The sequence below is a fragment of the Sinohyriopsis cumingii genome, chromosome 11 (genome assembly GCF_028554795.1).
Source record: "Sinohyriopsis cumingii isolate HCF-2022 chromosome 11, ASM2855479v2, whole genome shotgun sequence".
Taxonomy (NCBI): domain Eukaryota; kingdom Metazoa; phylum Mollusca; class Bivalvia; order Unionida; family Unionidae; genus Sinohyriopsis; species Sinohyriopsis cumingii.
The window spans coordinates 1,133,731-1,194,678 of record NC_142971.1 but is presented as its reverse complement, the minus strand read 5'-3'; the positions used below and the strand labels follow the sequence as shown (position 1 = coordinate 1,194,678).

The 60,948-nt window shown below is 40.2% G+C and overlaps 1 protein-coding gene across 1 annotated transcript; it reads left to right on the top strand.

Annotated features, from left to right (window-relative positions):
- Positions 1–1,066: 1,066 nt before the first annotated feature.
- LOC149787504 (uncharacterized) lies at positions 1,067–8,824 on the top strand. Its single transcript, XM_089975601.1, has 5 exons — positions 1,067–1,219; positions 1,825–1,863; positions 2,635–2,815; positions 6,983–7,373; positions 8,214–8,824. Exons 1-5 carry the CDS (start codon positions 1,171–1,173, stop codon positions 8,802–8,804), a joined length of 1,251 nt encoding a protein of 416 aa, XP_089831727.1. The 5' UTR covers positions 1,067–1,170; the 3' UTR covers positions 8,805–8,824.
- The last annotated feature ends 52,124 nt before the right edge of the window (positions 8,825–60,948 follow it).

Here is a 60,948-nt window from a genome sequence, read left to right as displayed (position 1 = left end):
CAGTGATCCCATTCAAGAGTGCTCTCAAAACTCACTTATTTCGAATGCAAGAACAAACTTAAAGACCTAATAATGTTTCCTACATTAAATATTCTCAGCATGTTTTTTTTAATGTTTTCCAATTTCATGGTGTTTGTTTTTGTAATCATATCAGTATATGTTTTTATCTTATAGGTGATGTCTAATTTTGTAAAGCGCTTAGAGCTTCTAAAGATTAGGCGCTATACAAAGTCCTCATTATTATTATTATCTGCCCGACCAAGAAGGTGCAACCACAGAGGTAAAGGATGGTGTTGAATTGTGTATCAAATACTTTTAATATTACATTTTTCATATGAATCAGATTACCGCTAGTTTAAATGTTAAATTCCCTTTTGAGAGCCAACATCACCAGTATCATTTCAGGCCATATCGTACAAGCACATAAAGCTAAGATCAATAGCCACATATAACTATTTCACCCTCTATTATTAATTAACGATCTAATTATGACCTTCATAGAAGTAATGAATTATATAATTGTAGCTTTACTTATTTTTGACAAATAATTTGGAGTAATATCTCTTTAAAATGCGTACACATCGTGTGATAGAAAAACATGGAAAACAACAGAAAAACCAAACTCCTTCACATGTATTCTTAGGATCGCCCAGTGTCAAAAAAAAAAAGAAGAAATTCAATTGCACTGACCCGCAATTTCTTGCACACAAATGACCAGACATTTTCATGAGAGACGAATGATGTTTATATTTAACTTCACCTTTGGGACGCTCAGCTCATATCATGAAGTATCCAATAATATCGAATTAGGTTAAAAACTATGCAAGTCCAGCCTTACTGATATGAAGACAAGAACTGAACCCGTTTGGTGCCAAAGTGGTATATGCCTGATGTTTATCACTTGATACTGTCAATACTAATCAGTTGCAATACTACCTTCACCTTATTGACCCATACCTAATACCTATTAACCAGTGTTCAATTCCATTTTCGATGTATTCAAGACTCAAATATACAGTGAAGAAGCCTTTCAGATAGCTCAATTTAAGGACATTATAATGGTACTGATATAATCACAATAAACGGTTGCGAGATAAAACGTCAGCACGCTTTACATCGTGCTACAAATTGCGGATTTCCCTGACAGCTCTCAAGACAGGACGTTCAAACATGGCTGCTGTAGTATCCTGCTTAACATTGCTAAGCTTCGTGCTCTTGGGTAATATCTTTCACGCAAATTATTTCTTTGGAAATATATTCTAGATTTTTGTATATGTTTTTATAAACAACATAGTCTCGACATCTGTATCAAAATAACATACAGTGTAAAATGCATCCATTTACAACAATCCAGCTCTGGCTATCCAGTTAATGGGAAACATCAACTATATGATTATTGTTATTATTCAATCACAACTGATTTATTTTCTAAATATAAGTCCCTTAAAAATTTAGAAATTGGAGACATTATATTAGCTGAAATCTCGCCGTATATAAGATGCAAGAAGACATTAAAAACGTTTCGTTGAAATCACTTGAGTGTCAGCTATGACTAATGTCGAAGACATTTATATTTGTTTCCTTATTGGCTATATCTTTCGAAATATTCACCAGAGTTTTGCCAAATCGTTTCAAATATCTTACATAATTTCCTAAACTATTGTATTTTAAACATAAATATAAAAGAGTGGCAATATTCGATTCCTAAATTAATACCTCTTCTATTTTGTCGTAATTTTGGAGCTTGAAATGGTATAATAAATGTTTGGTTTATATATTGTAATGGCTCAATGTTGTATTGATAATACCTTCATATTTTGTCAGGTGCAGCCGATAACAATCGCACAGAGAGATTTATCATAGGTAAATTTAAGAACCTTCACTTCGCATTGGTATTAAGCTGATATTCTTTCGCATTTTATTTATTGGAAAACATATTTTCTTTTCAATTCAAAGGTCGTGAAATTATTGATATTGAAGATTGACCCTAACTTGTACGTCTGCAGATATGCTGGTAATAATTACATTTCAAAAGAAGCAATGTGGACAGCACAGACATTCTTAAGAAGATCTATCGGAATTGTGAAGACTTTTACAGTAATAAACTCGTTTCACAATTTACATAACACATACGGCTGATATGACCCACTAAAGACACATAATGAAATATGTACTTTGATCCTTGCGACCTTTAAGACACATCATATGCAGACGAAAAACTACATTGATGTTTTGCTCAGAGTTGACGAAATGCATATGTTTTATATGGCGTAAAAATGCCTATTTGACCTACATATCAAATGAGTGCTTTACCATAATGGAACAAAGCACAGACATTTTGTATTTATTATATATCCATCCTAACCTCCACCCTTATTTATAATGTCCATATACTGTCAGTTATACAGTTTGGATTGAACTCAAAACGCACTAGGTGCAATCAAACTTCGATTTGGTACATCTAAAAATATTAATGGACGGACATCTTTGAAAATGCCTAGGTGTAAATAGTTCCAGCCAGAGTTTGCAATACTGATATACGGGATGATCATCCGTATCGAACACTTATATTGAAGACCCAAATATAAAATTGATATGCTATAGGCTCGCTAATTATGAACTCTTCCTGTTCAGCTGGCCAGGATGCTGCTTCACATCTCGTGTTCGACCCAGTTTTCTATCTGAATACTAACCCTGATCTACGTAAAGCTGGAATTCACACTGCTGATGCCGCACGGTCTCATTGGCAAAACACTGGTATACATGACGGTCGCCAGGGTTGCGGAAGCTTCCATTCAAAACAGTATTTAGAACGGTGAGCCAAAATTCATTCTAAACATGTCATTCTTGTTTAATTGCGCAAACAACGTCTTTATGGTAAGTATTGTTAATCACTGTTATAGAATTTGTTTATTGTTCCATTACGTTTTTCTTAAACATTGTTCCAGCTTATGTAACTTTTAGATATATAACATTATATTAGGCTATTTTTGACACACACACACACACACAAAACTATCCAGAAAGAAAAGAGAGACAAGGAACATTGATGTATATAGTGTACCGCCGTGGAAGGTAAAAATGAAAAGGGACAAGTAATGAAACTGGTAGATAACAACATATGGGGAGAAAGCAATACTCAATCAGTTCAACCATTTTTCTGTTTTCAAAATAGATTACAATCTTACTTACCTTACTCACAAAAACACATTACGTTCACAACTGTGTCACACAAGCATATTTGATTTTCTTTTTGTGCAGTCATTAAATCATGCCTCGCATTTTAGATCCGTATTCATACAATATTGCTGGCAGAAAACTAGAACTTCGGTTTTGTTCCATCACATAATAAGACTCTTATTGTTGCTCACTGAAATATTATGCGGCGGCCTGATAAGAGGCCATTTTCTCCGATAACAGGTTTTTGTGTTGTCGGAAGGCCTGATTTGGCTCACTAAACTGAGTTTAAAAAAATCATAAATATACATAGGTCGTTTATAATCAGACTATTCTCATATCTTAGTGATATAAGTTTATATTCTATGTTTGATCATAATATTATGTGAACTTGAGCCTCTAAAATTCACACCATCATCCAATGAAAGTACACTATGTCTCATTTAAGTTAGAAGATGAAATCCGTGTCAAACTCATAGGAGTCAGTGTGTTAGCCATGTGATAATAAGAGTACTTTATTCAGACAAACGTCCATTCGCACAAGATCCCAATGTTATTTCTGATTTCACAATATAATTTACATTGTTGCGCTTCAAACTGGATCTTATCAATTAGATTTATATGGAAAAAAGTTGATGATGTTTAATTATAATTAAATGCATTATTTTGCTTTCTTTTAAATAAAAGAATCAAAGTAAGAAACAGAAACATTTAACAATGACATAATTAATACTGGAATGGTTACATAAACATGTTACATGTTTATTCTGAGTTACTGAAGCTACAAATACTCAGGTGACTTAATCATCCTCAGACATTGTCGCTTTATTCCTTTAGTCGACATCATTTCAAATTAGACAACAAGTAGTAGACAAACATACCTACATCCAGGGCCGCCCCAGGGTTCTTTCCGCCCTAGGCGAACTATAACTTTGTTGTCCCTGTTATTGAGATACAAATCACTTCCGACTAAATTTTGGCGCCACTTAAAGCCTGGCGCCTTCGGCGACCGCTTTGCTCATCAATGGGGTCGGGGCGGCCTGCCTACATCAATCTAGTTTAAGTTAGAAAAAATTAATTTAAAATATTTTAGGGAATTCAATTAACCTTGAATGAACAATACAAAGCCTGACTTAACGTTTAATGTAGGATGGTTGTGTTTAAATATATGGTAGGAATCCGGTAGCACTTTTAGCCTTTTTATGTTGCAGATGTAGCGGTTTCTTCTGAATTAACAGGCAGATATAGACGTGTCAATACTGTGGCTAAAAGGTGCTTCCCTTTCAATGAATTATCACACTCTTTAAGCTGTGTGCCTGAAGTCACTGTTCACACATGCCTTTGTCAATTTTACATGTTACGTGTATCCGATATGCATTAGTGTACGTCCTCACGTAATGGTTTTCCAATTGAGGCATACCGTTGCTTGAAACGTTTGAGCCAAGAGAATTAGAAAACTTTTGAAAGGAAGCAGCTCTAAAATCGAGCGACATGCATAGAGAATGATGAGCACAGGTAATTATATAGTCACAAAAGAAGTAGGATTATGTGTGCTACACGGAAACGATAATACTACCATAAATAAGAGCTGACAGACAATATTAACAATTCTCAAGCAAACTTAAAGACATTCAAGGAAAGTATGAGAAGAAATCTTGGGAATCACTCATTATAAATGGACCTACAGTAAAGAATCAAGTAGAGATAGCTAAAATATTTAATGATTTATTTCGTGAAAAGTCCAGCATACAAATTGATAGTATATAACGTAAAAATGCCTGTACGTGCCACAATTGACGTACCCCACTCTTTTGGCCATTATTATCGAAAGAGACATCTCAATTGGCTTCAATTAGTCGAAAAAGTATGGTACAGAGTTTCTGCATCCCAAGCCACTTAAAAGAATTGAACGTTCCATTAAATATCCGTTTATCAAATATTTAACACTTTTCTTAAAATTTCAAGATTTTGACATACTTCGAATATCTTCATAATTTTTACTTATTGTTTGTTTTTCAAATTGACAGTAACATGCTTCTGCTGTAATTGCAGATAATATACCGTTTATATCAGTACAATATTGTACAACTCATTTTCTTTTAATATCTCATTAGCATTTTTCCCTGTATGCCTTGATTACTCACGTAAGCCACATTATCAAAGTAAACATATTGTTAACCTCGATAAAGCTCGGAAACAAATTAAGTTTGTTGCTCAATCCTCGATATCTCGAGTTATTTCCAAGATGACTTCTGCAAATAAAAACTGTTTATCTCAGTATTCCATTATTCCCTTCTATGCTGATAGTATTTCGAATAATATAAAGCAAAAAGAATCATTGGAAAATAAATTAAGTTTGAAGCTATTGAAATATTAAATGGTGTCACAAAAAGTGTCCCTCAGACACTAATACGCAAGAATACTGGATGGCAGTACCTCGATTCTTAACTTTGCAAGTATTAACTAATTCAGTTATTTAAAATCTACCATGATCTTGATCCATACAAGATGTAACGACCCTAGTTTGTTTACAACCAGTCCCATGCCACTTATTCACCAGATAATATTTGGCCCTCCATGTGTAGGTCAACCTTATATCGCAAGTCATTTCTGCCGTCTACATTATAGATGTCGAACACTCTACCAATACAAATATGATACGCCTTAAGTCTTAAACTATCTAATAGAAAGATGCGAAACCAATATGTTTAGTAAAATCAACCAATAATGTATTTATATAAGTTACAAAGTGGAGATTTAAAAAACACTTAAGTATTGTGAATTAAATTTAAAAAATATTGAATGGCCAATCCCAGGAGCATGGAAAGTCCTAAATGAATTCCATAGTCTTGAATTTCCTGATGTACCACAATGATGCAATCAATAACGTCTTTGAATGAGTTCTTGACAGTCCTAAAAAAATGTGTTTATCCAAAGTTAATGAACACTTAAGTACGATGTATAACTGTGGACGTTCACCATCATAAAGAAAGCTTTATATAATATACGTGTCAAATAAGCATATGATAATACAACACACGCAGATGAAAATAGACGGAAATAAAGAGAAAAGGAGGATTAAAAATTAAATAGGCATAAAGATGGAAATACAAGTTTGAGCTGCAGGTATAATGATAGATGTATTTCAAACAAAATAGCTTCAAATGAGACACCACACTTGTGCCGATAAAAATGGTATTACTACTGTCACGATACACCTTTTGTCCAAATGACATATTTCATAATTCATCACGAAATATATCACAAAAGAGTTTATACTTACTTCTATTTGGATAACACTACCAGCAAAAAAGTTTACGCTTACTTCTATTTCGATAACACTATCAGCAACAACGTTTATGCTTACTTCTATTTGGATATCAGCAAATAATTTATCAATGAGTCAAAATTCAACATCGATGTTTTTTTTTATAGATCTTGTTCTGTTATTTTATTTCTTATTTTCATTATTCATTTATTACCTGAATTACTGCGATAAATATATCCAAATTTAAAAAATCTTCTTATTGGTACACGGCAGTTAATGCAAAAGAACATTTATCTATATTGGCAAGAGGAGAATATATATAGGAATATTTGGCAAGTCAATAACTTTCGATCAAATATGGCTTAAATATAATTTGAAATTTGAAGATTAGAATCAAGACTTCGAGGAAGGTGCCAATGTCTTACATCATGGAGAAGCAATTCACGTAAGTAACCTTCATCGTCCGCGCAATTATCACGAAAACCCACCAACTGCACCAGTAAATACGGTAAGCTTTTCTAAATTTCAAATGTACAGGTACCCAGAATTAAAAAATGCATACCACACTAACTACGTTGCAGCGGTTCAACATTACCTAGAACATGGCCATGCAGAGAAACGACTGGGTTACGTGGATGGGGGCTTTAATACACGGTTTGGGAAACGATGGACAATCTCTAATGGGAAAGACATCTTTATAAGCGCTTCGGCGAGGATGGGAGCCGCCATAGATAGTCTCGTTTGGAACAACAAGGAGTTCATCAATGCTGCCGACCATGGACGAGAACTTCAAATGGCCTGCAACACGGATCACTTCACGGAGTGTTACAACCCCACCGAGGCAGGTGGAAGGGATGACGGGATGGAGGTTACCACAAAAACAGTGATTCAGAATGTGAACGCACACGGACATACGCTTCAATCACAGGTGTGTGTGTCACTATGTTATAAATCTCTCCATTTAATATAAGACTTATGACACTTCAAGACATAATGTGAATCAGCTGCAAAGCATTTTGCCCCAGTCTCACTCACTCTCGTCCTATTGTGTGACTGATACGGTATAGCTATTCCAGTAAAAGACATACTTTCAGGCAAAGTTAATGAAATTTTGAATTTCGGAAGTTTGGAAATGAGTAATACATTTAGGACAACAAAATACTCCTGTCCCATCCCCGAAGTAAAAACACATTCGGAGATGCAGTATGTGATACAATTTTTTCATTTAGGGTCGATATCAGACTATATTTATCTGTTGGGTCGAAAATTTGTTATAACGGGCATCTGAAAATGAATATTTCGGTGATTGTGTCTTCCGCGTCTTTGAAAACCTTTATGCAAAGGATATGGCCATCCGTCATAATGTTTGTTCTATTTCAGAGAGAGAGAGAGAGAGAGAGAGAGAGAGAGAGATTATTTTATTCAATCTTGATCAGTAATTGAAGAACGCCTCAGAAGAACTCAGTGTTGAATATCGTCGAGCTGTATCACACTAAATACAAGAGTGGAAATTCTTTCGTATGAAATGTGGTTGTCTCCTTTGGAAGACTATAGATGTTCACTTATTTGGGTACTTTGTAGAAAATATATTATCTTTATATTATGCGTTGTTTCTCTTGCAAACGAAATGAAGATTCTTTTAACTGACTCTCTAAAAAAGCAATGCCAGTTCAGTAAAAAAGCAGTGTAGCAGAATTTCGGTTTTGTTTGCATGATCATTCCCAACAGAAATTGAAAATTGAACTTTATTTCATCGCATATTCTACAGGTTCATCCTGCATTTTGGTTGCGCCCTGGTGCTCACGAAACTCAGGGAAATAATGGTGGCTGCCATGCTGGATCCCCGGCATTAAACACGAAAGAAACGTACGATTTTCCTTTCCAAAAGGTTATTACAATTGGTTGTACTGCTCATCCTAACTGCATAGAATTTGTATCTAAGTTCACCATTGGCGGAAATTGGCCGAATGGGTTCACATATATACAGATGGAATCACCGACTGGATATTTAAGTGGAGACTTTACCAAAGTGTACAACTATAATGCCAATTCACAACAGGCTGAGGGAAAACACTCAGATCGAGTTCCAATCATTATGGCCACTGGGGACGACAAATATGCGATGGGCGTATATGCTCCTTCCGGTCAAGATACGGACACGTTTCAGTACTATGGATCGCATGTCTTTTCAGAAATAAAGGATTTCCCGAGTAAAACATCCAAATGGAATGTCGTTTTTCGGAAGAAAAAACCACAGAACACAACCACCTATACGTACAAGACATATTTATGTGTTGGTGATCTGAATATCGTCAAAGATTGTCTTGGCAAGGTCATTCATGCTTATCCCCACGTCTAAAGTTGAAATAAAGTTATGGATATGGAAAGCTCTACGTTTGTCTTTTATAACTGCATTTTAAATTTGCAAATCGTTTTATATGAAAAGCTATTCCTCAATTCGTGCAGAAGCAGCGGGGTTCAATATTGAGGAGTCATTACTTTACAAATAGATATATGTTTTCCAAAATTGGGGAAATTAAATCTATTTTAAGTTGTATGAAGTTATTTTTATTTTCGTTTCAAAATAAATGAGAATGATGAAGAAGAAGGTTTGATAACTTTTGCAAAAATATGATTGGAAATAGACTTGTGGTGTAAGTGTGATTGGAATTAAACCTGCGTTGTACGCGTGTTGTACTTGACGAAGGACGGATGTTGAAAATATAGTACAGCTAAGTGAGCTGTTAAAAACCTCACTTTATATGGCTCTTAAACATGATGCATGCATATATAGATACTTTATGTAAATTTATTTCAACATACTGAAACTACTTCAAGAAATAAAATGGCATTGCTAATCGCATTGTTAATGATGCTTCAATATAATGTCGAATGACTTCATACCATTCCAAAAATGTTTCAACTCAATGAGATTGACTCTGAAACTGAAACGAAAATAAATATGAACATTACTTTTTTGTCCCAAATGGAAAGAGTTCACAAATATATCCAATTTTTTTGTATCTAATAAACGGTATATACCTAATTAGCAAAAACTCGTTTAAATGTCTGTTTCATAGTATAGTGTTGACAGATTTACGATCTGGTATTTAAAACAAACCCCGTTACCTGATAGACGGTCTTTAAGACCACTATAACCCATGTTTTTCCCGCTGAAGCAATTTATGATGGTCTTTATATTTGGCGAGGATGAACCTGTGAAGGCCCCGATAAGACCCATCGACCCACTGGAAACTACTTTCAAACTTTCTGATATGTCCACGTTGGTCGAGCCAAGACTCGAATTCAGGCGGACCGAAGTGAGATCTGTGAGTGATATGCAAATTCTAGCCACTTAGATCAACAGGCCACACGGGGCCACCTTGAAAGCTCAAGGATGAGTTAACATTTGCAACTTCTGCAAGCAAATAAATATCTTGAGTAAACCACAGAATAAGGTAACGGATTGAGGATAGCTTATACAGAAGAATGCAAACTAAAGAAACGTTGAAAGAAGCTCATGCTCTTGGAAACGAGACTGGGTTACGAGGATAGTGGACAGTAAGGATGAATGCATGAATGTCACTCGCACATACTAGTTACTGTGTTGCGACGCAGATATACTCTTCATGTACATTGAATAATCTCATTACGTATCCGGACAACTCAGCTGTTCTAATTTCTGTTACAAGTAGAAGTATTCGTGCTGCTGTTGAGCTCACCATCGTACCCAGGTCTCTAAGATTTAATACTAGCCTAAATAATGTATCTACATCGTCTCTAGCCTTAAAATAATACTACATTTTATTTTTAAAAGACGCCACAAAATCCCCACCGATTTTATTAATTGGAGGATGTTATGTCATAAAAGAGCGAAACAAACCTTTCGTTTTCAACATAAAGTCAACAGTTGTGAACAAAATAATTGTTTTTGACTTGTGTTTAGCTGTTAGATTAAATTAAATATTATTTGTGCATAGTACGATATAAATCTAACCACACTTGATATTCCAACAATTGCCTTGCAGGATATTGTTTCATTTCACACCCTTTGTAAGCATATATTCTGTTGTGAGTGAGAAATAGAGAGTGCTGAAATGTTTAATATGAATTATTTCAATAAATTTGTCCACTAGATGAGACACAGACGTAACAAAATTATTAAAAGTGCTTTGGATGTATGTTCTTTGCCTGAAAAAAGCCAATTATATCACAGATTAACCAAATCGCACCAGCTCCGTTGGTAGATCTGACAGGTACTGTAAATTTTGCCCATATATGAACTCATTGTCCCAAGACCCTAGGGTGGGTAGGGACGCAACGAATGTTGCATACTGTATTTGTTAGATTTTCTCGATTTACCAAACAAGCCACTCATTCAGTACTATTTGTCACTGTGCACTCTCATTCATGGTATTTATAAAGCATTCTGTTGCGGATCCCATTATAAAATAAGACAATGATGTTTAAACTCTGCAGGCGGGTTAGGGGTGCATTTGGCCTTAGGGTTTTACAGATCATTCAGATCTCACCTATCACCGACTGGGTAGGTGTCGTGGGCTCGGATAACGTGGGTATATGAGGTAGCTTGTAAATATTTTCCAGTTGGTCTGTGCTTCTTCCCTAGCTTGTCTTGGGTTTGTGTTTTACCACATATACTGTCTGTCGTGTATAGTAAATGGCGTTAAAACTACAACACTGGCGTAATATGGTTTGCGTTGATACAGAAGCACCGTGTCATGGTAGAGTGCCACCCTAGCAACTGTTCTGGCATGAATTCTAGTGTATAGACTTCAGATGAGCAATCTAATTGTAGACAAGAATGCAAAATAAGCGCTGACATTAGGTTGCCATTATTACATCACGCACAAGGAGGATTAGCAAACGTTAACTACACATAAGAGAACATTTGGGGGCAGTTTTGCACGTTTACCTGAGACGACGGTGTCATCATTTGACTACACTGTTGTTCCAGCCGGCTGGTTTGAGCTCTCATAACGTGGTGTTGTCAGCAGGATGTCCGCCCTAGACGAAATATAACTTGCAATTGTTGCGTATCGTCGTAATGAGGAGAGTGTGTTTGACGTTTTTAAATTTCGAGCACGATTGAACAGCCCTGACAGGCAAGTAGAATCTAGGATCTGCAAAGAGGTTCAAAGTCTGGTATTATTACAGACTTTACATTCATGATGACTAGACCAGTGTTCCTCTCTGGATGAGTGTTTCTAATGAACGTTTGACCCCAGCAATCTCTCCAGATTACTTGTACAGGACACACTTGGAGCCATACATGAGAAATCGTGATATATCTTTCGTCTTAGACCAAATCATGGATGTGGGTTTGCGGGGATCATAGCGATAATTATTTTTCCACAATTAATTATTATAAGCAGTAAATACGAGATTTGTACCTCACGGTAAAAGAATAAAGAAAATGTGCCTCTTAATGTAAAGCTTTCCTTGCAAAGTCAATAAATCACATTTTGAGAATTAGTATATCCACAGATGCCAGCCTGCTAACCTAGTATTGATAGATATGCCACTTCTGAAGATATCTAGACGGATGAGTGGATCCTATATATTATCGATGATTGTTTAGCTACAAAAGTGCTGACAACAAAGTCTTACTATCAAAGCTCACCTTTACCGGTCGCCATTCAGAGTAAAGCGTTCATGTGCTCACACAAAAGTTTAGTCCTGTACTCAAGGTTTTCCGATAGCACGTCAAATGGGTTCATCTGTGATTCCCGCTTTTTGCATGAGCTGTTGTGTCGCAGACGTCGATGCAAATGTGGAAATTGTAAACTGTTGGCGAAGGTTAGCAGGTGGATTCATTGTCGTTGACTATCACTGTGACAAAGTCTATGCAGCTATGAAGGAAGGGCGAAAAAGAAAGCTTTTGTTATAGCCTAAGCACACTATACTTTTGCTGAAGGCAACTCAGACAGTTAGCCGTATGCTATGCTATCAAATCAGCATTTCAACTTTCCCAAGCATGTGGGAAGCACTAAAGAGCATCTACTTACTATTAATTTTCCCAACGTGGGTGTTTCGTTGTGTGAGTATATTAGACATCCTCTCCTGGTTGGCTAGTTCAAGTACATCGCTTTAAAGGCAATGAACTGCAATGACATACCTGACAAACTACCTTGTGAACAAACGAAAGTGCGGGGACCGCTTTGAATGAGCTAATCATCTCTAAAACAAGTCATGTCTGAACGAGACGACATAAAGCGTGGACTATATTAAACTAGTACTTCCAATTGCAATGATGGCTGGTGGCAGTGCTAGACAGTACATTGTGTGGCAGTTCGGCTTCTCTCAGTTGGAAAAATGAGCGACTTGGAAACTAAAAGTCTCCACGGCTGGTAAGAGACCATACTTGGAGTAGCGATGAATAAGACTCATGGAACCTGATCACTGAAAACATGCAGACTCGCCGCTACACCAGTGCTTCCCATCACCCTACCCCACACCCTTATAATCAGTCTGCTTCGTGATTTTGAACAAGATCACATTGTAAGATACGTGCTAACAATAATGTACTCTGAGCTCAGTAATCGATATGGCATCATTATTATACATGCTATGATAATAGAAACTTTGTCAAATTTGGACATAAATATCCACAAAATAGTAACCTACCCGATAGATTCTTACAATATTTTCAGTAGTCTTTCGTCACGTTCACTGATGGGGGTAAAGCATGGAGGAATAACCAAACAAGTCAAGAAAACTAACGAAACGCGTATTAAGGTTTACAAAAAGGACGAAGATGGGTAGTAGATGGGTGTTGGAGGGTCTAGATACACAACTCAGATAAAGAAAAATGCTGTCAGGTAGCGAGCAAACATCTGCAAAATCTAGCGACCGGCGCAAAGAATGACGTCGAGACAGCAAGCCCAGAACACGACCACTGTCTTATATAACTTTCGTTTGTGCTGTTATAGTGCTAACGAGATCAAAGAACAAAATAAAACAAAAAGTTAATGCAACACAAACCCCAAAGCTAATACATCTTCCTAGCGTTCAAACTGTCGTCTTTGTCAACTACAAGAGCTAGGCGAGGAGCTAATTTTGTCTGCAGTCTACCAATGCAGAAGGATGTAGCTTCCTCAGGATTCCGGTTGGACTTAAAGCTTTGATATAACAGTGGCTGACAGATCATTAAAAGGTTGGCTACACAAATTTTGTCTGGGTCTTAGAGATCGCTGCCGTGAATTTGTGTGAACACCTTTGAAATGTTGATGGATACACTGCCCAGGTGAACAAGCTTGTTAATTAATATTCGTGTAGGCAATACACCGCTGTAAAACATACTCGATCAAAGTACCTTGCACGAAGTCATGGCGACTTGGAAACCAGATGGATCAACAACAAATATTGTAATGCTATTTATTATTAAGAAATAACTGCAGGAGACGTTCTGTACTATTTATTAAATACAAGTCATCAATACAGCTAGGAAGGGGAGTAAAGTCTGCCCTGAGAGTATGTTTCCCAATGAACATAAACCCTAGTCACTGTATAACATAAACCAGCTGTTGGTGTGTATCAGTTCTAATCCAGTGTGGAATATCTAATTACTTTTCCTATCACGAGATATTACAAAGCTATTTAGATTAAGGCTTACACTAAATCTCAACTCTTGAGAAGTTTACATTAAAACAAAACGTGATCTGATGACCGCATTTTTAAACAAGCTACATCAGCTTCATTTTTACAAGCTGAGTCTCTCAGGTGGTTTTGACAATCTTCCCGAACATGTGAAATATCCGTTTTGATTGGTTGGCACTGCTTTGCTTTCATCTGAGTCAGTCAAAGTATCAGGGTCTGAAGCAGTCACTCTGGGAGGCACCGATGATGTAGTTGACATGAGAATTAAATTTCTCCTATTGCGCCGTATCTCTCCCTCCTCAGTTACTACCATGTATGAACGAGGTGTAGATGCCTCAGATTTACCAATACCTGAAGAAAAATTATCTTTAATCCATACTTTATTCCCTACCTGAAGTTTTTTTTATATTTCGGGCGCGATGTCGACGATCTAAATTTCTCTTTTTAGTCTGCTTTTGATAGTTTTCCGATTTCTTCAGTTTCATTAAATCTGACAATTTCGGCTCTAAGTTGTTTGGTGCCATTGGCAAAGTAGTTTGTAATTTTCTTCCCATCATTCATTCGGCAGGGCTGTATCCATTTGGTAATGGTGTTGCGCGATTTGATTTGTCAAAAGAGCTATGTAAGAATCTTTTGCTTTCTTAAGCATCCTTTTAATTGTTTGAATAGCAAATTCGGCGAGACCATTGCTCTTTGGATATTTTGGACTACATGTAATATGCCTGAATCCATAATTTGTCGAAAATTCTTTGAGCATTGCGGATGTGTATTGCGAACCATTATCTAAAACTAATACTTATGGTATACCGTGTTGAGCAAAGATTGATTTGAGTTGATTGACAATTGCTTTTGAACCTGTGCCTTGCAATTTTGCTATTTCGATGTACCGTGAGAAATAATCAGTCACCATAAGATATGTTTGACCATTCAGTTCAAACAAATCTGAAGCGACTCTTTTCCAAGGTCGACTTGGAAATTCATTTCGTATCATTGGTTCAGCTTGATCTCTTGAGCTTTTGATGCAGTTACGGCAACACTTTACCAAGTGTTTTAACTGAGTACTTAGTCCTTTCCACCAAACTGACGTTTTGGCGCGTTCTCAGCATTTAACTATGCCTTGGTGATCATCGTGAATTCTCTCTAGGATTTCTTTTTGAACTGATTCTGGTACGACCAGGCGTGTACCTTTCATTAAAAGACCATTTGAATTGTAAATTCACCTCTATCTGCCCAGTACGATTGAAGATTTCTCATCAAACGCATTCTAAAGCGTTGAATTCTAAGGGGTAAATCCTCCAAGATTTTTGTGCTCGTTAGTGGTACTAATGGCTTATGGTCAGTATAAAGTTTGAATTTTGACCCAATTAATTGCTACTGAAGCGTTCACAAGCCCAAGTGATTACAAGGGCCTCTTTTTTCTTTGAGCACAGAGTTGCTCAGTTTGTGACATACCTCGCGATGCAACGCCACCTGTCTCAGCATGCTACCGTGCTTCTGCCGTAGCGCAGAACCTAGTCCAAATGGAGATGCATCTACAGATACAACTCTTTCTCTTATTGGATCATAATGTGCTAAAGTTGGTGAAGATATCATTTTTGCTTGATATCCCTAAGCAGCAGGGGGGGGGGGCGAATCCGACATTTTGTCCAATCGTCATTTGGCTTAATTGATACTTTCTGCACTCAGCGGATCCGGTGTCGTCAGCGCCTGGTAAAAAAAAAACGACGTCGTCGTCGTTGTCATCGTCGAGGGGCCAAATCGACAATTGTCCGGACGTCATTTGGTTTAATTAATGCCTTCTGCGCGCCGATCCCAGCGTCGTCAGCGTCCGGTAAGCACAGCGACGACCGCGTCGATGTCATCGCCCCCCCTGCTGCTGACTATTTGCCGGATTTGATACAAATCCATGTGTAACATTGACCAGCATCGATGGGAAACTGTCTCCATCAATGGAGGAACTGTCATAGTTCCTATAAATAATTATTATGACATTTCCTCCATATGTGACGGGTCAGTTTTGCAAAACAATTAATAATGACAGTTTCCCATCGATGAAGGAACTGTCATAATTCCTATAAATAATTATTATGACATTTCCTTCATGTGTGGCGGGTCAGTTTTGTAAAACAGCATCGATGAAGGAACTGTCATAATTCCTATAAATAATTATTATGACATTTCCTTCATTACTTTGTCATGGGGTATTGTTGTTGTTGTTGTTGTTTTACAAAATAAAAAATTTTTTTATTAAATAATGCCCCATCGGCGGATTTTAACCGACGAGGATACCAATGAAATAATAAGACTCCGTGGGAAAACACCAATATCGGAAATAGCAGATCGATACAAAATCAGTTACCAGCGTATTTACAAAATTTGGAAAAATGAGCCTGACAACGATATCAGAATGATGGATCTCAGCATCGACGATGAAATAAACCAAATTGTTGATGCGCCCAGTGATGCGAATTCATCCATGGACGCCATTGTGGATAAACAAACAATTCAGGACTTGCAATGGCGGCTGAATAATTTGACCAACGAGAATAAATCATTGCAACGACAGTTGAAAAACGCGTCAAGCACAGCCGATTATAATCGAGTACAACGGCGTTATGATTATTTGCAACAGCGTTATGACGATCTGCAACAGCGACATGATGATATGCAACGGCGCCACGATGATGCGCAACGGCGTCACGATGATGCGCAACGGCGTCACGATGACATGCGACGCATCATTGGTGGGCTCCAGCACGAACTCGGAAATGTTCGGAAGGAATTGAATGAAGCGCAACACGATAATGCGCTACTGATTCAGCGAATCACCGAAATGACCGCTGCCCCCAGCGAGCCGGAAATAATCAGAAAAAAGAATAAACCCCCCTCGGACAGGCCTCGCGAGGACAAATTTGCAATCGACGAGATCCCCGGTGTGGTATCTCGCAAGGATATTAAGTTTGTAAACCGCATGGACAAGGCTCTTCAAGATGGCGACTAGACATTTCGTTCGGTAATTACCCATACTGTGCCAAATCGTTTGACATCATGGTCTGGGAACATTTTTTCATATTCTCGTTGGTAATATTTGTCGCGGAGGCACAACCGGGCTTTCGCTGAACGACTTTCAAATACCATACAATCGTATTTATCTCCGTTGGGGAATTTCTGAACCGCATGAAATCTTCCGTTCTTGAATTTTACATTGATTGGCATTCTCGGGCAGGACTTTTTATAGTCGCTGATGACGCTGTTGAATTTCACCGGATGATATTCCAACAACGACATTATAATTAAAGCCGTTATTTAATTAAATATTAAAATGATATCAGAATAGTATGGGGCTTGGATCGCATCATGTTCCTCATGACGGGATAAATTGGATTGATCGCAGCAATAATGATTTACCGCCTTATGTTCCACCACGGCAATTTCGATATGATAAAACCCGAAAAACAACACCCGATGGCGTCGTTATGGGCTGGCAAATAAATACTATCTGTTTGAATATTTCAAAGAGAAGAATTATCGAGTTTGATTCGGCGCCAGAGACCGCTAGGTACTTTGGTATTTACCAGGTCCACAATGATGACCTTCCCTATTATCTCGTTGATGGCATCGGAGACATTTGGATCATACTCCGCGGGAATATTCCTGATGAAAAATGCGCTTGGTTTGATAACCCCGAAACGTTATTCGATAACGCCGTTGATGATCTTCCGTTGCGCTGTCGCGACGAGGTAGCGCGTCACTTGGTGGGCGCACAAACGGCTCTATCAAGTTTGGGGAGCCACATGTAACTCTCCCCATTCCTTCATCGATGGTGACACTTTCCCCCATGAAGGAACTGTCATAATTCCTATAAATAATTATTCTGACATTTCCTTCATCGATGGTGACACTTTCCCCCATGAAGGAACTGTCATAATTCCTATAAATAATTATTCTGACATTTCCTTCATCGATGGGAAAACTGTCACCGAGAAAACCATCCATTAACCGACCACACATGAAATCGTAACATTGTAGTGTGTTCGTCCGTCGCGGTAACATTTCCCCCGGCGAATCCAACATCATCGATGGTCTCGTTGATCCACGCCGGATCATTTACAAAATCAGATTCGGGCCAGTCGGGATAATACAGCACGTAGTCGGATCGACCTGAGTTCTTAGTACCGTCCGATTGTAATCGACCGCCGAATCCCTTGTAGATCGATTTGATTTTTTCAACGATATTTTTTAGCGTCAATTTACCCCTTCTGAACTTCATGTCCGGAAATATATCGCCGAAATGTTTCAATAGCGCGTTGTACTTGTCAAGTCGGTCTGGTTGCGCCAGCATCTCAGAAATGCTATTGATTAATCCGGCGCGGCTGACAGGAACGCTCTTCACATCAAGTCGATCCGGAACTACATCGGGGAGACTTAACGCGCCAAGAACGTTTCTAACGATGTTAAGTTGTTGCCGGGGGCTGATTTTATCGGACCGACACGGCGTCGTTGCCACAGCGTTACCGTTATTATACTCGTCGACGAGAACGCGCTGATATCGCTGCAGCCGCGAAACGTTTTTATTCAGATGTTCTATTCGGTATTTATCTAGTTTTCTCACGTCGGTCTGAAACACGTAATTGAGATACGTCAATGCCTTTTCGTATGGCTCCAGCCGCTGTTCGGGGTCGTATTGGTAGTATTTATCACCAGTGATTTCATCACCAGTGATTTCATCACCAGTGATTTTATCACTGATTTCACTATTAACCGTGGCAATTCTCTCTCCGATGGACGATTTTAAAAAATCATCTACGCGTGGATCACTATTGAGTACAGCGTCGCTGACTCGTTTCTGCTTTTGTTGTTTTTTTTTCTTCCATATTTCGTATTCATCTGGTAATTCCCATTCAACTGAATAACCGGTTCGTTTCATCATTTCAACAAGTCTACACGTGAAATAGCGTTTTGAATTGTTCTCGTCAATAATCGTGCTAATAAACATATATCCGTAGCCGGTATGCACGTCACAGCGGTTGGGCGTTCTAAACAGCAACTCCGTCGACGATAAATTCCTTTCATGTGATTCGATTGCGGAAATAATATCATCGCGGGTCAGTGGAAGCTCTGTGCGGTCTCGTTTTGTTGCTGAATAACGTACTTCCGAAATATTTCGGAAACGATGGATAGCTTGTTTGGTCGCCTCTACAGAACCTAATTCTTCAGAAAACACCGTCATGTACCTGAATCGCGGGTCCACAATGGATATCCCGGCCTCGATGGTACAATTATAGATCACCACGTCGATGTTTTCAAACGCCGCAGTGGTATCAGCGAAATCTCGTTGTTTTTCGGCCTGGTCAATGTACGCATGATAGTACTTTACTCGGTATCCTAATTGCTGTAACAATTTGGCGAGCTTCTCCACAGAATAATTTCCGCGTCGATTGTGCGTGAATACAACTGCACGATTTCCTCGTCGTAACATGTCCAACAGTTTACTGTAGTTATCTCTGTGGGATTGTTCCACAATAAATTTTTTACCATGATCGGGCCGATATTCGTTGGTGATGAATTTCATGTCCGGGCGATTCAAGTATTTCCTGAATAATTCTAAGTCGTCATTGTTAGCGTCCGCGTCGAGTACAATTACCCGTTTCGCGGATGAAATCAGCCATGTCAGTGTTCCCCAAATCTGTTTACCGCGTCTTGACGAGACTATCTGTCGAAGGATTCCGTGCCACTCATCCAGCAATAGAACATCGGGAATCCCCCCGACCCGTACAATTGATTCTATTTGTGAAATGACTTTACGAGGCTTTTTAACGTTGAATATAATGTCTCCATGGATCGTTTCGTACGATTCAAGATCATAGTCGATGGCGGTCTTTCTGGTAAAGGTCTTTCTGTACGAGACGCACAACACAGACTGATCATCTCGTATTGATTTCCACGCCGACTCTGACTTGCCAAGTCCACAGTGGGATCCGTCCATGTAGTCGTCGTTGAGAATAATTTTACATCCCCGGCCGCCTTCATGAACGGGCGACTCGCGGTAGGTGTAATCGGGAGTCCTCTTGGGAAATTCACCGCTGTAGTCCTTGCGGCGATAATTGAAACTCCTTACGTATCTTTCGTAGAGGGTTCTATCGTCATCACCAGTGATTTTATCACCAGTGATTTTATCACCAGTGATTTTATCACCATCACGCTGTATTATTATTTTTTGCGTGCTTCTGTAACAACCGATCACAAACTGATCAGAGTAAACGCGCACAAATGCGTCAATGGCCTTTCCCTCAATGAATCCACCGATCTCATTGTACCCGTGACGTCGCTGACATATGTTGCAAAATGAGCCTGCAACTCGCCCCAGCGATATTATGTTGCCGAGTCGATTTGTAGTCCCGGTAATTTGATCGGGTTGTCCGGACAACAACGTGGAAAATTGTCGAATTTGTTCACCAGTGATTTTATCACCGGTAAGATCATCATCAGTGATTTCATCACCGATGATTTCATCACCGGTGATTTCAGGTTCCAGTTGTTCGTAACACGGCTGAATAGAAACAGGACAAGATAGCAGCGTGCCGGTGAATCCAACAGGATAAATCAATCGCTTATCAACGCTGTTTGGTTTCGCCGACCTGGTTCCGGATAATTTGATGCTATACAGTCCAGCTTGCGTATCAACATTCCATGCTGGTCTATCCGCGGCGACTTTCTTCAACAGCGATTGATGTTCCTCGAAATCCACCGGGATCGTTTTCAACATAATGTGATAACCGCCGCTGGTTTCAAAAACCAAAACATCGTTAATGGAATCAACTAACTCGTGGAAATACGACAACAACTCGGCCAGCGATGGCGTCTTGGAATCCACGTCGATGGTAGGATATCTGCATCGGTGTTTCGGAATGATTTCATTGACCGCGGAATATCCCTGAAATTCCCTTATGTCCGGATTATCTACAAATACATAGAATTTTCCCATTTGTTGGATGATTACTCCACGAAACCGATAGTTTGCAACGGTGAGGAGTTCCATTGCGGTCTTTTTACTGGAAACACTCCAAGATGGACCCAATTGTCTTCGGTAGTATTCTCGCACGTCGTGATACGTTTCCGGAGACGTAAAAAAGTCATCCGGGGACTCCTCATAGTAAGATGTTCCGTGCCCCAATTCGTCGATAAAGGTGTTATTGGAATAATGATTATCCATTATACTGTATGCTTTTTAATATTTAATTGAATGTTTAATAATGGTTAATAATAATGGTTAATCCGGCGCTTGCTGTCAACAAATGCAAATGGCTTCCCCAGGGATCAAAAGCCCCATGTGGAAAAAACTGCTACGGTGAGTTTTGCGGGGTGCATAATAGTAGATCAAAACAGGGGAACAAGGACGGTCCTCAGCCCTGTCTTGGATGTGGCACGGGAGTTCGAGGAAAGATTAGAATTTGTATCGGCTGTGGAAGCCCACAGTATCGGTCCGCGGTAGAATACTGCCAACGAAAGAATAAACTGATACCATCCCCGGAAGGGTTTTTAAAATCCCGGCGGGGGTTGAATGGAATTAATGACCCGTCACACATGGAAGAAAGTGTCTGACCGATGAAGGAAGTGTCATAATTCCTATAAATAATTATTCTGACATTTCCTTCATCGATGGAGAGTCCAAATACCACAACCCCACTTTCCTACTACGCCGACCAACGGAATAAAAATTTGAAATTGTAATACTGTACATACTAGTAGTGTTACCATGCATACGTATTTGTTGATTTTGCTGGTTGCTACCACCGCGCATGCAGGGTTATATTTACCAGGAACCCCGCATAGTTGGTATGGTAGATCAAGTCGAAATTGCCCAAGATGCCGGGACTGCGATTGCCCTGAGTGCCCGCCCAAGCAAGAATGTCCCGTATGCAATTGCCCTACGTGTCAGCCTCAACGAACATGCTCGTGTCAGCAACCACTTGCTGAAAAAAACGGTGGAAGCGTTTATTCCTATGTCAGCAAGGACTGGCTTGTAAAAAACTGTGATTGCGGCATAAATATCAAAAAAAAAAATTAATGGAGGATAAATATTTTTTTTTTCGCAGGAGAAAATGTCAATGGTTACCCCCGCGATGACGGTAACCGTGGAGGGCTTATTACGTCGTGAAAATGGCTCTATCATCGATGAAGGAAGTGTCATAATTACTATAAATAATTATTCTGACATTTCCTTCATGGCGGAGGCATTTAATCATTCACAAGTAAATTACCTATCGCAGCGATGAATTACAAAAAAATATCGCGGCAATAATTATAATTAATTTTTTTCTTTGCGGTAAAAATATATCAGTTGTTTTTTATTGTTGTTGTTATTGCAAGGTCACTACTAGTAGTAACTGCTTAGGGGTCAATAACAACAACAATAAAAAACAACTGATATATTTTTACCGCAAAGAAAAAAATTAATTATAATTATTGCCGCGATATTTTTTTGTAATTCATCGCTGCGATAGGTAATTTACTTGTGAATCATTAAATGCCTCCGCCATGAAGGAACTGTCAGAATAATTATTTATGGTAATTATGACACTTCCTTCATCGATGATAGAGCCATTTTCACGACGTAATAAGCCCTCCACGGTTACCGTCATCGCGGGGGTAACCATTGACATTTTCTCCTGCGAAAAAAAAAATATTTATCCTCCATTAATTTTTTTTTTTGATATTTATGCCGCAATCACAGTTTTTTACAAGCCAGTCCTTGCTGACATAGGAATAAACGCTTCCACCATTTTTTTCAGCAAGTGGTTGCTGACACGAGCATGTTCGTTGAGGCTGACACGTAGGGCAATTGCATACGGGACATTCTTGCTTGGGCGGGCACTCAGGGCAATCGCAGTCCCGGCATCTTGGGCAATTTCGACTTGATCTACCATACCAACTATGCGGGGTTCCTGGTAAATATAACCCTGCATGCGCGGTGGTAGCAACCAGCAAAATCAACAAATACGTATGCATGGTAACACTACTAGTATGTACAGTATTACAATTTCAAATTTTTATTCCGTTGGTCGGCGTAGTAGGAAAGTGGGGTTGTGGTATTTGGACTCTCCATCGATGAAGGAAATGTCAGAATAATTATTTATAGGAATTATGACACTTCCTTCATCGGTCAGACACTTTCTTCCATGTGTGACGGGTCATTAATTCCATTCAACCCCCGCCGGGATTTTAAAAACCCTTCCGGGGATGGTATCGGTTTATTCTTTCGTTGGCAGTATTCTACCGCGGACCGATACTGTGGGCTTCCACAGCCGATACAAATTCTAATCTTTCCTCGAACTCCCGTGCCACATCCAAGACAGGGCTGAGGACCGTCCTTGCTCCCCTGTTTTGATCTACTATTATGCACCCCGCAAAACTCACCGTAGTAGTTTTTTCCACATGGGGCTTTTGATCCCTGGGGAAGCCATTTGCATTTGTTGACAGCAAGCGCCGGATTAACCATTATTATTAACCATTATTAAACATTCAATTAAATATTAAAAAGCATACAGTATAATGGATAATCATTATTCCAATAACACCTTTATCGACGAATTGTGGCGCGGAACATCTTACTATGAGGAGTCCCCGGATGACTTTTTTACGTCTCCGGAAACGTATCACGACGTGCGAGAATACTACCGAAGACAATTGGGTCCATCTTGGAGTGTTTCCAGTAAAAAGACCGCAATGGAACTCCTCACCGTTGCAAACTATCGGTTTCGTGGAGTAATCATCCAACAAATGGGAAAATTCTATGTATTTGTAGATAATCCGGACATAAGGGAATTTCAGGGATATTCCGCGGTCAATGAAATCATTCCGAAACACCGATGCAGATATCCTACCATCGACGTGGATTCCAAGACGCCATCGCTGGCCGAGTTGTTGTCGTATTTCCACGAGTTAGTTGATTCCATTAACGATGTTTTGGTTTTTGAAACCAGCGGCGGTTATCACATTATGTTGAAAACGATCCCGGTGGATTTCGAGGAACATCAATCGCTGTTGAAGAAAGTCGCCGCGGATAGACCAGCATGGAATGTTGATACGCAAGCTGGACTGTATAGCATCAAATTATCCGGAACCAGGTCGGCGAAACCAAACAGCGTTGATAAGCGATTGATTTATCCTGTTGGATTCACCGGCACGCTGCTATCTTGTCCTGTTTCTATTCAGCCGTGTTACGAACAACTGGAACCTGAAATCACCGGTGATGAAATCACTGATGATGATCTTACCGGTGATAAAATCACTGGTGAACAAATTCGACAATTTTCCACGTTGTTGTCCGGACAACCCGATCAAATTACCGGGACTACAAATCGACTCGGCAACATAATATCGCTGGGGCGAGTTGCAGGCTCATTTTGCAACATATGTCAGCGACGTCACGGGTACAATGAGATCGGTGGATTCATTGAGGGAAAGGCCATTGACGCATTTGTGCGCGTTTACTCTGATCAGTTTGTGATCGGTTGTTACAGAAGCACGCAAAAAATAATAATACAGCGTGATGGTGATAAAATCACTGGTGATAAAATCACTGGTGATAAAATCACTGGTGATGACGATAGAACCCTCTACGAAAGATACGTAAGGAGTTTCAATTATCGCCGCAAGGACTACAGCGGTGAATTTCCCAAGAGGACTCCCGATTACACCTACCGCGAGTCGCCCGTTCATGAAGGCGGCCGGGGATGTAAAATTATTCTCAACGACGACTACATGGACGGATCCCACTGTGGACTTGGCAAGTCAGAGTCGGCGTGGAAATCAATACGAGATGATCAGTCTGTGTTGTGCGTCTCGTACAGAAAGACCTTTACCAGAAAGACCGCCATCGACTATGATCTTGAATCGTACGAAACGATCCATGGAGACATTATATTCAACGTTAAAAAGCCTCGTAAAGTCATTTCACAAATAGAATCAATTGTACGGGTCGGGGGGATTCCCGATGTTCTATTGCTGGATGAGTGGCACGGAATCCTTCGACAGATAGTCTCGTCAAGACGCGGTAAACAGATTTGGGGAACACTGACATGGCTGATTTCATCCGCGAAACGGGTAATTGTACTCGACGCGGACGCTAACAATGACGACTTAGAATTATTCAGGAAATACTTGAATCGCCCGGACATGAAATTCATCACCAACGAATATCGGCCCGATCATGGTAAAAAATTTATTGTGGAACAATCCCACAGAGATAACTACAGTAAACTGTTGGACATGTTACGACGAGGAAATCGTGCAGTTGTATTCACGCACAATCGACGCGGAAATTATTCTGTGGAGAAGCTCGCCAAATTGTTACAGCAATTAGGATACCGAGTAAAGTACTATCATGCGTACACTGACCAGGCCGAAAAACAACGAGATTTCGCTGATACCACTGCGGCGTTTGAAAACATCGACGTGGTGATCTATAATTGTACCATCGAGGCCGGGATATCCATTGTGGACCCGCGATTCAGGTACATGACGGTGTTTTCTGAAGAATTAGGTTCTGTAGAGGCGACCAAACAAGCTATCCATCGTTTCCGAAATATTTCGGAAGTACGTTATTCAGCAACAAAACGAGACCGCACAGAGCTTCCACTGACCCGCGATGATATTATTTCCGCAATCGAATCACATGAAAGGAATTTATCGTCGACGGAGTTGCTGTTTAGAACGCCCAACCGCTGTGACGTGCATACCGGTTACGGATATATGTTTATTAGCACGATTATTGACGAGAACAATTCAAAACGCTATTTCACGTGTAGACTTGTTGAAATGATGAAACGAACCGGTTATTCAGTTGAATGGGAATTACCAGATGAATACGAAATATGGAAGAAAAAAAAACAACAAAAGCAGAAACGAGTCAGCGACGCTGTACTCAATAGTGATCCACGCGTAGATGATTTTTTAAAATCGTCCATCGGAGAGAGAATTGCCGCGGTTAATAGTGAAATCAGTGATAAAATCACTGGTGATGAAATCACTGGTGATGAAATCACTGGTGATAAATACTACCAATACGACCCCGAACAGCGGCTGGAGCCATACGAAAAGGCATTGACGTATCTCAATTACGTGTTTCAGACCGACGTGAGAAAACTAGATAAATACCGAATAGAACATCTGAATAAAAACGTTTCGCGGCTGCAGCGATATCAGCGCGTTCTCGTCGACGAGTATAATAACGGTAACGCTGTGGCAACGACGCCGTGTCGGTCCGATAAAATCAGCCCCCGGCAACAACTTAACATCGTTAGAAACGTTCTTGGCGCGTTAAGTCTCCCCGATGTAGTTCCGGATCGACTTGATGTGAAGAGCGTTCCTGTGAGCCGCGCCGGGTTAATCAATAGCATTTCTGAGATGCTGGCGCAACCAGACCGACTTGACAAGTACAACGCGCTATTGAAACATTTCGGCGATATATTTCCGGACATGAAGTTCAGAAGGGGTAAATTGACGCTAAAAAATATCGTTGAAAAAATCAAATCGATCTACAAGGGATTCGGCGGTCGATTACAATCGGACGGTACTAAGAACTCAGGTCGATCCGACTACGTGCTGTATTATCCCGACTGGCCCGAATCTGATTTTGTAAATGATCCGGCGTGGATCAACGAGACCATCGATGATGTTGGATTCGCCGGGGGAAATGTTACCGCGACGGACGAACACACTACAATGTTACGATTTCATGTGTGGTCGGTTAATGGATGGTTTTCTCGGTGACAGTTTTCCCATCGATGAAGGAAATGTCAGAATAATTATTTATAGGAATTATGACAGTTCCTTCATGGGGGAAAGTGTCACCATCGATGAAGGAAATGTCAGAATAATTATTTATAGGAATTATGACAGTTCCTTCATGGGGGAAAGTGTCACCATCGATGAAGGAATGGGGAGAGTTACATGTGGCTCCCCAAACTTGATAGAGCCGTTTGTGCGCCCACCAAGTGACGCGCTACCTCGTCGCGACAGCGCAACGGAAGATCATCAACGGCGTTATCGAATAACGTTTCGGGGTTATCAAACCAAGCGCATTTTTCATCAGGAATATTCCCGCGGAGTATGATCCAAATGTCTCCGATGCCATCAACGAGATAATAGGGAAGGTCATCATTGTGGACCTGGTAAATACCAAAGTACCTAGCGGTCTCTGGCGCCGAATCAAACTCGATAATTCTTCTCTTTGAAATATTCAAACAGATAGTATTTATTTGCCAGCCCATAACGACGCCATCGGGTGTTGTTTTTCGGGTTTTATCATATCGAAATTGCCGTGGTGGAACATAAGGCGGTAAATCATTATTGCTGCGATCAATCCAATTTATCCCGTCATGAGGAACATGATGCGATCCAAGCCCCATACTATTCTGATATCATTTTAATATTTAATTAAATAACGGCTTTAATTATAATGTCGTTGTTGGAATATCATCCGGTGAAATTCAACAGCGTCATCAGCGACTATAAAAAGTCCTGCCCGAGAATGCCAATCAATGTAAAATTCAAGAACGGAAGATTTCATGCGGTTCAGAAATTCCCCAACGGAGATAAATACGATTGTATGGTATTTGAAAGTCGTTCAGCGAAAGCCCGGTTGTGCCTCCGCGACAAATATTACCAACGAGAATATGAAAAAATGTTCCCAGACCATGATGTCAAACGATTTGGCACAGTATGGGTAATTACCGAACGAAATGTCTAGTCGCCATCTTGAAGAGCCTTGTCCATGCGGTTTACAAACTTAATATCCTTGCGAGATACCACACCGGGGATCTCGTCGATTGCAAATTTGTCCTCGCGAGGCCTGTCCGAGGGGGGTTTATTCTTTTTTCTGATTATTTCCGGCTCGCTGGGGGCAGCGGTCATTTCGGTGATTCGCTGAATCAGTAGCGCATTATCGTGTTGCGCTTCATTCAATTCCTTCCGAACATTTCCGAGTTCGTGCTGGAGCCCACCAATGATGCGTCGCATGTCATCGTGACGCCGTTGCGCATCATCGTGACGCCGTTGCGCATCATCGTGGCGCCGTTGCATATCATCATGTCGCTGTTGCAGATCGTCATAACGCTGTTGCAAATAATCATAACGCCGTTGTACTCGATTATAATCGGCTGTGCTTGACGCGTTTTTCAACTGTCGTTGCAATGATTTATTCTCGTTGGTCAAATTATTCAGCCGCCATTGCAAGTCCTGAATTGTTTGTTTATCCACAATGGCGTCCATGGATGAATTCGCATCACTGGGCGCATCAACAATTTGGTTTATTTCATCGTCGATGCTGAGATCCATCATTCTGATATCGTTGTCAGGCTCATTTTTCCAAATTTTGTAAATACGCTGGTAACTGATTTTGTATCGATCTGCTATTTCCGATATTGGTGTTTTCCCACGGAGTCTTATTATTTCATTGGTATCCTCGTCGGTTAAAATCCGCCGATGGGGCATTATTTAATAAAAAAATTTTTTATTTTGTAAAACAACAACAACAACAACAATACCCCATGACAAAGTAATGAAGGAAATGTCATAATAATTATTTATAGGAATTATGACAGTTCCTTCATCGATGCTGTTTTACAAAACTGACCCGCCACACATGAAGGAAATGTCATAATAATTATTTATAGGAATTATGACAGTTCCTTCATCGATGGGAAACTGTCATTATTAATTGTTTTGCAAAACTGACTCGTCACATATGGAGGAAATGTCATAATAATTATTTATAGGAACTATGACAGTTCCTCCATTGATGGAGACAGTTTCCCATCGATGCTGGTCAATGTTACACATGGATTTGTATCAAATCCGGCAAATAGTCAGCAGCAGGGGGGGCGATGACATCGACGCGGTCGTCGCTGTGCTTACCGGACGCTGACGACGCTGGGATCGGCGCGCAGAAGGCATTAATTAAACCAAATGACGTCCGGACAATTGTCGATTTGGCCCCTCGACGATGACAACGACGACGACGTCGTTTTTTTTTTACCAGGCGCTGACGACACCGGATCCGCTGAGTGCAGAAAGTATCAATTAAGCCAAATGACGATTGGACAAAATGTCGGATTCGCCCCCCCTGCTGCTCCCTAAAAGCTTGTTCTTGATCTGGTTCACGAGTTTTAGCCTTTCAAAAGCTCACGTAATGGTTTTGATTTTTCTGCCAAATTTGGACTAAATTTGCCAAGCTGATTTGCCATACCGAGAAATCGTCGTATCTCTGTTCCGCATTTTGGAGTTTCCATTTCATTTATAACTTTGACTTCTTCCGGATCAGTTCGGCAACCATTTTCGTCAACAACATGCCCAAGAAACCTAATGGATGGTCTCTAAAATTCACACTTTTCACCGTTCAAAGTGACGCCGGCCTTTTGAATTCATTTCATGACCATTTTTAGTCTTTCTTCATGCTGTTTTTGAGTTTCCCCAAAACCATGAACATCGCCCATGTGATAGAGTACTCCCCCATGTCGCTGCAGAGTTTCTGATATCCTTTTATGAAAACATTCAGGCGCGGAAATCATTCCGAATGGAAGGCGATTGAAATAAAACCTATCAAAAGGAGTAATGAAAGTTGTAAGGGGGCGTGAATCGTGTGACAGGTTTATCTGCCAAAATCCTATGGCACAAATCTATCTGTCACGGGCTTCCACTTCTTTTGATCTTCCTCTGTCAGGTTGAACGAAGAATAAATCAAGATATTTCCTTAGATTTCTTCCTCTTTTTCACTAAGTCCAGACGCTTGACGAAAGCGTTCAAAGCGCTGACCCACTTTTCCCAAGTTTCAGGTCTCGAAAAGTCAAATTCGTCAGGATTTGTAAATTGAAATGAAGCCATTTTCAACTCTCATAATTTCGATCCCGTGTTTTTACCGCTACCACTGTGTAATGTTATTTGTTATTGAAGAATAACTGCAGAAGGCGTTCTGTATTATTTATTAAGTACAAGACATCAATACAGCTAGGAAGGGGAACAAACCAGCTGTTGGTGTGTATCAGTTCTAATCCAGTGTGGAATATCTGATTACTTTTACTGCCAAGTGATATACAAAGCTCCTTAGATTAAGGCTTACACTACAAATATCTAAAACACTGGAGCAAGATTGGACATTAGGAGAACTCCAGAAAGCGATTAAACTCGGACAGAACTGTCTGGACGGTACCTTTAGATATGATGTACATATAGATCCAAACCCCATCGATACTAAAACCTTTGTTACCATAGAAGTATGTCGAGGCTGGCAACAATGTGATTAGCCTTGGAAACGATTAAGAAGATTTCAAGCTTCGTTGTTACAATGACAAAGCTCATTTCGTTGTTTCCATGTTTTGGCTAGCTTTTCAACCACCTTATATTACCTTGATATTGAATTCCACAGCCTAGGTTTTGTGATCGTTAGGTTGGTTACCCGTGCATGCAAGGTTCTGATACAACACTTTGACACCTATGTGCTAGATGATATTGGCATCGTAATGAATATAAATAACCAATTTATTATTCTGACTGGGGTGTGGCAACTTCTCGAAGATATCTTTTGAGTCCGTCGGAAGTGACGGCTTAGTCCAGACGGTTTTGTTTCCATTCATCTGATCAAAGAGTTTGAACTTTTTTAGTTACCACCCATACTTTAGAATTGTGCACCAGAGTAGCATAGGCACTTTTGTGCGCACGTCGCGCCATTCCGGAACGCATCATTTTCCGTGCAATACCTCTGCGTCACCCGCATGTCCATGTCCACCACTTTTTCAACATTCTAAACCATAGTTTCTATTACCCTCCCTCTTCCGAGCCTAACCCCATGGTCGCGTGCCCCCGACACCAGACCTGACTGAATGAAAAGGGGATAGAATGTAATAAGCTCAACCTATTAGATGTAATATCATCTCCTTGGCATGCATAGATGCTCTTCGTTAACAAACTAATGAGATAGTATCACGACATAAGCTCACATAATAGCAAGAATCAAAATTCTGTCTGACACTGGTTCATTTAAATGCATTAGTTTCACTTATCATCAAACAAGTTCGAGATGTTAATGACTTAAACCTCTCATGCTAGGTGTGACTAAAATCTGTTCAGAAAGTAACCTTCTAGAACGAAAATAAACTCGGCCAACTACAATCAAGCAGTACTCATTATTATGTGTGGATCTCGCTTATCATCAAACTCTTTCGAGAGTTTGATAATATGAAACTTTATCCCAAATACGGCATTAAGAATGCTAACATGCTCAATTAATCTGATGGATGATAACCTCATTAATATGCATTGTTTGTGCTCATAATCAAACTCATCTAAAATCTTAATTATATAAGCCAATGAAGATTCAATTCTGTCTCAAACTACAACATTTGCAATGGCAGATAAAAGGTCAATCATATGTCATATCACAACAGTAATAGAACTAGATCTGAATTATTCATGATTTAGTTTACATGCCATGTTTGATCAAAATGTGATTAGAACTATGGCATCGATAATGTTAGCAAGTTTAGACAATCAAAAGCAAACTTGCTGCATTTATATGCGTTGCTATCATTTGCATCAAACTGGTTAACATAAATCTCTGATAAGTTCAAGATTTTGCGCTGATCGCACTTATCATCAAATTAGTCCGAGACCATGCTGTTATAAGCAGACGTAACATGTTTGATTACAAACTTAGTAGACAAAATAGAACTTGATCACTTAGAATACTAACAAAGTCTGCCCAATAGATGCAAGATAACCGTATTCAAATATGTGCAGATATCACACATATTGAAGCTCATTTAAGATCATAAATATAAAAACCAGTGTATCATTTCTAGGAAGTTCAAACTACAGTCTCTAAAACGGTGGCAAAATCAGCCAATCAAAATTGTATTATAATCGTATCAGAAATATGGGACTTAGAGTGTTAATGAGCTCGGCCAATAAGCTGCAAGATCACTTCACTATGCATGGATATTGGCCATAATTGATTTTGATGACATAAGCATATCTACTAAGTGTTTTTAACATATGAAAACGATGAAACCTATTGAGTTGTTACAAGATCAGCCAGTCACATCCAGCTTAAAGAAAGGCATGGAATCAGTCAGAACGTGTAAGCAATATTGTTTTGGATATTAAAGAGTTTCACGATTCGAACTAATTTTAAATGTCCTTATGGATACACTATTATACTACCTTCTGATTGCTTGAGTATTCCAAGTTCTTTTTAGGAGATAACGATATATGTGCTGAGGAAATAATAAACTTCACCGTGATTAATGATCTTCTAAGTACTTGATTCCTTTTTCAAAGAACAAGGATGTGTACTTTTCCCAACAGGTGGTTTTAAGCCCAGATTAAACAAACAAGGAAAGTCAAGAACTGCCTCTGGAGGCAACAGCATGACTATAACATAGATAAGAGTTTGTGTTGTGACCATTCAGGTGAGTTTTAGAGGATGTATTTATATGAGAAGCATTCCAAGCATTAGACCCACCTCCTTGCACTTTTATTTATACAGGTCTTCATTGTTTCTTTGCTTTTGGTTTTGTAACCGAGAAAATAGTTGTCAATCTTTTACACTAGTAACTTAGCATAATCGTGATATAGTAAATGGCCATGCCACATGGTAGTTCAGCATTTTTCTTACAAAAACTTATTTAAGTATTATTTTCAATCCTTCTCTCTATATAATCTTTTCGTTTGTAGGTTCTTAACAAAAACAGTTTTATTTTCACCTGCCCAATAACAACTAAAATATGCAGCATATGGTTTATATGCCGATCACTGATCTCACCTCAGACTCGGCTAACATAGATATCCAACATGTCACAAACTGTGTATATGGAATAAAATTCATGACCATATCTTAGTTAAGATATTGTGCTGATGGTTTTGAATTTGTTCTATATTCACATGTAGAACAGAGAACATAGAAGGTGATATTGTAACATCTCCAATGTTGTTTATGATTTTGATACAGACTGTCCGCATGGTTTGGGGAAGGAATGTGATCAGGAACTAAAGTTATTGTTTGAACAGCAGATTTTTTCTTTAATTCATTCGGCATTACACCAAGTTCAAATTCTTCTTTGTCACGACACAAATCAATAGATTTTAAGCTTAGATAATATTTATTTTGTGGAAATCAAACCGAATATAGGGAAGAAAAAACAAGATGGATGGATGGATAAATGGATGTTTAGGTAGATGGAGAGAAAGTGTGTGTGTGGATGGATATATAGATAGATAGGTAGTGTGTGTGTGTGTGTGTGTGTGTGTGTGTGTGTGTGTGTGTGTGTGTGTGTAGACTAGACTGATCAGAATTCAGAAAGATAGATATATAGATATATAGATAGACAGATAGATAGTGTGTGTGTGTGTGTGTGTGTGTATGAAGGAGACTAGACTGATCAGAATTCAGATGGTTTTCAAAATATAAGGCAGACTGGAATCTTTAGAAAATCTATGGTTTTCACCTAGAAGGTAGATTAGTATCTTCATAGCACAAATAGTTCCCAGCTAGGATGCAGACAAACCTCAAAACACCAATAGTTTACATCTAGAAAACATCCGATCTGTATAGTCATACCATTTACAGTTTTCACCTGGAAGACAGGCTGGAATTTTCAGTGTGCCAATAGTTTTCACCTTGAGAGCAGATTGGTATCTTCAGGATAACCATAGTTTTCACATAGAACGCTCGTTTGATTTTGTATTCGTTTTTTATCGGTCATTTTGGATATCAAATATACCATTTTATATAATAAAGTGCATGCATCCTTACGTTTCCTACAGAAACAAATATGTTCTCTATTCAGACGTACCATTCCATGATTGTTGTACGTGTATACAATTGCTTTGATTTACCCTTTCGTCCAGATTTGTTTCACGAAACAACATTCGAGAAGGATAGTGTGTATATATATATATATATATATATATATATATATATATATATATATATATATATATATATATATATATATATATATATATATATATATATATGTGTGTGTGTGTGTGTGTGTGTGTGTGTGTGTGTGTGTGTGTGTGTGTGTACAAATATGGCAGATAATTTAGTGTACGATATCTGAATACCGCCTCCTTCTATTTCAGTTCGGAGAGAGTGAGAAAGAAATGAAAACTGTTCCAAACAAATGTATTGTATGTAAATCACAAGTTGTAGTTGAGAATTTAAGAATGGTACTTGACCTCCTCTAAATCATCCCTCATCATTCGCAAACATCATTCTCAAACATCTTCCAACAAGGACAATAAATCCCTGGATAAGTATAGTTCACCATCTTAACATTGGAACAAGGGTACTATATCCAAAGAAAAATATCTTTTACCTTTTTAAGCTATCAACAAGGGCACTTTTTCCCAGGACAGGCATCATTTACACTCTCAAAATATCCACAAGAACACTATATACCAAAATAAGTAACTTTTAACATCTCAATATGTCCACAGCGGCACTATAGCCCAAGATAATCATCTCTTCCCATGTGTTATGTCCTAGAGATTTAAACTATGTAACAAAACAAGATAAAACTTAACAATCATTCAATTTTCCAAAATAAAACCTTTGCGTCATCAAGATGTACGATGACGGTTACAAGAACTCTCCATGCATACGTTACATTAACCTATTCGAAATAATGTTTCCAGAAGTCAAACTAAAGTGGAAGGCATTGCGTCATTGACATGCTTTCAAATTTTTCTTGTGTATTGCATATGTGCACTTGAAGTGACACCTGAAAACAAACTGATGGTGTTTGATCAATTGCTTATAACGTCGTCCTCCACAGACACGAAAGCAATGTGCCCTTCCGTTATATCCGTCCTCCACAGACACGAAAGCAATGTGCCCTTCCGGAGATTGGGTTCGCATCGGATAAAGCCAAATGCACATTCAACAAAGGTTAATTACGTAACCAGACGATACAATTTTGTTCCTGTACAAGTGCGTGGACGTGTTCCTCCTTTTTATAAATTCGACAATATGAACCAAGAAGTGTTCAAAGGATTTTTTTTAATAACTTTCCTGAGTAACAAGTGTCTAAGAAAGAAGACGCGTACGATTTCGATGAAACGAATATGCTACTTCTTTATCGTGCATCGTGTCACCGGAGCAGACATAGGAAATTAGACATTGCAAGAAGGAGACAAACTATTGGAGAAAATATTATTTTTGTCAGCTGTTATATTGTATCACATTCCACAGATCTCTTCTTACATATTATATTCCCGTTTGAGGACATAACTTCTTATGTTAAGATAGTCTTAATTTTAAATTATTTTTTTAGGGCCGATTAACCCCCGCAAATTCAACTTAAGGAAATTTATAAAATTACTATTCCCGTTTGATGTCATATTGCCCAAGGATATAAAGTGAAGAGCCCCCATGTAACAAGCTGCAGATGAATGATGATAAAACTGAGGCCATTCTGGTCACAACACAACGACTTTCTCATTCACATCCTTTACCTCAAACAATAAATATCAGCAACACCAACATTAAATTCACACAATCAGTACAAAACCTAGGTGTTACTCTGGACAGTACTCTCACATTGCACCAACATGTCATGAACATATGCATCAGCTCAATTCGCAAATATCTTTCAGTTGATGCCACTAAAACACTTGTGTGTTCATTAGTACTTTCAAGACTGAACTATTGTAACTCAGTTCTGTCTGGTTCATTTCAATATCTACTCCAGAAACATCAAAAAGTTCAAAACACAGCTGCTCGGATCATACTTAGAGTACCAAGATCAGAGCACACCTGCCCGGTGCTCTGTATCCTACACTGGCTATCCATTCGATCCCGAATCAAACACAAAATGTGTTTTCTGTGCTACGTTTCACTGTCGGACTCTAGTCTAACATACCAATCCGACCTCACCCATGTGTACACACAAGCAAGATACTTACGCTCCTCTTCTGACAATCGTATACTCATTAATCCAAGTATGAAAAGAAAGTTATATGGACAGCGTTCTTTTGCATACCAGGGCCCAGCAACGTGGAATGAATTACCCACTGAACTTGGACACAAAGACACAGTGATCACATTCAAGAGGGCTGTCAAAACTCACTTATTTCGACTGCAAGAACAAACTTAAAGACCTAATAATGTTTCCTACCTTAAATATTCTCTGCATGTTTTTTTAATGTTTTCTAATTTTGTGCTGTTTGTTTTTGTAATCATATCATTATGTTTTTTATCGTATAGGTGTATAATGTTGTAAAGCGCTTAGAGCTTCTAAAGATTAGGCGCTATACAAAGTCCTCATTGTTGTTGTTATTATTATTATTATTATTATTATCATCATCATCATTTGAGGCCCAATTCAAACATATAACTATTCAACCCAATATTAGTAATGAATTATAAGCTCTACATTAGTAACGAATGATACAACAGTAACTTTATTTTATGGAGCAAAACTTGCAGTAATGTCTCTTTAAGACGCGTACGCATTGCGTTAAGGCAAAAATGGAAAGCAACTACAAACAACTTGATATGTATTCCCAGACCTCCCAGTGTTAAAGAAAATAGAAATGGAAGTGCATTTTCCCTACAGTTTTTCCACACAAATAACTGTAGTCTTTCGTGAGAGAGGAATGATGTTTATCTTTAACTTAATCTAAATGGGTTAGGACATACTGCACAAATCAGGAAGTATTCAAAATCAGATTTTGATAGCTATATCGACCTAATTTCGGAAATGTGTCAGTCCCACCTTAATGATATGAAGATAAGAACTGAACCCATTTGGTTCAAACGAGGTCTTTGTCAGATGTTTATTCCACTGATAGAATACATACTAAGTAGTGGAAATAATAGACCTAACAGGGTCCTTATAAGCCCCGCTCAAACACATACTATTAAGTATTCATCTAATATATTAAAGAATTAACTATATGGCAAATACATATGTTATATAGCACATTTTAAGCACGGTAGAATGATAATAATATGTTGACAATACATCACCGATAAGTATAGTGTCAGTACCCCTTATCAAATGCGACAAAAAACATATTTCCTGACAGTGCTCCCAGACAGAACGTTCAAACATGGCTACTGTAGTATTCTGGCTAACATTGATAGGTTTCGTGCTCTTCGGTAATACATTTCACACAAATTATTTCTTTCAGAACATGATGGAGACAGCTTTCATATATGTTTGTATAGAAAATATACTCTCAATATCTGCATCATATCAACGTATATTTCAAATTTCCTCCATTTACGGCATTTCAGCTCTGGTTAGCCTGTAAATGGCAAACAATAATTAAATGATTAGTATTATCATTCAATCTCAACGATGGGATTTTCTAAATATAATTCGCTTTAAAACTTAGACACTGGAGACAGCATATGAGCTGAACTTACGGCGTATATTAGTATGTGAGAAAATATTAGAAACATTTTGTAGTAATTACATGGGTGTCAATTATGACTCATGAATAAGTGCTAAATTAAGACACGCTTACAGTATTATGAATTAAATCCCAAACAATCCTATTTATCTATGACAAGCCAGAACGTATAAAATGCTCAGAATGTCCAATCGTATTTAATGTCATGATGTACCATCATCAAGCAGATCCAGGACATCATTGAAGGAATTCCCAATAATTCCCAAATAATACGTTAATTCAAAGTTAATGAGCACTTAGTAATCCAATGAATAATTAAAATAAATAATTCTCCTCAAATCACAGTTCATTTGTAAAGGGCTAGAACAGATCAATCATAAAACAGGAAAACATTATTTGTATACTAAGTCCTAATGCTTACAGATTGTCACTTGAACTATAACGTAATGGAATTTTAAGACCTTTCAACGTAACAACCTAGTCTAACTGTAAAAAAGAGACTGACTTTGAACACTTGTCGCTTAAACATATTGATTACAGCTCACGATCTTGGACAAAAGATAGCTATGTAAATATGTTGTTTAAAGTGCAATCCACAATCATGGTCAAACATTAAGCACACAAAGTCGCTATGCATAGCACATTCTCTCATGAGAATAACGAACGATTTATGCAATATAGATTTCTTTCATATATTCATCAAATAAGCAAATGATACCAAAATACAGAAAGAGACAGAAATTAACCTAGAGAGAGAAAGAAACAATTGAGAAAACTGAAGAAGATTAAAAATGATAAAGTTCTAAATATGGAAATATATGTTTGAATAGCATACCTATAGACAGATTTATTTCCTATAAAAGACAAAGTCTACATATTTGTTTTATAAATCACCACTATAAAATGGATATTTCGGTGCTGTTGTTTTCGCGTCTTTGGGAAAGGTTTATGTAAGTTCTATAGCTATACATCATAAGGCTGCTCCTCTTTTGAGAGAAAGAGAGAGATTTTCTCCAACCTTCGTGAGTAGCAGTAAAACGCAGCTATTTCACTCTGTTTACAAGAGTGGAAGTTCTTTCGTCTGAAATGTGGTTGTCTCCTGTGGTAGACTATAGGGGTTCTATCATTTGGGTATATTTTAGAAATATATTATATGCGCTATGCTCTGCGTTGTTATCACTGTAGAAGAAATGAAGAACCTTCGTCAATGTAGTCATAGGTCAGTTTAACAGAACGTGTCAAAGAGAAATTTAAAATTCTTATTAAATGCAATGGATAGCACGGAATTGCAGATATATCGGTGGGTTAAGAATTCGACCCCATGAAAATGGTTTGTCTTATTACATTATGCCCTTCAAGTTTAGTCCATCACTTTCTATATAGTAATGCATCGTGTAGCAATAGATCATGACTACAATAACCCATGTCTTTCCTGCTGTTGCTTTTAAGGTTTCGGATGTTACGATTTTGCGTGTTAAACGCCATTATTCACACATTATAATCTATTTACGATGGCCAGTATATTTGATGGAGCGGGAACCCAGGAAGACACCTGAAATACACTACTAGCGAGATTATTGGGAAATATCATCGAACAAAGAAACTTGGGTCACAACAGATGTCCTTGAACTATGTTACAAAAGAAGAGAACTCAGAAAGGGAAAAAGAAATCATGATGGAGCTAGAAAATACAGAGAGATAAACAGCATCAAGAAAAGCATAAAAAGGCAAAGGAATCCTGGATAGAAAGACAATGCTGTGAAATCGAATACAGTCTGAGTAAAAATAGTAGCAAAATGGCATACTAACTGGTGAAAGATCTCACAACCATAAACAAAGGGAAAATGTGACCACCATCCAAGACAAATCCGGAAAATGCCTCACAGAAGCTTAAGAAATCCTCAAGTGATGGACAGAATGGTACTCAGAATTGATGATAACCCGATTTTTCGTGAAGAAGTAGAAATTTCAGTTAGGTCACTACAAAAAGGAAAGTCAGCTGACATTGACAACATACCAACAGAGCCCATTCAAACAGGAGGAGAAGAGACAGTCACAGTGCTTGCAACAATCTGCAACAAGATATGGCAGACAGGGGAATGGCCCACCACATGGACTCAAACCCTGGTCATCGTGCTCCCCAAGAAAGGAAACCTACAGCTATCCTAAAACTACAGAATCATCAGTCTGACCATTAACCCGAGTAAAGTCAAGCTGAAGATAATTCTCAACAGACTAAAGCCTCAATCAGAGAAAATTATTGCTGAAGAGCATGCAGGCTTCCGAGCAGGGAGTAGAACCACAGAACAAATCTTCAATCTCAGACTTTTTTGCGAGAAATACTTTCAGCATCAGCAGAATATATAGCACGTCTTTAAAGATCTCAAAACGGCCTTTGATAGGGTATGGCATGCGGCCTTATGAGCAACATCAGCTCAAACCTGGTGCAAGTTGTAGAGTAGCTCTATGACAAAGCCAACAGTGTTGTCCTCATCATTGTCAGCAGAGGAGATTAATTTCGAACAACAGTCGGAGTCAAACAGGGATATATACAGTCACCTACATTCTTCAACATGTTCCTGGATAGGACCATGGAGGATGCCTTGTATGACCACAAGGGCACTGTCAACATCAGAGGACGAACACTAACCAACCTTCGCTTCGCAGATGATATTGATGATTTAGCAGGAGAGGAAAAAGAACTGACTGACTTGGTTGAACGCATTGACACAACCTCCATAACCTTTTGTATGGAGATTAGCGTCTAAAAAACCAAATTGATGACAAACAACACCAGCGGCATTAGTTCAGAAGTAAAGGTCAGTGTACAGAAGCTGGAAAGAGTCACAAGCTTCAAGTATTTTGGATCAGCTATCACAGATGAGGGCTCCAAACTAGAACTACTTTGCAGGACTGCCCAGACAAAAGCAGCAATAGCAAGCTTCCGACCAATATGGAAAGATACCAAAATTGCTTTTTGTTCCAAAAGCAAGCTCGATTTTCATATACATCTTTCTGTATGCTTGTGAAAAATTTACGCTCACGTCAGATCTACAAAGAAGGATTCAAAGACTCGAAATGAGATGCTACCGCAAGATCTTTGTCATCTGATGCATTGAAAATGTAACCAACGAAGAAGTCCACAACATGATCAAACGAGCCATCGGATCCTATAAAGACCTCTTGACCACTGTAAAAAGCGTAAACTGAAGTGGTACGGTCATGTATCAAGATCATCTGGACTGGCAAAAGCAATCTTGCAAGGCACAGTGCATGGGTGCAGAAGAAGAGGCAGACAGAAAAAGACAACATGAAAGAGTGGACATGCATGGGATTTGGAGATTCCCAAAGGGCATTAGAAAACAGGGAAAGATGTGAATAAACGGTTGTAAAGTCAAATGTGGCGCCGCAATGACTTATTGGGTTAATGGTTTAATAATGATGATAATGTTGAAGAATGGCCTTACCACGGTTCTGATAAATCCAGATGTAACAAGTTTGTGTTTTTACAATGATTCAACAACCTTTTAAAGTTCATTAAGTGGAATATGAGAGTCGAGATATGAATCCATAATATGTATATCATGACAGTAAGCAGATATGGGATTATAGGTACCGGAATCACAAAGAACGGTAAATATACTTAAAATTCTCTCTCTCTCTCTCTCTCTCTCTCTCTCTCTCTCTCTCTCTCTCTTACACGATACTCTAATGTTGGGATTGTGATAATGTGTAATTAAACTCAATAGTTACTGTAATTTATATCACTATTTAGTTTTTAAAATTCTTTGTTCATGATTCTCGATTGAAGTAGTCATTTGTAAGCAGCATATTATATAGTTTACATTTGTACACGGTTGTGAGTTTGTAATTTAAGATACTATTTGTAAACATTTTTATATGGCCTGTTGACCTTAAAAGATTATAGAAACCTAACTTGTTTACGAATTTCATCGGAAAATGACCCAAATCCTGGTCATATCGTGGCATAGATTTTTTTATATAAGGTTCTAAAGTAAACAAAATTGCTCATTTCTAACGTATCATCTTTGTGGAATTGATTTTCGTTGTGTTCAGTACTAATTTGAGAGGAATTATTTATATAAATTATTCATTTTAATTACAAAGTGCCAATTGACTTTAATTCCAGCATCTCAAAATTTGAATTGGACATTACCCCGATTTCGAGCATGTGTTATAGTCGCACGTTGGATTCATTGGCAAATGTTGTACATGTGTGTTGGCATAACCATTATTACGTACCCATGCATTTAATATTACATGCCTGATATAGCATTTGATGTCGATGTCAAGTATCATTGCCGTATAGTTTTTATCCGCATGTCGAATATCTAAGATCACCAAATTGTACCTTTTTAAATATCCCAACTTGTTTCGAATTTCATTCGCACAGTATATTCTCACATTCTCTATTTCTTCTGGCTTCGGTATCAGACTGTGTCTGACCCTATGCAAATTCACGTAGGCTTCGTTGAGCTTAGCTAGTTTGGAGCACATGTTCTTAGGAGGATGAGTCGACAATGGATGGTTAGACTGGGAACAACCCCGGTTCTTAAAGTCAAAGCGCGGACGTGAAGGAAAACATCCCCCACACGGTTTTCGAGCCGCAACGTTCATGAGAGGGATAGTAAGAAATGAAAGAGCATCAATCCAACATTCTTATAGCTAAACAAAAGACAAAGGCATTTTTTTCAAAACACAACATTTTTTATTCAAAAATCACTTAACACTAAACAACAACTCTAACATTTTTAACAATAATCCAACACTATAACATCAAACAATTTTTTTCAAATGACAAACATTTTTTCTTCAATTACTAACTACTTTGAACAGGGCTGACAACGTTGTGAATGAAATTGTGATTTCCACTGTTGGAAGTCATTAGGCCATTGATGGACACTACGTTTCCTAGCTTGAGACAAAAGATAAGCATAATGGTCACAAAACCATCGATCTACTTTCACATCATTTCTAGCAGAAGAACGAGGATCAAAATCAGTCACTAAATGTTCTAAGGAATAGCCCAGGCTGCGATGATGCAGAAAATACACACAGTACTGTCCACACACCAAGGAATCTGTGCCTTGTAATTTCACATTATTGAATCGGGTGGTTTGAGCATTTCTTCTCATAAAGTCGATGATATCGTCTTCCAAAGGGGGCAATCCGTACGAATCGAAATATTCCACACATCCTTCTTGAGGAAAGTAGACGGCTACCCAGTGGGTTCCTGGGAGATGACTATCGTCCGTGTTGATCACGTAAGCTTGATGGTCTTTAGGTTTGCGATGAGGGAGTTCATCTTTAGCACAGACGACGGGATTCCAAGAAGACGTATACGAACTCTGGTTCAAAAGGTAATAAAGTTCCCAGGTATCCATTGTTTTCTGTGTTGTTTTTTTCTTCTTCTTCACAGGTAATAATAAGTCGTCAATTCGATCCTGACTTTTTGCTTGAAAATGTCTGACGAATAAACGGTTATTCGTTCTGTTTCCTCACTCTGATTTAGGAGAGCTTCGATACGATGGATCTCTTGAGTGGTTAATGGTGGACAAGAATGTTCACGCAAGTCTTTATACCACTGGTGCAACACATCTTTGTTTGAGATGAGACTCCAAGCTTCGTCCAGACACTCGTCCAATTTTTCTTCTTGACTCAACATCAGGCATTTATCGTGTTGAATTTGACTGGGATGATCGTTTTGACATCCATAGCAATTTTTCTTGATCAATTCCGTCATTTTGTCGACCAAGTGTTTGGCAAAACAGGAGACTAAATGGGCTTCTTGTTCTGGCCATCTCGACTTCATCATGACAATTTCTTCGTCTTTGTCTTGGGATTCTCCTTCCACGGTCTCCTCACATTCCATGTCCAAAGTTTCTTCACTAGGTAAAGAGGGATAACAGACTTCCATGGCTTCTAGTAATCTAGAATGACTTCTCTCAAACTGTTGATTTCTATGGTATTATCGAATTCTGCATACAGGATGACGTTCACTGTCGCTGGTAGTTTATCTGCAAACTGAAGTTCCACACGAATCTGGCCAGATTTTATAGGGTGGAAATGTCCCTCGTCGCTGCCTTGGTCTGGAGTGAAATCGAAAGCCCACAAAGCATAGCCTCCTGCATAATCGTCATACTCAATGCCGTGACTGGTGTTGGTTCCTAACTGACCGGTGGCTTCGTACAGGGACAAGTACGATCTCAAGTAATTTTTGTTGGCAAAGTCAGTTTCGAAAGGTCGGGTACACAAGGTCTTGCCATCACGACTGACTTCGACTTTCTTCACTAAAAAGTGTTGAAAGTTGAAAGGATTTTCTTTGAAGGCTCCGTTGAAGGCTGAATTCGTGACCATACCAAGGATCAAACGTTTGGGTAACTGTCCTTGGAACAGATGATCTTCGGTTATGGATTGCAGTCCAGCAGAAATGGTGAACGTTTTCACTTCCACACGTCGGATGGGATACTTGGCAGTCGTTCTGCTCAACGTCTGACTGATGTCGTTTGCCACTTTGGGTAACACTTCTACGCGTCGTATGTAGAGTTTGGCCTCTAAAATTGTGCTTTTAGGAGGCTTAGTAGAATCAGCAGCCATCAAATGGAAAGTGGTACTGCTGCGATTCAGTCTCAAGCGGACATTGACTCCGTTCAGCAAATATTTCTCTTGCAACCACATGTCCAAATGCAAACGATCCATCAGTTCTAAAATGTTCTTGTTTATGATTTTGTCTGCTCTTGCCTCAAAGCTGGAATTGGATGTATCTGTTTTGTCTAACTTGCCCGCTTCGTCAGCTACCCACAGCACACAGGCATTGAGATGACTATCCTTGGCATCTATTCCGTACGTCAAGAGATTTTCTAAGTAGGCACGGTAAGGGTATGTATCCATGCTGCTGCTGACTAGTTTGTTATTCAAGTACAAATCCACTGAGCTGAACAGGGAATGCATGAAATTGTTGACGGGTCCTATTTCGTCATCGTCTTTTACTCCATTACCATCCTTATCTAGAACTTGGACTTTCAAGTACAAGTAACTGCTATTCAGATCGATGTAATCTTCGGGCTGTGCCTTGATTTCAAACTCGATGGGAGCGGAATCGGTCAGTGAGGAGACGGGATGAAATTCCACCCATTGGGATTCTTGCATGGTCATCATGGTAGGGGGCATGGCAAACAGATCCAGTTCCGTCTTGGAACAGGCGCAAGACTCTCGGTGCATCATTTTGTTTTTGTGTTTCAATAATCGAAAACGTCTAAGTCTCGAACGGTTCTTCTTTTCTTGGCCTTTCTCGCTTGAAGTCTAGTGAAAGGGTGTTTTCTTCTTCGTCGTCTCTTTCTGCCTTGTCCTTGCTGAATGCTTGACTCGGTAGCGTGCAGGGCATTTATAGGTGTGTCTCGTCGGCCCAAAATGTCTTTGCCCGTTTGCAGCAAGACATTTTTACCTGCCCTCATGAAGGCTTCTTTAGGGTTTTGTTTGTCGATGATGACATTTTGGAGAAATTCTTTGCCTTGTGTCAGTGCCGCATCTTTCAAGGCGTGCAATTCGCGTGTCACCATCGGTTTCAACACCGGGGCCACCGAACGAAAGGCTGATTTTAACATGTCTCCTAAACCGTGTCCTCGCTGTAGAGCCACCCCTTGGTACACTGGATACATGACTTACTTACGAGTCGTGAGAGAACCGTTTTCGAAAATGGAGTTTCACCGTGACTTTTCCTTTGGTGAATGAAATATTTTGTCCCAAATCTCCTTTTATAGTAATGTTGACCGTGTCCAAATACGACTTGCTGACGGGTAAATAGTGAGGATGGACAAATTCGCGGTGGACATGGTAAGTGTTTCCACCTTCCTCGTCAGCGTTTGTGGCAGAATCCACTTTGAAAGGAATGACACGCAGTAACGGTACGGAGGTGTGTCCCACCACATTGTATTCCACCACATCGGAATACACAAAGATCAAATTCAGTCCTTGGTTCAGTTCTACCGGGAAACGAAAATACCTGGCAAAAGAGTCGTTGTCATGAATGACTGGTAATTCGGGGCTTTTTTTTTGTTCTCCTATCTTACTCATCTCCGTGTCACCGCCCAATATGTCAAACAATTCAGGACAAAATAAGAAAGACATGAATTTTTTGGATCCCTCAGAAAATTTCATCAGAAAGCGACGAGCTATTTTGTGGTATTCCAGGGTGACACTTTTTTGGACATTACTCAAAGCTTTATGGAACACGCCATTAAACCTGGAGGCTATGGCGCTGACCAAATGATGACCACTGAAATAATAGCCTGGGAGAATGGACAAGTTGTAGGTCCACGTTTTAAGTTTTTCATCATAGGTTCTATTGGTAGATGTGCCAATTTTATCCAACTCCTCTTGCAATTGTTTGTCATGAACTTCCACCTTAAACCAATTTTGCTGGGCAATGATATTGTGGACTTGGGTTGGGTGAATCATTTCCACTAAAGCCACTTCCCAATGGGCTTCGTGATCTAAGGGGATGGCTTGAGGTAATTTGGCCGTGTAACAGCACAACGTGTTCTTGGGAAACACCTCCATGGAACTGTCACTGGGTAAGGTTAAGTAAAATTGGTTTTGGTGACTCATAATTCTAGAGTTCTGTGGCTGTCCGAGGGGATATTACTGGATGTCAGAGGCGTGTCTCCGCCCAAAATGGGGTTCTGATTGTGGTTGGACTGGTGACTGGCACTGACACTGGCACTGGACACAACGTTCCCGTTCGAGGAGAATTTCAGGGAGGGATTGGGAAGTAGGTAACCGATGCAACTGCTCAATAAAATGGTCCACAATTGTTTGTCTCCTTGTTGCAAACTCAAATTGGCGATGGCTGCCCCGATGACACAATACACCACGAAGATTTGGCAGAAAAAGACGATTTGCGTTTTAGGCACACGTTCTCCACACCACACCCACAAGGGTTGTTTTTGTAAATCTTGCACAGAAGAACTAGGGGAAGAAGGACTGGTCGACGTAGCTGCGTCTGATGTGTGAAAGGGCATGATGGTCACTTCTTCTTTTTATAGTCGATGACTTGCGAAGCGTCGATCCAAGAATCGAAACTGGGTGGATATCCTTTCCAACGTACTTTGACTTCTTTGACACGTCGTTTGCCCACTTTACGGGTTCTGCGTTCGAGAATGCTTTCGATGTCGTACACGTCGTCTTCTTTTTTGGTGACACGTTGTAACTCGGGCAAATAAAACGTTCCTTTGAGTACTTCTCCGTTCATGTCTTCCAATTTATAGACGGCAGGATGACTGCCATGTACTCGTCCAGTGACGCGAAACAGTTCGGTCGTCCAGTTAGGTAAGTAACCTTTGTCGAAAGTGCGTTTGGTTTTGCCAATGCGCACCCAATCTCCTACGGTCAACTCTTCACTTTTCTTGGGGACAGCCCTCGTCGGGGACGTACCGAACAGGCGCTCGAACACCAGCACTTCGTTGTCGGGAGTCACGTCTTGCGGGGCACGTCCGATGCTTCGATGGTAAGATTGGTTGTACGCTTGCACCAGGTGCGGTAAGATGTCGATGTACTTCAGAGTGTGGTGATGCGTAAAATATTTCCACATGCGTTCTTTCAAAGTGCGTTGAAAACGTTCCACGATGCTGGCTTTGGTTTCGGGATTCTCGGTGGTAAAAAAATGAATGTCACGTTTCTTTAATTCTTTTTGGAAAGCTTGGTTCAGAAATTCGGTGCCTTTGTCCGTTTGCCATCGAAGAGGGCGACGACCGCTTTGTTTCAACACCCGTTGCAGGGCTCGCACTAACTCGCTGCTGGATTTGGAAGTCAAGGGTACGACCCAGGCAAATTTGGAAAAGACGTCGATGACACAAAACAAATATTTGTAACCACGATTGTAGCTGGCCAAATGAGAGACATCGGCTAAATCGGCTTGCCATTGATGATCGATGCCTTCCACTCGGGTGCGACTTCTGGCAAACTTGCGTCGAATGGGTTTGTGCAAAGTGTAGGTAGCTTGTTCTTGTAACCATCGTTGCACTTGAGGTAAACGGAGACTTTTCAGTCGAGTTTTGGCAGCACGATACAATTTTTGAACTCCTGCGTAACCTGCAGGATGGGAGGGATCGTAGTAAATGCTGGCTAAGACTTTTTCCATTTTTTGTGTTGATTGGTGTGTTAATAAGGCACCCACTCTTGGAAGAGGCTACTCTTTTTCTCTTGGGGTATTTTCTTGGATTGCAAGGCTTTGCGTGTGCGGCCAGCAATAGGTGTCGAAGAGGAGGAGGATGTCTGAGCAGGGGATATCGGTTCTTGTTTCACTTCTGTCTTCACTTCTGTCTTCACTTTCTTTTTCTCTTGTGATGAAGAAGGGGTGGCCATCATCTTTTTAATCCATCCAATTCTGGAGGTAGGTGGTGTTGTTAACTTGCGTACTTTTTCTGGTGGAGTTTGAAACCCTTCTTCTTCTTCTTCTTTTCCTTTTTCTGTCTTGGTCACGGGTACTGGTGGTACTGGTACTGGTACTGGTGATGGTGCTGGACTTTTCATCAAGGTCTTAAAATCTTTCAAAGTGGGTAGAGCTGTTTCGTCTAAAGCTTTCTGGTGAAAGAGTTGCAGTCTTTGCAAGAGTTGACCGTACTTTTGCGATTTTTCTGTTTCGGACAAATCTTGGCGATCCAGCAAGGATTGCAATTCGTGTTGTAACTGGGACATCTCGCTCAAATTGGGATTGGGAGGTAAATGCGGGGTGCGTTGTTCTTGCCACCGATGGTATTCCATCCATCGTTTGTAAGGCACTAAAGCTAGTTTTCGTCCTTCCATGGGGTTGTCAGGGGTGAATTCTGAGATCTTGGGACTTCCGAAGGCCTTTTTATCTTGCTCCCACCAGTCCTCCCAACATGGTTCCCAAGACTCCTTTCAGTATGGGGCCTAACAAGAGAGGTAAAATGCCTCCACGTTGGACCAACATCTTCTTCTTTTGACGAATGGGAACTTTCTTTTGAACCATTTTCCGAAGAACGTGACGATGTTTGCCTAAGCATTGTTTCTGGTGTTTGGACAAAGGGATCGTGCCTTTCAAAACGTTCAAACAACATTCGCACACGGTATCGATGACCTCTTTGGAAGCCGTTTGAATGAGTTTTTTTCGTAGGGGTGGAGAAGCTTTGGACAGGACAGATAACAGGTCCCCATGTTTGGCTAAACGTGGTGGCAGTCCTTTCCTTTTCTTTCCTTGGGGTTTTCTGGAGGGTGACATCTTTGAGTCTTTAGGAGCACCGAAAAAACACTGATACCCTACTCGGTCACAGGTCTTTTTTATACTGGAACGCGTCGCCATTGATTGTCTTTACGTCGTATCAGTTTGAGGACAGGCATGACACGTCGTGCAGGGGTACGTAACGGACTAAATCGAGCCAGTTCTTGCTTGGACAAATCCAGTAAACTTTGTAACATGCCCGATCTTTCATGGACTTTGATTTTGGGAGAAGGTACTTTGTGAGCAGCAGCCACTGCCGCTAAATGGGAAGGTCCTGCCACTGGGGAAGTTCTTTTGGGGGTCATCAACGGAGAAGTTCTTGGTGTGATCAACGTCTCCAAGTACTCTTCAGTTCCTGGTGACATCAACGGAGAAGTGGACAAACGTGAGGCTGCCGGAGACGCTGTGGCAGGTCGTGGCTTGCGAGTGTAAGGTTGCGTCCTGGCCGAAGTGCCTCTCTTGCGACTAGTTTTCTTCTGTGGACTTTTCTTTTTTTGAGGACTTTTTCTCTGTTTCTTTTTCTGGGGGCTTCTTTTCTTTTTCCGGGGTGATGGTGGTGGTGTCTGGTAAGAGGAGGGTCCTGCCACTGGAGAAGTTATTCTTCTTGGGGACTTGGTCTTTTTCTTTTTCTTCTTGGGGCTTCGTTGAACTTTTGTCTTGGGGATAACTTTGGGGGCATTAGGATCCCATCTTAAGAGTGAGCGAATGATGACCCCTCCTAGAGTACCGCTCCCTCCAGGTTTCAAAATGATTTGTTTTTTGGTTTGAGTGTCGATGCGGGGATCGGCCAGTTGGACCAAAGCGACTTTGTTTCGATCGAAAAAGCGTTGGGTTTGATGAGGAATCTGAATGATTCCTTGGAGTAATTGACGTGCCGTCACCGTGAACCATCGTAAGACTTCTTTGAGGCTAGCTTCTAAGACACGAGCTCGTGTTTGTGGATCTTTTTCTCGACTGATGCCATACAAGGCACGAATCAATTTGACGGGAAGATGCGACTGAAGGGACGTCATGTTCGCACTGAGTGTGAGACAGACGAAAAAGGGTCTGAGGTTTTTATAGATTTTTTTCATGGGGAGTGAAATGAAGTCGAGGACGGAGACGTATACAGGACAGGCCCTCCGTCTTGGCACCAGTGGTGAAACAAGTGGGTACGAAATCGCAAATCCTCGGGAGTGGTAGGTTTCAAATCGACGAGTAAATAGGCGTGTGGCGTTTGAGTGGCATCGTCGTACGCCTGAGTCAGCCAAGGCGTTCCTAACTGTTTGGCTAAGACTTGCACTTGCGATTTATCTCGAGGGCTTTTAAACAAGACCACGTAATGCGCATTGAGACTGATGGTGCGATGGGCTTTACTTTGTTGAAACAAATTTTGGGTGATGTAAACGACACTGGCATTACGGTGATGCCCTTTGCGCGTGAACCACAATTTAATTTCTTCTTCGTCTTCTCCTAACATGTCGTCGAAAATGACCAAATGGGTTAGACGGGAGTCAGAGACGATGCCGTCGTCTTCTTTAGGAATGCCTTCCACAAACACGATGGAATCGCCTTCACTTTCTCGCAAAAGGCTGTACGCCGATTGCCACTCTTTGTAACACCACACGATCCGTTGAGGGGGCCGATCGATCAAATGATGTTTATGCTCGATCAAACGTTTGACGAATTCGGTTTTGCCTGAACCGCTAGGTCCAGCAATGAGCATGTTAAAGGGATGGCGAAGATACAAAGCCTCCCAACTGGCACGATCTAAGTGTTCGTCGATGACTTTGACAGTAGAGGAAGAGGGAGCAGAGACAGTAGAGGTAGCCATGGTGTGAGAAATGTCACTTGTGACTCGAAAAACAAACAAGACAAGAGTTTATATACTTTTTTCAGAACACGTTTATTGAATGTTTCAAATATGAACACGAAAGACAAAAATACATACAACCCAAATAGTGATGTACAGGAATATAAAACACAGCAAAGCGATCAAAGTGGAATATAAACAAGTGTCTGTACAACATGTTTTGGTTAACCAAGATGTCCTAGGGACAGTGTGTAATGTTCTTACAGTCTCTACATGAGGTATTGTCACACAAGTGTCCTCCCGGAATGACCTTTCAGGAATGTCCATGACAGTCCTGTCCTGAAGCGAGTGGTTGTTCTCGGTGACGGGTTCTTCTGGCACCGTCACTAACACAGGTTGAAAAGTAATTTTTTTCCTTGAACAACTCTTGTGCATACTGGGCCACTTCTTGGGTCCAAACCTCAAAACCCCCCTTTTTCCAGTCACGAACATCTGTCCAATGAGGGTGTAAGTCACAAGCTACACACACATCGTCATACACGTCTTCGGTAGCTAAAAGTTGACGAATCTTTTTTTCCTGTTGAGGTCGAGAAGTATCCAGATGAAACCGCAAGGCTTTGAGCAAAAGAAGTTTTTCGTGACCATTTAAGGCCATGGAGGTGGTAAGTACTGATCGTAAAGAGTCCACAAAGAATCGGCTGGTAAACGAAATCCCAGAAAACAAGTCACTAAGACACACACCACTTGTCGTCCCAAATTGAATGGATACAGTTCTTGCAATAATCGATGGTAATGATCCACGGTTTGAATATGGTCATTGAGTTCCTTCCACGGAATCTGTTGGATTACATACGACATAAGTCGTGGCATAGCTGCCTGTTTTTATAGTCTCTTTGTTTCGAAAAGAATACACGTACTTTCTAGCCAGTGATGTTCGTTTTCCAGTGGGGAATGTAAATCTTGCATACTGTAACCGAAACGTCAGAGTTCGATTAGAAGTTTCCTCTTCCGCTAAGTAGATTCCACGTAAAATATGTTGGTAATCCTTTACCTCGTCTTCCTCAATGGGTTGCTCTAGGTGAATCTCGAAGTAACCAAAATGATCAACACGTGAATCATCGGGGGCCTGGAAGTATTGAACAAGGTCTGACCACTGAAACAATTTCTGACGAATCAGTTCTCTTATACCCTTCAGGTACCAGTGGTTAAAGATCTGGTGACGTAACGGATGCAATTGTTCTTTACGTTTCACTTGTATTTTCACCAGCTCTCGGTAAATGCGTTCTCTCAACTCCACAGGCAAAGCACGAATGTTCTCTTGTAAAGTATCCATGAATAGGTCATACTAAATCCTCTTTGGTCTGACACAAGAAATGTACTCTTTGCACAAACATGGTTTCACTTCAGTGTCGAATTTAAATCGTTGAGTCACTAATCTACACATTACAATTCGTTCAGAAGTTTCCTCTTTCACCAAGTTGACATTGTGTTTAAGATGTTGGTAATTCGTTAACTCTTCCTCTGGAATTCGATGCAGTACGTTTACAATGATGTAACTACAATCGTCCATACCAAACCAATCCTTTCTAAAACTAGAGGATCGTTGATCAATGTCTGTCCAATGGAACACTTTCAATTGAATCAGTCCTTGTATAGCCTTCAGGTACCAGTGGTTCAAACACCGGTGACGTAACGGATGCAATTGTTCTTTACGTTTCACTTGTATTTTGACCAGCTCTCGGTAAATGCGTTCTCTCAACTCCACAGGCAAAGCACGAATGTTCTCTTGTAAAGTATCCATGAACAAATTATTATGGTAAGAAGTTACTTCAATGTCTCGGTCCCACTAAGGGTAAGTAATGACAATTCGGTGACCATCGAGCATGTTCAACGTAGGCCGAATCTTGCGGTTCCCAGTGGTGAAGTGACACACCGCAACTGAAGCACTTGACTTTATCTCCTTCGCCCAAGTAGAAAAATCCGGCTCTGGCTAATTCTTCGGGGGTCGGTCCTCCCAGATACTTTGGCCATTTTCCTTTGAACGATTGAAGACGATTTTCAAAGTCGCAGTATTCCGACAAACGCACAGGAAACGAATATTCGTTTTTCACAGGTTCGTTTCGATGAGGGTTGAGTGAAATGGGCAGGAGTTTGCTCAGGGCTGGATGACATCCGTAGGGAGGTTAACGTGAAGGTGGACATTCCCCTTTAAAACGAAACCCAGTAAAATGTCCAAGAGGACGAGCAGCATCGCTTTCGCATCCCACAGGTTTGACACGCACAGCATCACTTTCCATGACAGGGGTAGGGGCACTAAAGTTCCCATGATGCTTTACGGCATCGCTCAGGTCACAAGGTACAGCATCGTACCCATCGCAAGGCTCACAATCGCATTCCACTTCCGAAGCCTCACACTTGAATTGTGCCCTTCTAAACAACTTGTTCTGTGTTTCTCTGAAAGTATTCATCTTGTTCGCTCGGTCTTGGTAGTCACAATGAACTATCGATTTTGCCTAGGGTTCCTTTTTATATACAGACCAATACCGACGTGACCGTACGGTAAGGTGAAATGATTGGGAAGTCGAACTCGCTTCTGGTACACGATTTGATAGACTTTTTCCAAGGGCCGACTGACGATGTGGTGAGTGGGTAAACGTACAATCTTGTTCGGTTGGTGAGTGGTCACTTTAAAGTTTCCATCCTCTCCCGATTGCAAGGCTTCTTTCAATACTCCAAAGTTGACCACTCGACTGGTACGATAATTCAGAGTCAGTCCTTTCACTTTGCACGTCGTGTGCACTTCTCCTTGTTTGTCCCGGTATTCGTAGCCGTAATTTTTGGGACCGCCACTGACGAAACTTAGAATCTTGTCGTCGGGATGCTCGTCTGTCCAGGCTCCTAAACGGTCTCCTTCGATGTTAGGGTGATGTTGAATCGGGTGATGGATGTAAATGCAACTGTCTGTGTCAAAGTACAGGACGCGTTCTTCTAACAGTTCTAAAGCTTCGTACAATTTTAAGCGAGCATGGGCTGTCACGTAAGCCGCAATGATGACATTTCCAAAAGGGTCGTCTTGCACAAAGTCCAGATCTTCTTCGTAATTGACCAAGATCAAATTCTCTCGAACGACGTCCACGTGTTTCATGTATTTGGTTTTGTCGTGAATCATCTGGAAGTAGCGGGAAGGTTCTGTCAAATATTCCGTCTTGGGTAAACACGGTCGTTGTGCCATTTTACCCCACAAGCAATTTAACATCACTTTGGCAAACGATCGCCTGCCTTCGTTTTTCTCGATGTGGTCTAAAGTGATGCCTTCTTCTTCGTAGTATTTCTCTTTGAATTGTATTTGGTCTTCGGGAGTGTGACACCAGGAAGGATAGCCGCTGGCTTCTTGCTTCAGTTTCAAAAAGGCATCCACGTAGTCGGCGAAAATGCCTTTCTGCGTGGGGTCACCCTTGCGGTACTGTTGTGTCTTGGGAAAGTGGCAAATTTCGTACACTTCTAACAGTTGGTATCCCATGTCCAGAGCTTTGAACAATTCCACGCTGACCCAGGTTCCCGTCAAGGACCGTTCTTCCTGGCTGTGATGGCAAGGTTGGTCCTGGTTGCACGTTTCGGCACAAGTACGGCACAAGGGAAACATCAGTTTGCCTTGACAATGGTGAGGTAAGACGTGATGGTATAGGTTCGTGGGAGGCAAAACTTTGCACTTGATCAAGCCTTCGTATTGTCGAATGTTTTTCAGGTCGATGTGTTCCGTCAGCAATTGCGGGTGCCCTACAGGAAAGCGACAATATTTGCACACGTAGGGATACAGCGAACAGACGTCCAAGTATTTGATTTCTTCTCCTTTCTCTTCGTCGGCTTGGTACAGCAAACAGGTGGCATTGGTCCTTCCTCCGTACAAACTATCCCTCGGGTTCAGCGGGTCCATGAACTGGTAACTTTCCACGAGGCGTTTAAACTCGGGATCGGTTTTCATACGGTGATCGTACTCGTGTTCCCACATTTCCACCACTTGGTATCCTTGCTGTTCTAACTTTAGGCGTCGCTGACAAGTGTCCTGGTACAAGTCTTCCATGGTTCGTTGCAAAAACTGATTTTTAGTGCCACGGTCAGGGTAACAAACAGGACATCCGTGAAATAAGCAACCGTTAAACTCGTACACGATCTTGGGGTTTTCTAAGTCCCAGCCATCGACCGAATACGTTCCGATGGTCTTTTCGCCCCCTCCGTTGCGGGCATGCTGAATCCACTTGTCTTCCTTGTCGCACAAGTAATGTAACCAACGTAGGGCTTTGACCGAGTATTGACGTTTGACAAAGTGGGTCGTTTGAGGGCTGATGACAGCCACGGTGTTTTCAGGCATGAATCGTTGTCGATACACTAGGGAACACGCTTTGGCAATGGTGCAAGCTTCTTTCAAAGGATCCACCCCTCCGTGTTCCATAAACAGTTCTCGAAATTTTCCACAGCAACGCCGTAAAATGTCCACGTCGGAACGACAATACTTTAGCATTTCTTCCTGAAAGTCGAAAGGGTCCGAGGCGTGAGCCTGGTACCAAGCGTAGAAAGCTTCTCGTTGTTCGGTACGCATGTTGTCGGGGTCGTAATAGTGAGCCTCAGGCAAATGGGGTAGAACGGCGTGTTGATTGGCTTCCGTATTGAAAAAGTGTGGAAAGTACCCTTTAGCCATTTCTGTCATTCCAAACGTTTTAGGCATTCGACTCAAAGGCATGGCCAAGTAACTCATCGAATCTTTAAACTGTACTTGTCCCACTTGCATGAAAATGATTTTGGCTCCGTTCAAAGTCACTTTAGGACGCTCGGTGCCTTGTTCCGTATAGTATCTGAGAAGAAACTGTCCATCGTATCCGGAAAAATTGTGAGCCATCACCGTGGCATGACGATGACAATCTCCGTAACGTTCGATGTCCTCTTGGCTCCACGTCTTGTCGACGGGGTCTAAGACCCATTGGGCAAAATCGGCTAACGTGTTCGGTCCCCGAAAGATTTTTTCACGTCCTCCGGGAATCTTGCTGCAGTGAGGGCAATGACTAAAGATAGGTTCTTGAATGCACTTCTCGCACGCTCGATGAGCCACGCAGAAATTAGGGATGTGAATGCCAGTCTCTTGCATGCATTCGAAATCAAAAAAGATGAAATTGCCTTTCTTCTTGTGACCGTCCTCTTTCTCTGGTGGGGGTTGGTATTTTTGCACGTAACATTGGTGTTCCAAGTCCACGATGTGGTGACAAATGTGACATTTTTTTCTTTCCTGAACATACGTGTGCCTTGGTATTATTGGTACGCATGACTTGTTCACACGTAGAGCACAATCTCAGCAGTTGACAAGCGCATTTCTTCTGTGAACCTTGCGTTTTCAGATGTTGTTGGTAACAGGTAGGGCTGACAAACGTGCGCAGACAAGTGGAACAAGGCACTGGTTCTTCGCTCAGACAGGGTGAAGAGGCCAAACATCCTGTGCATTTCGATCCACAATGCTTGTGTTGCTCTCGATTGTTATAACCATGGTCATATTTCTCACAGTAATAACTGTATTTCAGGAATCCGGTGATACTGGTAATGGTATCGAAATGGTCATCGTGATGATAAAGGTGAATGTATTTTCCGTCCTTAAAGTCTTGGCCTCGAAACAACAGAGACCCGCGCACTTCTTGAGGGTGCACTTTCAAGGTGTAGAGTGGAGCTAGGGCATCTTGCAATTTTTGCATCTCAGGAATGCCACAGGGTGTGTCTTTGGACAGTCCGGCTTGTTGTAACAGGAGTTCTGCTTCGTTTCGTTGTTTGGCTCGGTTGGAACGTTGAATAGTGTCCCAGGTTCTTTTCCATTCTACCGTGTCGTTCTTGTTGGCATAGGTTCGTCCCACCACGATGGCACGGGCTAAACACATCTGGTCATGAGAGTTGTTAATTCGGACGAGACTTGTTTTGGTGTTGCGAAGGTCGTCCACCAATAACATCTTTTTGCGTCCTGTCCCTTGAGGAGGAGAGACGTGGGTCATGTCCAGTGTGGCTTTACCATCGGTGATGTCAAACTGATCATTAGATTGTTGTACGTGTTGAATCTTGTCCATGACTTTGGAAGCAGTCAATTCTGCCGGGGTGCTAAACTCGATCCAAACAGGGGATTTCAAGCTGTCGTGTTGTATGGAAAGTCTCAAGCGATCGTCTTCTTTGGGTTGACATTGTCGCTTGAGTGCAGTGAGCAAAGAATCCCACACCTCAGTGATGAACACTTCTGCTTTCTCTAACGGCACTTCAGCCTTGAAATCTTTAAACTTCACCGTGTATTTGTAAGCCGTGGTTCTAAATTTTCTAGAGGAGCGCTTTTCCGTCTCTCGAATGGAATAGTACTTTTCAGGGTTAACTAAGGGTGATGAACTTGGTTTAGAGGTTTCAAATTCTGGTTCACTCATGTCCTCTTCAAAATCACTGGCATGAATTTGTGCCAAGATTTCAGCCCTGGTACGAGGCGATAGATCACGTTTCTGCCTCTTACTTTCTTCTTCTTTCTTCTCGAATGAATGGGATCGTTTCATCTTGAAAGCAAAAAGTCAAATGACTCAAGTTCAAACACCATAAACTACTTTATAGTCATAGCAGACCAGCGTATATAAAAGGGTGTGTGTCTTGTCCTTTCACTATTCATTTCACTCTCAAGCCGAGCACAACGATGGAAGAGACTAACCAGATGGAACGTTTCGTCAGAGCTTTGCGAGGGGTCATTAGAAAATTCTCTTCAGACCAGCCTACGGACTACTCTCCTTCCTTTAGAGATAAAAGTCAAGATACTTGCTATATCTGTCAGAAGAAAGGGCATTGGTCTTCAGAGTGTCCAGACCGTCAAAAAAGAAAAAAAACAGGGGATAAAAAAGACAAAAGTCAAGATACCTGTTATTATTGTAAAGAAAAAGGACATTGGTCTCCAGATTGCCCAAAAAAGAAACAAGAGGAGTCAGAAGAAAAGAGGAATTCTTCAGAAGAAGAGAGGGATTCTTCAGAGGAAGAGAGGGATTCTTCTGAGGAAGAAAGAAGACAGGTGAAGAAAAAGAAACAGGAGAAAAAAAGAAGAAGGGATGAAAGCGAGGAGGATGAAGAAGAGGAAAAGAGTGTGACGGTGAAGAAATTAAAAAAACAGAGAGACTAAACAAGGAGAAAAGAAGAAATCAATGAACTTTTTATTAAAGTGTAGTGTTGTGAATTGTGAATTGGATTGTAAAAAATGGATAAAAGAATAAATGAATGATATAAGGTAAGTGTCTTTGAGTTTTGATTTTAAAATAAGAAGCTACACTCACGCACTCATATAAAGACACGTACTATAAGGGTAACATGGGTGAGTTTTTTTTTGAGTTATTGGCAAATTGAAATTGTATTTCTTTTCGAGAAATGTGGGTGGCCCTGAAAAGGGCCTTTTTTCTTTATGGTGCAGGGGTGAGTTTAAGCAATCAATTTTAACTGCCTTAAGCCTTTGCCACGGCCAAGGCCTACTTCTGGACTGCGTAATGATGATGATGATTGGGTTGAAATCACTAAGGGTGGTACGGTAGGCTTAGTCACAGGGTTGACATGTTTGGCTCGGGAAGGTCGTATTCTCTTCGGTCGTGATAAAGAAGTCTGATACATTTGTTTCAGACTTCTTAACTCCGCTAAAATGTCCAACAGTACCGTGACCGTTTGATTTTCACCCTCTTGTTTCTTTGCTGCTACTTCTTCTTGCTGTTGTTTTTTTCTTACCTCTTCTTCTTGTTGCTGTTGCTGTAGGAGAAAAGCCTGTTCCGCTTCCTTTTGTCGTTGTATAAATTTCTCCAATTCTTCTTTCTGTCTCTGTCTAAAATTCTCCACTTGCGGTAATGAAGAAGGTAACGAAGGTTCCGGAACAAATTCTTGCGAGGAGAGAAAATCCACAAAATCCCAATTCACCTCTTCTGAAAGTAAGTCCGGGTTCCCTTGGGCGGTGTCCCCTGCTGGTGCACCCCACTGGATCGTTTTCTGAGTTTCCGTCATGTTGAATCACTGTCGCACAGATTGACTGCACACAAGCGCTAGCGAATCTATATTGACTACGTGACGTCACAGACTGCTCTCTTCGGATTGGATGCGGGCTGACTGAATTCTGTAACGCGTGTTAGGATTGGTGAATGAACTCAATCCGTTTCAATCCTTTCTGTCCCTATAAATAAGCGCAGTTCACTGCATTGATTCACCTATTCTCGGAGCCTCAACATGTGGACCGACGTTGAATCTTCAACCCTTGTGTCAACAATGATGTTCAGGACGGACATGCTCATGTATGTCCGATCCAAGTGGACCGTTGTCTACAGGACCAACAGCAGTCTGTGGATAAGAAGAGTCTATATAGAGAGACAAGGTTGCCTCAAGAGAACTCTGATGTACGGCCCTGCTGTAAGACGAAGTTTGAGGAAAAGAAGATGTCGCAAATGCCCTTTATGTTAAGGGCATATTAACATAAACCAAAGGCCCTTTTCAGGGCCAGCCATATTTCTCGAAAAGAGATAGTCTTTGAATTGCCTACCCCTTTTTTAAAAAAATTTTTTAAAAAAATCCCATGTTAAATTCCCCTTGTCCGTAGAGTGACCCACGATTTATTCCCATGTTAAATTCCCCTTGTCCGTAAAGTGGCCCACGATTTATTGCCATGTTAATTCCCCTTGTCCGTAAAGTGCCCCACGATTTTTCTCCATGTTAATTTTCCATTGTCCGTAGAGTGCCCCAAGGGTGTTTTTAATGCTAATTCCCATTGTCCGTAGGGTGCCCCCCTTCACTACTTTCATTTCATATCAAATTTAGAAAGAACACTTCAAATGCTTTGTCAAATCACGTACTAGTTCAGAACTTTAATAATTAAGGTTTAGTTCTATTTAATTTTAATTTCCATGCCTAAGGTAAAGCGTTTTGGTATTAATTTTCTACGTCATTAGAAAATAGCAACTATATTTGTCAAGAAAGTATGAAACAGGTGTAAAATAATTTGTTAGTGTTCAGCACAAAACGTAACCTTAAGGATACTGCATTTCATGATTGGTATTGCTCCGTGGTCACATACGGAGACTAACCATTCAGTTTGTTATCATTTAATGATATAGCATGCGTCATAAAATGTTAACGATTATAGATATGGCACCATACACATGTACAAACTTGCAAAACCATTGCATGTTTCATGTGTCAGTGTCACCAAAGAAGAAGGTTAAACCGCAAATGCTTGGTAATTTGAATGTACATGTCGCAGTTTTCAATTCATTTCGATCTAGCTTTACTTTTTTCATATGGAGTACACTATAATCTGACAAATCAACGACTTTAGGTTCTTGATATGGAGTACACTATAGCTTGAATAATTTATGACTCTTTTTACGTTCTTGATACGGAGTACACTAAAACCTGACTAATTAATGACTTTACGTTCTTCATATGGAGTACTCTGTAGCCTGACTAATTGATGACTATGTACGTTTTTTATATGTAGTACTCTATAGCTTGAATAATTGATGACTCTTGTTACGTTCTTGATACGGAGTACACTACGACCTAACTGATGACTTTACGTTCTTCATATTGAATGCAATCTAATCTGACTAATTAATGACTCTGTATGTTTTTTATAGCCTGACTAACTGATGCTTCTTAACGTTATTTATATGAAGTACACTATGACCTGACTAATTGATGACTCTTTCCTAATAATGAAATGTTCTAATGAATTCAGGTTCGAGTCCCGACCAAGAATCAAAGATAGAAGGTGAAGACGTTTGCGGTATCCTTACTGTGCTGAAGTTTACAGTTCCTTTTAGAAGCACAAGAAATAATTTGGTGTTTGGATTAATGAAATTTCTTTGTTCAAGAATTCTGCATGAGCACCCAAAATATTTCCAGAGAAATTAATTAATCTTTTAGGATCCAAATAATATGAACAAACATTAAAATTTAATTCCTAAAATGACACAACAACAAAAATAAAACCACCTCTACGTCTGTGTTTATAAGTCCGACTGTGAGATGTTTCTTTATGCAATGGATTAAAACTTGAATATTGCGTAAAACAGATGTTCGGATTATGGTCACGTGATAATGTTTACATCACGTACACTCAGCATGACCCTGACAAAAACCAATCATTTTACTCAAAGAACAAAAAGTTATTTACTTCAGTAAAACTACAAGCCTATGGTCACCTATTCAATACAGACTCTATCTCACTCTTATTATTCCCACAATAAAAATAAATTTTAAAAAACTTACTGACGTGACTGTTACTAATTTTGAATTAAGGTCGGGAACGAGGTCAGCCCTATGTGCTTACAAAAATGAACAGTCAAGGTCAAACTATTATCTGGAGAAAGTATAGAGTTCCAGTAAACACAACTA

Bases quoted from the DNA above. Each gene is read 5' to 3' on its own strand.
- LOC149787504 (XM_089975601.1), top strand. From the start codon at position 1,171: ATGGCTGCTGTAGTATCCTGCTTAACATTGCTAAGCTTCGTGCTCTTG. The intron at 2,816-6,982 runs GTGAGCCAAAAT...TCAAATGTACAG, and splicing joins TCAAAACAGTATTTAGAACG to GTACCCAGAATTAAAAAATG. The intron at 7,374-8,213 runs GTGTGTGTGTCA...CATATTCTACAG, and splicing joins GACATACGCTTCAATCACAG to GTTCATCCTGCATTTTGGTT.